This window comes from Lynx rufus, unplaced genomic scaffold (assembly GCF_022079265.1).
Source record: "Lynx rufus isolate CCGP_SWC_20201006 ecotype Redwood Valley unplaced genomic scaffold, mLynRuf1.p SCAF_10, whole genome shotgun sequence".
Lineage (NCBI taxonomy): Eukaryota > Metazoa > Chordata > Mammalia > Carnivora > Felidae > Lynx > Lynx rufus.
The window spans coordinates 15,911,259-15,983,347 of NW_025814824.1; positions in this window are offsets into that span (position 1 = coordinate 15,911,259).

Here is a 72,089-nt window from a genome sequence, read left to right on the forward strand (position 1 = left end):
TTTCTTGGTGCTGTAATTATCTTTTTATATACCTGTCTCCCCCATTAGACTCAAAGGTCAGATGTAAAAAGGTTTAGCATATCATAGGCATTCAATGGTTTCTTTAGAAATGGTTAATTAATAAATATCAAGTGCACGTTTCATCTTATTTCATAATGAAATACAATTTGCATTTATTTCCTCCACTAGTGACCTCCAGAAGTAAGAAAAGCATCCGTGTTCCCATAGATGATGAGATTATTTCGCAAAATGCTTTGTCACGGATGCTACACCTAATACTTGACTCCTCACTGTTCCCCTAATTCATCTGTTAGTAAATCTTATTTTCTACAGTCTGATCGCACATTTGCTCATTGCCCTAGAACTCACTCCTGTGATTCCATACTAGTTTCACATAGCCTTTTTGGTTCATGCCTTTCACAAGTAACAACTCCATAATTACACTTAAAAACAAAACAAAACAACAAAAACAAACAACAAACAAACAAAAAGAAGAGCTACTTCCAATACCCTTTGGCCAAATGCTTACTTACTTCTCTCATTTGAGTTTTAATATACACCATATGAAGGTTTTGGTTTTAACTCTTAGAGCTCATCATTGTTAGTGAATGTGTTAATATTCCTTAAGTATCCATTCCTTCCATAAATCTCTAAATACCTTTTGCAAAATTCATGGGAGAATCACTATATCTTTATATAGACCAGTTCAACATCACTGTCCTACATGTTATAGCAGGGATTATGAGAATTACTGATGCCTTAAGCACACAGAAAATAAGACCAGTGCATCTGCAACGACTAGTTTATATATTGGTAGAATAAAAGTGAATTATCTAAGAACATCTTTCTGTCCTCTCAGGTTTTAGGAATTTGGTGAATTATATTTTCTTTCTTAGAAGTTCAATAAGTATGTATACAACAAACATAAGTAACTATTTTCTATTTTCTTGATTATTACTAAGACATTTTCAAAAAGAACTAATATTATTTTTAATTTCATTGTCTAGTCCATAAGAAATACCAAGTTCTGCACAAAATTCTCTGTACAATCACAACACTGATATAAAGCTTTACAATTCATTTAAGTAACCTGGATTTGTATTGATAATACTATCCAATGAATTCTGTAAAGATATTATAATTCAGATTAAATAATATTCTTTCTGATTTAATAATTAACAAAAGTCTAAACATTTGTACTGGTGGGATATATAAATACATCCACATGTATTTCAGCATTTTACAATTAAACCATATAGAGATGATAGCAAGTCTAAAGTATAGAACTTTTTGTTAGAGATAGAAGGGGGGTACATTCTCATATAACTTCCAATGAAGATTCCAACCTGTGGAGAAAAACATCATACACACACACACACACACACACACACACACACACACGCACATAAACCTCATTTATTTACAGTATTATTTATAATCTATTTAAGAACAAGTAAATCTAGGAATCTACAGATACAAAAGTGGCTTAGAATGTGAGAATTTTTTTTAATTTCACTTTCTCTGTTGTTACTTTCTTTCTATATGAAATCCATATCATAAACAATTTCAAAAAAAAAAAAGGTAACTCCAAGAAGATGACAAGAATGTTAGAGTTCTCTCCTGCATGAGATTATTTAACCTAAGCCCCCTCAACTGTGAAAAACTGGGGATGCAACTTTGAGAAAACATTTTGAATGTGACAGCAAAATTACTTTGTGATGTTTATACATTTTTCATAATGTTGTTCCCAGTAGAACTGATTTCTATATTTCTTACAGCGATGGTATGAAGAATCAGCCTTTTAAAAAGATCAGGATTTGCTGACGCTGCTGTTAGAGTGCCTTGTTAGCTAAGAGACAATGCTATGGTTAAATGCAGCATAGTAATAACTTTGAGGAATTAGGAGGTATCAAGAAAGCGAGTTGTATGGCCTTATGTATTCACATTTGTGTGAGAGAAAAGGAGAGAAAAGAGAAAGAGGAAAACACTGAGGTAGACAGAAATGAAATAAGACAGCCAGAGCAGAGAACTCAAACAATGTGCCACTGAGTTCGATAAATCTATACTTATTTTTACATCCTGCAAGGTCATAGATGATGCTGATACTGGTCTCCTAGCAACCCACTCTACTAAACCTACTTTTGTCCCAATCACTGGAGAATGGGTTTGGTGCTTTGAGCTGTTTCAACGTGAAGAAGAAAGAATCGGAGTGATACGAACTAACTACTGATGTCCAAAATAATAAATGTGTGTGCACACACAGAAACAGATATCAGTTCTGGGCTCTTCCCTAAGTCTACAAAGTTTAGAGTGGTCTTCCTACAAATTTCCTAGAATTGAAAATGAAGTTCTCTTTATCATACCATAATCATTTTCTTTTAAAAATCCACAATACCGGGACAACTGGGTGGCTCAGTGGGTTGGGCATCCGACTTCGGCTAAGGTCATGATCTCACAGCTTGTGAATTGAAGCCCTGCAACGGACTCTGTGCTGACAGCTCAGAGCCTGGACCCTGCTTCAGATTCTGTGTCTCCCTCTCTCTCTGCCCCTCCCCTGCTCATGCTCTGTCTCTCTCTGCTTCAAAAATAAATAAAACACTTTAAAAAATCCAAAATACTAATATTGATGTAGTACACATAATACATAAGACACTTCTATATAAGACACATAAAGTAAAATATATACCAACATAACTGGTACTGGTATCTAAGTTAAAAAATGAATTAAGGAAAAATAAACTAAATTTAAATACAGGCATTATTACTTTTAGGTTGGATATTGAAAAAGTAAAAGTTTTACATGTATAAATTGCCAACTTATCATGTTTCATCCTTCAAGTTCAGAGACCATAGTTTCAGAATTGGTTGCTATGACTCTAAATTTTACAGACTAAGTTTTCTCTTGAGTAATTTTTGGCTTCCTTTTTGAAAGTTATATTTTTATTTAATCTTTGGGTTCTATGATTCCAAGTTTTCACGTCACTTTCCTACCTCCACAATCCTATTGTTATATTTCTTCATTTTCCTGGAGGTCTTCTTAGTCTGTGTTTTCACAGCTCTATAAGACATGATGAATGTATTTTCTTCTATTTTGAAATATGTTATCCCATTTGAAATAATTTATTTCATTAGATGATGAAAAAATTTTATCATATTTTGTCCATTTAATTTCTTAAGAGGGTAAACAACATTGGGGCACCTGGGTGGCGCAGTCGGTTAAGCGTCCGACTTCAGCCAGGTCACGATCTCGCGGTCCGTGAGTTCGAGCCCCACGTCGGGCTCTGGGCTGATGGCTCAGAGCCTGGAGCCTGTTTCCGATTCTGTGTCTCCCTCTCTCTCTGCCCCTCCCCCGTTCATGCTCTGTCTCTCTCTGTCCCAAAAATAAATAAACGTTGAAAAAAAAAATTTAAAAAAAAAAAAGAGGGTAAACAACATAAATTATTATTTCTTAGTGAAAGCTGATCTAGTTCAACATAAACTTTAACTCAGAAACTCATCTCGCAAAGATTAACTCCAAATGGATTTAAAGACCTAAATGTAAGACCAAAACCCATAAAACAGCTCGGTGAGAACTCTAGAAACCAGCTGAAAAGGTATAGTACTGAAGCCACTGTAAATCCCACCCAGATGGCATTCTAGTGAAAAGGGTAGGAAAATTTGTGGCATTGTCATGCCTACCCTGTATAGTGTGGGGCAGCAGAGAGAAAATCACTTACCAGGGCTCTCTTGGGATAGAAACAAGAGAATGAACCATGTGTTCAATGTTCTGACTTGTCTGGGAGCTGCCTGAGAGATGCATTTCACTCTCACCTGACACAGAGCACTAACAAGACCATTGTCAGAGTTTGGAAGTTGCTGAAAATAAAGTAGTACCTTAGACCTGCAGTTCTATAAGTAGATGTCGAGAGAGCAAGATATCAAAAAGGTTTAGGAGACCTAAGAATCCTGAGATCAGCTAGAGGTTTAAGTGGTCGATGAAAGTCTTTGCCTACATAAAACCACTGTGGAAAGACTGGAAAAGATTTCTTTCTCCCCCTGCTCAATGCCCAAATTCCAGAAAAACAAAACAAAGCAAAACTATGAGGCACACAAAAATATAAAGGTACCTGGCCTATGAAAGGAACAAAATAACACTCCAGAAACTGACTCTAAAGAAACATAGGTCTAGGAGCTGCCTGCCAAACAATTTAAAATAACTATAATAAGATGCTCAGTGAGATCAAAGAGAACATAGATAAATAACCGAACATAATCAGGAAAACCGTGCATGAACAAAAAGAGAATATCAGCAAAGAGCTAGAAACTATAAAGAAGAACAAGACAAATTCTAGAGCTCAAAATAAAGTAACTGAACTGAAAAAAAATTGTTAGAAGTGTTCAACAGCAGACTTGACATGCAGAAGAAGGAATCAAAGTACTTGAAGACATGACATTTGAAGTTACCTAGTCTAAGGGGGGGGAAAAGAATGAAGGAAAGCAAAGAGAGCCTAAGGAATTTATGAGACATCATCAAATGGATCAGTATATGCACTGTGAGAATACTAGAAGGAGAAGAGAGAAAGGGGTAGAGAGCTGATCTGAAGAACTAATAGCTGAAAACTCAACAAATCTGAGGGAATACATGGACATACAGATTCGACAGCTTCAGGAACTCCAACTGCATTGATTCAAAGAGAACCACATCAAAACATATTACAGTCAAAATGCAATTTTAAAGACGAAGAGAATATCTTGAAAGCAGCATGGGAAAAGTGATTCATTAGATACACAGGAGGTTTACAGCAGAAATGTTATAGGTCAGAAGAGCATGGAATTGTATATTCTAATTGCTAGGGAGGAAAGAAAAACCAACCAAGAATACTGTATCTGGAAAAACTGTCTTTTAAGAATGAAGGAAAAATTAAAGTTTTTCCTGATGAACAAAAGATGAGGTTGTTCTTTACCACGAGACTTGCAAAACGAGAAATATGAAGGGTAATCCCTCAAGTTGATATAAAGGATGATAGACAGACATACAAAAGCATATGAAAATATACAGCTCTCCAGCAAAGATGAATATAGAGAGATATCATATTGTGTACTATTACACAAATAAATAGTTACCTCCTTTTGATAAATATAGGAAAGTGTACTATATTGTGAGTTTGGTGCATAGAATTTAAAAGACAAAAAACTGGGGTGCCTGGGGGCTCAGTCAATTAAGTGTCTGACTTCAGCTCAGGTCATGATCTCACAGTCCGTGAGTTTGAGTCCCGCATGGGGCTCTGTGCTGATGGCTCAGAACCTGGAGCTTGCTTCAGATTCTATGTCTCCCTCTCTCTCTGCACCTCCCCCATTCGTGCTCTGTCTCTCTCCCTCTCAAAAATAAATATTAAAAAGTAAATAAATAAATGACAAAAAATAACTTCTTAAAGCTATGTTTATGAATATATAATGTATAAAATGCATTTGGGACACCAGTAACATGAAGGGGACGGAGCTGGAAGTAGTGGTGTTTATATGCAATTGAAGTTGTTATCAGTTTAAAATAGAATATTGTAACATTAGGATGTTGTATATAATTGCAATAGGAACCAGAAGAAAAAAATCTATAGACTATACACAAAAGGAAATGAGAAGGAAATTAAAGTATATAATATAAAAATAAATAAATAAATAAATGAAACAGAGAAGAAAACAGGGACAGAAAAAATGCTATAAGACATACAGAAAATAATTTACAAAATGACAATAGTAAGTCCTTAAGTAGTAATTAGTAAATTACTGTGATAACAAAGACAACTAAGGAGACTATCAGAAAACTGCAGACCAATAGTCCTGATATATAGTGATACAGAAGTCTTCAAAAAAAATAATACTAGGAAACAGAATTCAACAGTACATTATAAGTATTATACACCACAATCAAGTGGGATTTAATCCTGGAATGAAAGGATGGCTCAACATATGAAAATCAATTAATGTAAGGCACCACAATAACAGAAAGAAATGAAAAAATGAAAACAAAAAACATAATCATTGTAATTGATGCAGAAAAAGCACTTGAGAAAATTCCACACCCTTGCAATGATGAAAACATAGTGTAGTAGGAAATTACCTGCCTCAAAGGCCACTTAAGAAAACCTCACAGCCAACATCATACTCAACTGTTAAAAGACTGGAAGCTTTTCCTCTTAAGAACATGAGCAAGGCAAGAATACCCACTCTCCCCACTTCTATTCAACACAGCATTGTAAGGCCTAGCCAGAGAAATCAGGCAAACAAAAGAAAGCAAAAATCCATATTGGAAAGGAAGAAGTAAACTTATCTATATTTGCTGCCAATGTGATCGAGTACATGTAGAAAACCTTAAACTTACGACCAAAAAAAAAAAAAAATTTGAATTCACAACTGAATTCAGTAAAGCTGCAGGACACAAAATCAACACACACACACACACACACACACACACACACACACACACAATCTGTTGTTTCTATACACTAACGATAAACAACCCCCAAAAAAGCATTAAGAAAACAGATCCATTTAGGGGCACCTGGGTAGCTCAGTTGGTTCAGTGTCCAACTTCAGCTCAGGTCATGATCTCACGGCTCGGGAGTCTGAGCCCCACATAGGGTGCTGTGCTGACAGCTTGAAGCCTGCATTGTGCTTTAAAATCTGTGTCTCCCTCTCTCTTTGCCCTTCCCCCATTCAGGCTCTGACTCTCTCTCTCCTCTCTGTCAAAAATAAATAAATATTATGAAAAATTAAAAAGAAAACAGATCCATTTATAATAGTATCTAAAAGAATAAAATAGGAATAAGCTTAATTAAGGTGGTAAAAGCCCCATACACTGAAAACTACAAAACATAGCTGAAAGAAATTAATACACAAATAAATGAAGACATACAGTGTTCATAGATTAAAAGATTTAAAGTTATTAAGATGTCCATACTACCTAAAGTGATCTACATATTCTGCAAAGTCTTTCAAAATCCCAACAGCATTTTTGCAGAAATACAAAATCTATCATAAAATTCATACAGAATCTCAAGGGACTCCAAAACACCATAATACTTTATTTTTTAAAGGATAAATTGAAGGACTCACATTTCCTGATCAATACACATATTAGAAAGTTAAATTAATTACAACAGTGTGGCAATGGCATAAAGACAGACAACAGAGTAACGAAATAGAAGGTGAAATCCAGAAATAAACCCTGATTTATAGGACAAATGATCTTCAATAAGGCAGTCTCTTCAATAAATGTGAAATGGGAAAAGTGGATATCCACATGTAAAAGAATGAAGTGGGACCCTTACCTTACACCATACACATAAATTAACTCAAAATGGAGTAAAGACCAAAATGTAAAACTAAAAACTTCTAGATAGATTTTTTAGATGAAAATTTCTAGATGAAATTATAAAATTTAAAAATGAAAATTTCTCGATGAAAATATAGGTGGAAAGCTTCAAGACATTGGACTTACCACTGATTTCTTGGATGTGATACCAAAAGCCCAGGGAACAAAAGTAAAAACAGACAAATGGCATTACATCAGACTTAAAACTTTTGTGTGTCTAAAGACATAATCAAGAGTGCAAAGACAACCTATGGAATGGGAGAGAATATTTACAAATCATGTATCTGTAAGGGGGTAATACCAGGATATATAAAGAACTTTTGCAATTCAACAACAACAACAACAACAACAACAACAAAATAACCTGAATGAAAAATGGGTAGAGGGGCACCTGGTGCCTCAGTTGGTTAAGCGTCTGACTTAGGCTCAGATCATGATCTCACAGTTCTTGAGTTTGAGCCCTGCATCAGGCTCTCTGCTGTCAGTGCAAAGCCTGCTTTGGAGCCTCTGTGACCCTCTCTCTCTGCCTCTCCCCTGCCTTGCACACATACCCTCTCTCTCAAAAATAAATCAACATTAAAAAAAGGAAAAAAATGGGTAAAGGACTTGAATAGAATTTTTCTAAAGACAATATAAAAATAATCAATCATATGAAAAATGTTCAACATCACTAATTACAGAGAAATGTAAATAAAAATATCAGTGAGATATCACTTCACACTCCTTAGAATGACTAGTATAAAAAAATAAACAACAAGTTAGGTAAGGATTGTGGAAAAAGTTGGAACCCTATGTACTGTTGGTGGTATTGTAAAATGATTCATCTGCTATGGAAAACAGTGTGGAAGTTCCTCAAAAAATTAAACATACTAATTACCATATGACCCCTAAATCTCACTTTTCATACATATGCAGAAAAATTTCAAAGAGGGGCTCAAAGAGATGTCTGCACACCCAAGTTCACAGCAGCACTATTCACAGGAGTCAAGAGGGAAAAAGCCAAAATGTTCGCTGATAGATAAGCAGATTAACAAAATGTGGTAAATACATACAATGGACTCTTAGCCTTAAAAATAAATAAAAATAAAATAAACCCTGTCACGTGTTCTAACGTGGATGAACTTTGAGGACATCATGCTAAGTGAAACAAGCCGGTTGCAAGAAAACAAACACTGTTTAATTCTATCATATGAAATAAACTAGTCAAATTCATAGAAACAGAGTAGAATGGTGGTTCCTAGGGAACAGGGGGAAAGATAAAAGGGGAGTTGTTTAATGGCTACAGTTTCAGATTTGTGTGATGAAAAAGTTCTAGAGACCTGTTTTGCAACAATGAAAATATACTTGACATCACTCAACTGTACACTTCAAATTGGTTAATATGGTAAATACTATATGTATATTTAAAATAAATGTGCACATATATGTATATGCATTTATATATGTGCATATATGCATGTGCATATATGCATATATATATATATATATATATATATATATATATGGAATCCACAGTGGATAAAGTTTCTATGAGGCCAATATTCATGTTTGTAAACCAGTGTAAGACATGATTGTGCAATGTCATGTATTGACATCTGTGAAAACTTTCAATTTTGACTTTATGTTCTCTGTCCTTCATCTATAGCATCTTTACCCCAACAGTGTCATGTCCCTTTGCCTTTTAGGTACAGTTCATGCTCCAGGTTCCTAACCCCTTCCTCTGTTGATGATAAAAGAATCAGTATCCTCATACATGTGTAATCAATCTATATTATATACTAAGTATACCTTTTAAACCTATTATTCCGATAAACAAAAATAATATCCTCCTAGATTAATACATTTTCTTCCCCAGGGAAGCTATAAGAAAGATTTGACAAGTGATGGTTACCTTCATTTTCTATCTAAAAATCACACTTCTGGTTTTCTATAAGCCAAATTCATTAGGTATGTAGTAGATCCACTGATTTGCTATTTGTTTAAAGAATAAACTAACACCTTAGTATCAAATGTGATATATTTCACCTGCTAGTTTATCTTTTCTTCATATTTTTATTTATTCAAATATGTGTTAAATGACAGTCATTAGATTTACAGCTCCCAAGTCCTAGAGGCTGGCTCCCAGTCTCAATCTCCTTCTCCCTCTCTACACCCCCATCATTCATGGCTTGAGTCTCTCCAGCATCTGCTCATAACTTAACATAGTAATCATTCTGAGACAGCCCTGGGGAGTCTATATTCTTATTGAATAGAGTTTCCAGGTTATGGCTAATATTGAGTTACCTACAGATCTTAACAAGAGGCAAAAATGAATATTCAAGGATTCTGAAAGAGAACAGGAACTTGTTTTGGTGCAAAGGGCTCGAAACAGGGACATGGAAAAGGCAGATGGAGAGAAGGCCACATAGGTGTTCAGTGGAGACGCCAGAGCAGAGGTATGGAAGTGTGGACAGGAAAATAGGGGAGTTAGGACAAAGGGATAGCAATATCGGGAAGCAAAGTCCAGAATCTCCGACTTCAAATGTAAAGTCACCATGAGTGGTACTGATGATGAACAAAGCATAAATGATATTAAAGTCAATATTCCATGGTAATATTAATATGTGTCTATAGGCCTAATAAATGGAGAAAGAAAAGGATGAGTTGTGTAAAAATCACAATAGTTATGTAATTATTAATATTTCAGCTTTGGAGTTAGTCGAATAATGGACTTGTATTCCATTCCTTTTCTGAGCCATTGTTTGACCTTAGCAAATTATTTAATCTCACTAAACCTAAATTCTTTCACCTATAAAACAGATGTGTATTAAAACAGACACAGTAAATTTACCCAGCTTGTAGCATTATAAGAATTACACATATGACACTTGGAGCAGATCAAATGCTTAAAAAGAATTAACTACCATTGTTAACTTATATAATGCATACTATTTAAGACACTTACATAATAATCTGTTGTTATTTTTATTATAGATATACAGCAAATGAAATGAAACATGTGAAATTGCTTTTTAACTATAAAATTTGTAGTGCCACTTTTCATTGGCTCATTAAGAGATTTCTCAACCAGTTCTTGAAAGAACTCAAAGAATGATTAGCCTCCTTTGCAACCAAAGGAGACCTATTTCTGGCCAATAAAATGTAAAGCCAGTCTAGTTAGGGCTTCCAGAAAAGCTCTTTTGCTTTATATCCCCCAAAAATTCATCATAAAAAATAAAGTCCGCCATGCTTCTCTCTTCTTTGCTTTCTGTAGTGTGACAGACAAAATAACGCTTGCAGATTCTCCAGACAGCTTCGGACCATGACAAAAAGGCCAAGAGAATGAATGACTGCAATTCCTACTAGAATGAGAAGAACTGCCTCAGGTGGTCTCATGATGGGAGGAATCCTTATTGGTTAGACCACTATTAGCAAGTTTTTGTATTAATTGCAGCCAAAGCCATTCCTTTTTTTTTTTTAATTTTTTTTAAACGTTTATTTATTTTTTGAGACAGAGAGAGACAGAGCATGAATGGGGGAGGGTCAGAGAGAGAAGGAGACACAGAATCTGAAACAGGCTCCAGGCTCTGAGCTGTCAGCACAGAGCCTGACGCGGGGCTTGAACTCACGGATGGCAAGATCATGACCTGAGCCGAAGTCGGACGCTTAACCGACTGAGCCACCCAGGCGCCCCAAGCCAAAGCCATTCCTAATAAGTACAACATTTTAACTACATTACAATTAGTCTTCAAAACTTATAATTTATATACTAGCCCTTGGAAATTACTTATGTACTGTTTTAAGTTTATAATCGTTACTATGGAGTATTCTCTATTGGCCCAGACACTAAAGTATTTCATCTCTGAGAAAAAAATAGGAAGAGATCACAGGCAGCCAGGCAGAGCATTACTTTGTAACCAGGACAAGGCACATTTAGGATACAAACCCAGTGTGCTGACGGATTCTGTGTTATTTTGCCATATTTCTTAGGCTTTATTTTCCCAGTATGAAATGCATGTAGTATTTCTATTTCACAGGGTAGTAGCTCGAATTAATGAGATTGTATTTACCAAAATGTGTTAGAAAGTACACAGAACAGTAAATATTCAGAAAGTTAATTGCTTTTTAGCCTGATAGTGAACCTTGGGACTCACTGTGGCAGTCCATTCCTTCTCTGTTTACAAACACAGCTAGTTGGTGAATTATCTGCTCTACTATATTATTTATATCTAGTTACAGAACTAAGATAAATGTGACATTACCATCACTTGTAGCATGTGGCTGAAATTCCAATAGTTCTGTGGGTAGTTTAACATTGGTTTTGAATGAAGTGATTGACTATTGTTAGTATTCTCTAAATGAGATATAGATTTCTCATATGTCTATAAAATTATTTAAATAGTCCTGACTTGGGGGACACCTGGGTGGCTCAGTTGGTTAAATGTCTGAGTTTGGCTCAGGTTATCTCATAGTTCGTGAGTTCGAACTGCACATCAGGCTCTGTGCTGACAGCTTGGAGCCTGGAACCTGTTTCAAATTCTGTGTCTCCCTCTCTGCTCCTCCCCTGCTCATGCTCTGTCAATCTCTCTCTCTCTCTCAAAAATAAATAAACATTAAAACTTTTTTAAAAATGAAAAAATAAAAATACATAGTACTGACAAGGAAGTGAAGGTAAAATCACGTTAAAGTGAAGATTAAATTAGGAAAGGTAAACGGGGCACCTGCTCAGTCAGTGGAGCATGTGACTCTTGATCTCAGGGTTGTGACTTTGAGCCCCATATTGGGCATGGAGCCTACTTAAAAAAATAGCAATAGCAATCATAATCATAAATAAATTAGGGAAGGTAAATGGAAGACCTTTTTGGATGAATCAGTTGGTAATTATTGTTAAAAAAAAAAGTTACTTGGATGTCTACATCATCTTCTCTAATAGACTGTGAGGCAGTGTTTCTCAGTCTTGGCAATGTTGACATTTTGGATTGGATAATTCTTTGTTAGGGAAAGGGGCATATCCTGTATAGGCTCAGATGTTCAGCAACAATGCTGTCCTCCACCTCATGGACATCCCACCTTCTGACAACCAAAGATGTCTCTAGAAATTGCGAAATGTACCCTTGGGGACAAAACTGCTCCCTAATTGAGAAAAGCTGCTGTAATTCATCAACGTGAGGAAAGCAGTACCTTGGATCCATGAGGCTTACAAGAAAAAAAAAAAGTTAGTTAAATTGATTTGAATGTGTATGAATAAGCATTTACATCTATGGTAGCGATTCCACTAATACTATTTTCTTTCTTGGCACTATTAGCAAGTTCTTGTTGATTCATAGATCTCAGAATTGAATAATGAAGTTTTGAACATCGAAATTTAATTAGACATTAAAATTTATAAGCACATACAGTCATGTTTAATTGACACTGAAAACTGAAGACATAATATTTAAGTAGCATAACTAAAATAGAAAAGAACTATTTTAGAAATAATTGTATACCATTCTATAATATTGAGAAAGCAGCCACAGAATAATTTCATGTAAATTCTGTATCTACTAACTGATTTTTGGATAGCCAAAAAATTTTAAATATCTTTGCAAGTGAGAATATCCATTGTATAATTTGAAAAATTCTAATTTAGGTTCTATGTAGCCGGCAGGCAAAGATAGAAAATCTCTGATAAAATAAATTATGCAGTTTGATTGAATTGATGTGTATCCATGTCAAAGATTAAAAGTGAACATTCTAAAATGAGAGTGGCTGTTGAACATGTTTGTAATTTAGATAAATGTACAACTGATTTAGGCATATTTTAATTGGTGCATCTAGAGTTTTTTTTTTTATAACTTCCTATAAAGAAGTGGTTTATTTTCTAATTTTCTATTTTCATCTACAGGAAGTATAAAACACATCCTGTAAAATTACAGAGAAAAGAAATCTTTAACTTTTTAGGGTAAGGAACATAGTCTTTTACACCAAAATAAAAATTAAGTCAATCACTGTTTTTGTTGTTGTTGTTGTTGTTGTCATTTTCCCCTGTAAGGTGAGAGAAGCTGAGGGAACAAAGAGGAATTTTTTGAGGATTAAGCATACTGGAGATGAAACACTTAGGCAAATCAATGAAATGACAGATTTTTGAGCCAAATGTTGTTAGAGGTCTTTTAGAAAACAAGCCAAACTTAAGAGGGTGCTCATATAAATTCTATTTATTCATATAGTTCTCAATTTATCTAAGGAAAGAAAATAAAAGTAATACTAAATGAATGTCTAGTAAGAACGCATTATGTAATATAATCCCTCCTCCAACCTAGTTGCTGGTACATTTGCAGGATTTCATAGTCGAGTACACTATATTTCAGCTTCAACTAATTTGAGCAAGATGATAATCCATGCTATTTACTCTATACTACAGTAGGTAAGAATCCCGTGTAGAAAACTCAATGTAGCTCTCTTTGGGGAAGGTGGGAGATTTTTAAAAATGCATCCATACACTATTTTTGTAAGCAATGGCTTTTTTTTTTAATGTTTACTTATTTTTTGGAGAGAGAGAGAGAGAAGGTGTGAACAGGGAGGGGCAGAGAGAGGGAGACAGAGAATACCAAGCAGGCTCTGCATTGTCAGCACAGAGCCCAATGAGGGGCTTGAAGTCATGAACTGTGAGATCACGACCTGAGCCAAAATCAAGAGTAAGACTCAACTGACTGAACCACCCAGGCACCCCCATAGACTTTTATTATAGGCATGGATTTGGTGCTAGATAAAAGTACAGATTTTTAATAATAATAATGATAATAATGATAATAATGTTCCACACTCTGAGAATTTGCCTAATTAAAAATTATTCAATAATTTATTAGTTTTAAAAAGAGGTCATATATACAAATTATTGTTTAGATTAAGTCTCTGTTTGACTCTAATTTCCTTATAAATCACTGACAATGGTATACCACCATTAACTATGGTATGAAATAATAACTGTTTTTATAAATAAAGGCTCAATAATTTTCGATGCATTTTCACTTACTCCTATTTAGTTATTTATCATAACTGTATGAGTAACCTAAAAGAACTAATTAATTTAATGCGTGATAAAGTCTCATAATTCCAAAAAGTATTTGGAGGGATTTGTAATAATATACACAATATAACATGATGACCATGATTATTACAAGCATAAAGTCAAGGGGAAAATAAAGAAAAGCATATTAATGTAAAGGTAAAGTTAAACAAAATCCATGCCAGAATGCCCAATACAGTTCTGAGAAATTTGTTACACACATAAAAAAATAAGAAATTTCTAGAAAATAAAGCAGAGGGAAACACAATGTATGAGTCAGAGGATATAAGGAGTAATAAACTAGCTTTTGGGGATCGATTAATCATTCTTGATTTAAAAAACAGAATTTTCTGTCCTCAAATAAGACACGAAGTAACAGCGATAAACAACAATCTTAAAAGACACTTTTCATTATACACACATTGTGTTTCTCAGAGCCCTTTTCTCATAATGTTCCTCAAAGTAGGAAAATGTTATATACCTAATATATTTCAGTGGAAGTTAGTGTTTATTTTTCTGTAGATTGTAAAAGTAAACCTTAATGTAGTCAACATTTGGATTTGGCCAGAGAATAAGTGGTAATACGTGTAACTCAAAATGTATTTTGTTACCTCAATTATGGGACACCTTCCATATAACATACTGTTTCTATCTGGATACATACTATCAATGGCTGTGCCATAGCATTTTTTTTTTTACCCACCTGCATATACTGATGGTTAAACTCTGCAGATACTCACTCCATTCTTAACAATATCATCATCAATAAGGCAAAACAGACACATAAAAAAATTAACTTTAAAACCATGAACAGGGCATAAAGAAATGGCTCTGAGTGTATGGAAGAAAAGGGAGAGATAACATGTTTCTTACAAAGGGAAACTTAGATAAGCCTTCACAGAAGTGCACCTGTTTGTATAGGAGTTTGAAGGAAGAAACAAATGTCCTTGATGTTCAACAGAAAAAGGAGAGTGTAGAAAGAAGAAACAACCAAGAACAATAGCTGATAAAAGACTACAGCATATTCAGTAGAACTTAGAATGCTCTGATGCAACCCATGTGGTTACAGAGAAAAGTGGGAGAGGAGGATAATGGTTAAGAAGATATACTTGAAACAGATGATAAAAGGACTTAAATGCTATGCTGGAGAGCCTGGATTTTATTCTGCAAGCATGGGGGATCAATATAGATTTTAATTAGGGATACAACACAATGAATTTTCTCATTGGTAGTCATGTGGAAGAGAGAGCCCTGGGTGAGTAGACTAGTTAAGAAATCTCTTAGAAATAAGTTTGGATCATTGTGAATTCAAGTGAGTAATATATGATTATACTAACTGGTGCTCCCTATGCTTACTAATGTATGAATAGCTATCCCTAATCCACTACTAGACTCCCAGATTGGACACACTCTCGGCAGCATTGCTGGTCTTCCCATACCTCCAAAAGCAACAAATAAGAAAACCCCATTCTATATGGGTGGGGATGAGGAGTAAAGTGGACCAGAAACCCAGAAGTCTGTGACTGAAAGGCAAAGTAGGAACACACAGGACCAAGAATTGGAAATGGCCTCCAGGAGAAGGGCCTCAAAAAGAAAAATGATAATAATATAAAGAGTTAGAGACTCATGGGGCACCTGGGTGGTTCAGTCAGTTAAGCGCCTGACTCTTGGTTTCAGCTCAGGTCATGATCTCGTGGTTTGTGGGATCAAGCCCCGTGTTGGGTTCTGTGCTGACAGCATGGAGCCTGCTTGGGATTCTCTCTCTCCTTCTCTCTGTGCCCCTCCCCCACTTGCATGCACTCACACTTACTTTCAAAATAAACAAACAAATGCTAATAAAAAAAACAGAGTTAGGGCCTCAGAGCAAAGTCAAACTCTCTTTCCAAAGTATCCCCAAGTTAGGCAACAGAATTTCCAGTGGTTAAAACTTCTCATGATCACACACACACACACACACACACACACACACACACACACCCTAAGCAAAGCACAGCATCATCTGAGAAGACAACTACTGAAAGTCAAGATAGATGAACAGTAAAATATTGGATTGCTAAAGATTTGCCAAGATTGTTATTATCCCATAGAGAAAAATAATTATATAAAAGTTTAAAGAAGCAATAAAATAAATTATAGGGATGGTGAGAAGAGTCACCATGAGAAATAAATAGACTTAAGAAAAATTTTAATTTCCATAATTAAAAAATACAAACTGGTAAAATAAAAACCCAGTAGGTTAACTAAAGAGAGAATTAGTGACTTGGGATATATAGCCAAACAAAGTTATCAAGAGTGAAGTAAGGGAATCAAAAATGAAAATGGAAAGTTAAATAAATGAAACATAAAATGGGAAAGCTTATCATAGAACCAGTTGGAATATATACAAAACTCATAGGGCAAAGAAAAAGGCATTCATGGATCAAGAAAAGTTTTAAAATATTTGGAACTGAATAAAAATGTAAACAAAACATAATAAAATTTGTAGAATATAGCTAAGCTGATGCTGAGAAATTTACAGTATTATACGTTTTTATCAGGAAAGAAGAAAGGTCTCAAATCAATAATCCATTTTAAGAATCTATTTAAAAAGAGGCAAATTAAACACAAAGCAAACATAGGGAATTAAACAGCAAAAAAAAAAAAAAAACCAGAAACAAAACCAAAAAAAACCAGAAACATAAGTCAATGAAATTTCAGAGCCAAAATTAAGAAACATCAATTAAACAAAACACAGTTCTTTGAAAAGATCAATGTAATTGATTAATCTTAAACCAGATTGATGAATAAAAAAAGGAGAAAATACAAATTACTGGTAACAGGAATAAAAAAGAGGAAATCATTACAAATTCTGTAAGTTTAAAGAATAAAAAAAAAAGAATATTAAAAAAATACCCTATGCCCAGTAGTTCAACAATTCATATAACTGAATTGATTCAAGTATATGAAATGGACTATTTTCTTCAAAAAAAAAAAAAATGAAACTACCAAAGCTCACTCAAAATGGAATAGCTAATATGAATAATACTCTTCCTATTAGAGAAATTGAATTTGTAATTGTTGAATTTGTATTTCTTGCATATCTACATGTCTTGGAATAAGGCACTGATTACCCATTTTATCTACACAATGTTGTCAAGGATCTTTGTACGGCCAATAGTATTGAAAGCTAGGGCCAATGTTTTCTCCAGACCAAAGGATAAGCATGTGTCCTGCCCATTAGAAAAATTTAAATCCCTAAACTCAGCTGTCTCCTATAATGAAATTCATTTCTGGTCCAGGGCTCCTCTGATCTCTTTGTGTCATCCTGTAGGAACTGGGCTCGAAAAACTGAGGCAAAAATGATGATAATCACGCCTACTATTATCATGAGACATGAATTATGCTCGATCTATGAGCCAAGATTTGCATGTCTTCTACCAGCATCCATGAAACTGTCAATATAACTTATTATCTTGCAAGTAGCATAAATCTCAGACCTTTTACAGACCTTGAAACTTAAGGTCTAGATCATTTCATTCTTGAATCTGCAAAATATTTAAGAAATGACTACTAATTCTTCACAAAATTCTCTATAAAACAGTAAAAGAAGAAATACTACCAAGCCACTTTATGAGACTGATGTCAAAATAAGTTAAGGATATTATTAGTAAAGAAAATAATAGATAAATATTCCTCATGAACATACATATAAAAATTATCAACCAAATATGAACAAATCAAACCCAGCTATATATACACCAGATAATACGCCAAGACCAAGAATCATTTATCTTTGGAATGCAATGCTGCTTTGACTTTCAGAAACCAATTAATGTGATTCCCACATCAACAAATTAAAGAAAACTAAATATATCATCTCAATCACTACAGGAAAAGCTTCTGACAAGAGTCAGTGTCCCTTTCAGGCAAAACATTTAGAAAACTGAAAATAGAGACAGCTTTCTCAACCTGATAAAGAATCTACAAACAAACCTTCAGCTATCGTCATACTGAACAGGAAAGACTCCATGCTATTTCCTTAACATAGGGAATAGGTAAGGATATCCACTCGCATTCCTATTGAAATATTTCCATAATCTTATGATTAAATCTGAGTTTCTGGTTTTCTTTTTTTCCATTTAAAGTGGATAAAGGAATGGGCTGTGACCTTAGGAAACATTTATTGGCTGGGGCCCCTGGATGGCTCAGTCTGTTAAGTTTCCTGATTCTTAATCTCAGGTCAGGTCATGTTCTCATGATTTGTGAGACCAGCCCCACATTGGACACAGTGCTAACAGCATGGACACTGTTTGGGATTCTTTCTCTACCTCTCTCTCTGTCCCTCTCTCACTCCTCGCTCTCTCTCAAAATAAATCAACTTGAAATAAATTTTAAAAAATAAACATTTATTGGCCTTTTATCCCCCCACCCCCACATGAGAAAGAAAGGATAGAGCAGGATAGAATTTTCTAATTGCCTTTTCCACCAGGTGAAAAGAACTGGAATACTGGAATAGCCAAAATCACTTTGACAGATAAGCAACATTATAAGAATGCCTGATTCAAGACAGTGTGGTATTGATAAAAGACAAAAATATAAATAAATGGAACAGAAGAGAGAAGCTTAGAATAGTCTCAATAGTTACAAAGGCAATTCAAAGAAGAAATTATACAGCCTGTTCAGCAAACGGTACTGAAACTATTAGAAACCCATATACAAAGAAAGAAATAAGTAGCCTCAAGTAATACCTCATGCCATATAAAAAATTACTATTAAAGAGGTTTTAAACCTAAATTCAAACCCTAAAACCATGACTTTTGGGGGAAAAAAAGGAATGAAAGTTCTTGTCACGTTGGGCACACAAAGATTTCTTAGATCGACATCAAAAGTATAATATATATTCAATTTCATCAAAAAAGAAAAGAGAAGAGAAGAAAGAAAAGAAAAAGAAAAAAAAAACTTTAAAGACACTGATGAAAAATAATAAAATAAAAAGACAATCCAGAGGATTCCAGTTTCAACTGAGTCATGTAAAGTGCTTGAAAGCCATTATTTCTATTCTCAAAATAAGAGGGGAAAAAAAGCTAAACAAACAAACAAACAAACAGAATATGACTTTTCTTAGGTCCATCAGGTAATTGAAGACAAACTACCACCTCAAAACTAGAATCATAGCTGAGACCAGCTTACTGGAAATAGAAGCTGCCATTACACTTAAATGGCAATTGATGAATTCCTGAAGGCTGAGAGTTAAAAAATCTTGGGAGACAGTTCTAAGGGAGTTCCCCCACTTTTTTGGGTTTTGCCTTCAGGAACCCCATCAGGTACTTCTGGTGAAATTCAGAGAAAAATCTCCTCTTGTATCAGATAGAGAAGGAAAAAATAACCATATTGAGATACGCCCAGAGGAAAATAACTATGACAAAAGCATCCCCACCAGGAAAAGCTACTTTTACCAGAGCCTTACTAGACCTGGAAGATGGGCATTTGGAAAATTCCATAGTGCTGTAGCTTTCCTATCTCCTGTAAGAGGAGGGAATTTTTTGTTTTTTTTTTTTTTTCTTTTACAGGCAAATAAATGTTTTATTAGGTCATGGCCCTGGGAATGTTTCCCCTCTCCAACATCTTATACCACATCAACCATGCAACAGTACAACAATGAGTTACAACTGAATGAGCTGTAAGACACAGACCCTATTTAAGAATGAATTCATAGGGAAAGCCCAATACAACAGAGGAGAAAACAAACAAAAAAGAAATATAACACGAAAACTAGAGGGAACATCTGCTGCCATAGAAATTAAACACAACCAAAGTTCCTATGTAAATTCACATGAATTTCATACTAAAAACCTGATTACCTCAGATTCTATTGCCAAATTCAGTAAAACTTTGGTTTGTGAGCATAATTCATTCCAAAAATATGCTTGTAATCCAAAGCACTCGCATATCAAGGCGAATTTCAAGAACCATTGGCTCAGTTGTGATCACGTGACATATGGCGTCACAGTCTACTTGTACTGCAACACATTGCTCATTTATCAAGTTAAAATTTATTAGAAATGTTTGCTTGCCTTGTGGAACACTCATAGAACAAGTTACTCTCAACCCAAGGTTTTACTGTATATCACAACCAAATTTCAATAAAAATTACAAGCATGCTAAAAGGCAGAAAAAACAAATAACAACAACAACAAACACGGTCTGAAGAGACAAAGAAAGCATCAGAACCAAACCCAGATTTTGGATTCTCAGTTAAGGAATTTAAAATAACTATGATTATAGGATACCTGGGTGGCTCTGTTGGTCAGGCATCTGATTTTGTCTCAGGTCATGATCTCACAGTTCCTGGGTTTGAGCCCTGTGTCAGGCTCTGTGCTGACAGCTCAGAGCCTAGAGCCTCCTTCGGATTCTGTGTCTCCTGCTCTCTGCCCCTCCCCCACTCATGCTTATGTTCGCGCTCTCTCTCTCTCTCTCTCTCTCTCTCTCTCAAAAATAATTAAATAAATAAACACTAAAAATAAATCAAATAAAATGACTATGATTAATATATTATGAGCTCTAATGTAAAAAACAACACGCAAAAATAAATAAGGTAAGCACAGTGATGCTTACCTAGGCTCACTATAGATATGGCCAAAAAAAGAAGCATGACCTTAAAGATGGGTCAATATAAAATTCCAAAACTGAAATGCAAATGGAAAATCAGATGTAAACAAAACAAAACAACTCTGGAACAATTCCAATATGTAACATACACATTATGGAACTACCGGAAGAAGGAGAAAAAGAGAAAAGAAAACAACAAAAACTACTGAGAGCAACAATGATGAGAATTTCCCAAATTTAATGATGAATACCAAAACACAGACCAAAGGTCAGAGAACAGGCAGGATAAATGTCTCCCACCCCAATCTAACTAGGTATATTATATTCAAACTTCAGAAAATTAAACAGAAAAAAATCTTGAAAGAAGCCAAAAAGTCCCCCACCCCAATCTAACTAGGCACATTATATTCAAATTTCAGAAAATTAAAGATACATAAAAAGTCTTGAAAAAGGCAAAGAGAAAAGAAAGACCATCTGACCTATAGAGGAGCAAGGATAATAATTATATCAGACTTCTCATCAGCTTCCATGCAAACAAGAAGAAAATGGAATGGAAAATTTAATGTTGAGAGAAAAACAAGCAAACAACACCAACCTAGAATTCTGCATTCAGTGAAACTATCCTTCAATGGTGAAGGGAATAATAAAGACTTTCTCAGAAAAACAAAAACTAAAGGAATTTTTAACAATGGATCTATCTTTGAGAAAAGTCAAAAAAATTCCTCAGGGATAAGGAAAAAAATATAAATCAGAAACTCATATCTATTGAAGAAGCAGGTGGGGGAGGGGGAGGAGAGGGAGAAGGAATTCTCGTACCACAATGGATTAAATCATCAATCAGTAACAGAAAGATGTCCAGAAAATACCAAAATATTTGGATATTAAACAACACACTTCTAAATGCCACATGAGTGGAAAAAAAAAGTTTCAGGGCAAATTTTAAGATATTTTGAAGTAAAAACAAAAAAAAATGCTAAATACCAAAATTTGTTGAAGCAGCAAAAGCAGTGCTTAAAAGGAAGTGCATAGCATTAAATGCTTATGTTAGAAGATGCCTAAAATCAATAACCTAAGCTTCCACCTTAGAAATTTAGAGGAAGAGTGCCTGGGGGGCTCAGTCAGTTAAGTGTCCAACTTTGGCTCAGGTCATGATCTCACAGTTCATGAGTTCAAGTTCTGCATCAGGTTCTGTGCTGACAGCAAGAGCCTGGAGTCTGCTTTGGATTCTGTGTGTGTGTATGTGTGTGTGTGTGTGTGTGTGTGTGTGTGTGTGTGTGTGTGTCTGCCCCTTCCCTGCTCATGCTCTGTCTCTCTCTCTCTCTCAAAAATAAACATTAAAAATTTAAAAAAAAAGAAAGAGACAAATTTAGAGTTAAAAATGTTTAAAATAAGGCCAAAGCAGGTGGAAGAAAATCATAAAAATTATCACAGACACCAATGAAACTGAAAACAGAAAATCAAAGGAGTAATCCAATGAAACAAACAAACAAACAAATAAAATTGCCCTTTAGAAAAATCAATAAATTTATAAACCTGTAACCAGGGTAACCAAGAGAAAAATGAGAGAAGAAATAAATCACTAACATCAGAAATGAAAGAGAGAGATCACTACTGGTCCCATGGACATTAAAATGGTAAGAAGGGAATATTATAAACAACTCTTTGCCCAGAAATATAACTTGAAACAAATTAAATAATTCCATTAGCACCCTCCAAAAATCAAATACTTAGGTATAAACTTAACAAATCATGTACAAGATCAATATAAGAAAAACCACAAATTTCTGCTGAGAAGGATCAAAAAAGATCTAAGTAAAAGGAAGTATTCCATATTCATGGATAGGATGACTCAATATTGTTAAGATGTTAGTTCTTCCCAGGTTCATATACAGATTCAAAGAAATTCCAATCAAAATTACAGGTGTTTTGTGGATATTTGCAAACTGAATCTAAAATTTGTGTGAGAACAAAAACACACAAAACAACAACCAAAAAAACCAGAACAGTCAACACACAATACTGAAGAATAAAGTCAAACTTTATTCTAACCAACACTAACCAACTTCAAGGCCTGCTACAAAGCTACAGTAATCAAGACACCGTGATACCAGTAAAAGGATAGAAAAAAGATTAATGAAAATGAGCCAGAAGTAGACCCATATGAAACTGATCATTGACAAAAAAGCAAAGGCAACTCAATGAAGAAAGGGCAGTTTTCACTGTTGTGTTATTTTTGTTTGTTCTTGTTGCTGTAACAATTGGTACTGTAACAACTGGATGTTCAAAAGAAAAAGGAATGAATCTAGACAAAGGCCTTACACATTTTATAAAATTTAACTCAAATGGATCATATATCTAATGGTAAAATATAAAACGACAAGAATTTTGGAGGATAACACAGGAGAAAACTCTATGTATCCTTGGGTCTGGTGAAAAGAAGCTTTAGTTACAACACCAAAAGCAGAATCCACGAAAGAAAAAAGAAAAGTTGCACTTTATTAAAATCAAAAACATCTGTTCTGACAAAAAACACTCTTAAGAAAATGAAAAGACAACCACAGAGTGGGAGAAAATGTTTGAAAAACACATAACTAATAAATGGCCTACACCTAAAATATACAAAGAATCTTTAAACTCAAAAATTTTAAAGAAGTTATTCAATTTAAAAGTGATAGAGGTGCCTGAGTGGCTCAGCTGGTTAAGAGTCCAATTCTTGAAATCAGCCCAGGTCATGCTCTCATGGTGATGAGACAGGGCCCAGCATCAGGCTCATACTGGGTGTGGAGCCTACTTGAGATTTTCTCTCCCTCTCCCTCTGCCCCTCCCCAGCTTGAGCTCTTGCTCTCTCTCAAATAAATAAATAAGTAAATGTCGATAAATAAAAATGGACAAAAGATCTGAACAGACACCTCACCAAAGATTTACAGATGGCAAATAAGCACCTGAAAGATGTTCACCATCATATGTCATCAGGGAATAGCATATTGAAACAAAAATGAATGAAATCTTCTGAGGACCTGGCATTTGACCAAAAAAATCTAGTTGTGACTTTTCAGGCCTACCCACAGGCAGTGACCCAAGCTCTATCTGACAGGCCTCTGAGGGGAGAACTGCCCTCCTTCCTCCAGTCTCTGCCATCTCTGAAGGGCGTTGCAGTCAAGGATTCAGGTTCCCCCGGGCAGCCATGTTCTTACAGATACTTGCATTCCTAGCCCTGGTGCCTTCATTCTGAAGGTCTCTTGATCTGGGTCCTTAAGCCAAGACCTTCTGCAGGCACCTCAGCCAAAGCCTCCTTATGGGGGTGCAGAGGGACCCTTTAAGACATTTTTCTCTACTCTCAGTACTCCTAACTCCCCTTCCCATGCCCCAGTTCAATAAAACTGCAGGAGTCTTTTGTTCAGGGCTCTCTTGGCAGGGAGAGGACTCCCATATCTGTGCTGATCCACCTGACCTTTGTGCATATTGTTAAGTGAAAGAAGCCAATCTGAACACAGCTGGTAATCTGCTGTTTTTCCTGTCTTGATGACATTTATGTGTGTGTGCAAAAGGCAAACTCTAGGGACAGTAAAAAGATCGCTGTTTGTTAGGGGTTTCAGAAGTATGAAGGTGGGATCAAAAAAATGAAGCACAGGAGATTTTTAGAGTGGCAAAACTCTTCTGTACAATACCATATCGATGGACATGTGATATTAGGCACTTGTCAAAACCCATATAACAATACAACACAGAGAGTGGGTTTCAATGTAAACTACAGAATGTAGTTAATAATGCATCAAAATTGGCTCACTGGGGCTCCTAGAAAGCTCAGTCAGTTAAGCGCCCAACTTCGGCTCAGGACATGGTCTTGCAGTCTGTGAGTTTGAGTCCTGCATCGGGCACTCTGCCTTCAGCACAGAGCCTGCTTCGGATCCTCTGTCTCCCACTCTCTATCCCTCCCCCACTGGTGCGCTCTCTCTCTCTCTCTCTCTCTCTCTCTCTCTGTCTCTCAAATAAATAAATAAATTTAGAAAAAAAAAGAAAAAGATCGGTTCATTAACTGTAATAAATGAAGAAATTAACATATTTAACTGTGTGTGTGTGTGTGTGTGTGTGTGTGTGTGTGTGTGTGTATGTGTGTAAAGACCAGCCACAGACTAGGAGAAAGTATTTGTAAGACACATATCTTATAAAACACTTGCATTCAGACCAAATCAGACTCTCATAACTCATTAGCAGGAAAAAAAACCAATGAAATAATACATGTGCAATTTTTTAAAATGTTTCACCAAAACAGATGTACGGATAGCATAAAAGCACATGAATACATGCCCAACATCATTCATCATTAATTAAAGGCAAATGAAAATTAACACCACAATCAGTTACCACTACACACCTACAAGAAAAGGCTACAACCAAATTTTAGCAATACTAAGTACTGGTGATGGTATGGAATATCTGGAACTCTCATTCATTGCAAAATAAGTGGAAAAAGAACTAAGCAATCTTTTTTCCCACTAACTTGCTGGTTGGAAAGCAATATCGTACAGTCACTTTAGAAAACAGTTTGGCAGTTTCTAATAACATTAAACATATACTTTCCACCCATCTCAGCATGCCACTCCTAAGTATTTATCCAAGAGAAATAAAGCCTTATGTTCTCACAAAATCCTGTATGTGAATGTTTATGCCAGCTTTATTCACAATTGCTGAACAAACCTTAAACTATACACAGCACATTGTTGGTTTAAAAGAGCCGGGAGGCAGTGGTGCCTAAGGGTGGACATCTCCCCACTCCCATCACCCTCAGCTTTAGCTTTTCCGAAAACAACTGCAGAACGGGAAGAGCTGGAATAGGCACCCCTGTGAGTGAATGATCTGGGGGAAAGTGGTGTGTTGGATACATAGATTCACTCACCCAGCATGTATTCTGACCTCGTTTTTAGTCTTTTCCTGTATCACAGAGGTGGAGGGTCGCGAGGTACATTTCCCAGAATTCCCTAGACCTAGGTTTGTGGTTTAGGTCACACCTATCAGATGCCAGCGGACAACATGCACTGAATTCAGTGGGAAACGAAGCAGGGCTTGAGGCTTCTGCTTTGCTGGTTGGGTTTTAGTAGATGCTGACTGATCTAGAGCCAGCAGCTAGCTATAGCTTGGGTTTCCCAATTAGGCAAGGTTTCTGATGCTGGCAAAATCATCGGTTCTCTTTGAGCCCCAGTTATATGGGGTGGCTTTAAAAAACCAACATCCCCATTCAGTCTAAACTTGTGTCTTCAGCCTGAAAGCCATTTATTGCCCTTTAATAAATTCCTTTCTGCATCAACCAGCTAGTGTGAAAGTGTGACCCCCGTAAGTTGCATCTAACTATCAAAAATAGAACACAGAACTTGCTCTGTGTTGACATACACAAAACTTCTCATGTTTTTCTTGATTTTGTGAGGTTTATATGGTATACATTATTGCTGCATGGGACACCGGATGGTTGCTATCTGCTGGCAGCCAAAAAGGCTTCCATGAAAGTTAGCGATGCTATCCCAGACTCTACCCATCCACCATCCCCTTACTCCATTTTAGTGTTCTTCAGGGTACTTTTCAATACTTCATTCACATCAAGGGGCAACTTGCAAGTCACACAAATTCAGATATAAGGTAATTGATAATTGCATCTCAGCTTGGAAGAAGGGAAGTCTTAGGTTCTTACCTTCTGTGAGGACAGGGGATGACAAGATTGGAATGCTTCACTTGGGACTGTTTCACTTCCATGTATAACACACACTTTGCTGATAATAATTAGTCAATTAAAAAAAATTAACATTTATTTATCTTTGAGAGACAGAGCATGAGTGGGGGAGGAGAAGAGAAAGGGAGACACGGAATCTGAAGCAGGCTCCAGGCTCTGAGGTGTCAGCACAGAGCCCGATGTGGGGCTCAAACCCACAAACTGCGAGATCATGACCTGAGCTGAAGTTGGATGCTTAACCGACTGAGCCACTAAGGAGCTCCAAATCAGTCAATTTTTTAAAGTGAAAATACAATATTAAAAAAACTAAAAAAAAAACAAAAACATTTGGTTGAAATGTCCCATTCAACTAATATCCCCAGGAAGAAATTATAATGGACAGCCACACAATTCTATAAATGTACATAGTAATACAACTTCTTTCTCAAATAAATAGGTGTCAACAATATGCATGATGTTAATGGATGATTTTCCAAAAGAGGTTAAATCATAAACCTCCTAAAGCTATAAGACAAACATGTATGATTTCATTTAACTGATTAAATGAGGAAACCAGTCAGGATGCCATAACAGCTCAAAAGAAAAGTTAAAGAAATACAAATTTATATAAAATAAATGTTGAAATGAATTTACAGACAAACACAGAAATGACTTTTTCTACGGGGAGAAAGTAATTGAATTTTCATTGAACAGAACTTATTTTCTTGTGTTTAGAAAATTATTATTCTGCACTGCTATCAGTTATCAACAATTTACAGATTGTAAAATGGCTCAAAGGCAATGTCCTATCAGAATGAGATAACCTAGAAGGATATACACTGAACTAGGCCCGCAGGCCACATTCTGGCCCTTACCTGCTTTTCTTCTTCCCCATTTTTTTGTTGTGGTAAAATATAAAATAAAAATAAAATGATCTAAAAGACACAATAAAATAACAAGATTGGCTGTCTGAACTATTTTTAAGTTTACATTTCATTAGTTTTAAGTACATTTATATTGTTGAGTCACTATCACCAGTATCCTTCTCCAGAACTCTTTTCACCCTGGAAAAATGACACCCTACATCCATTAAATACTAACTCCCCATTCCCTCTTCCCCCTGGCTCTCAGCAACTGCCGTTCTACTTTCTGTCTCTATCGTTTAATGAGCGTCTATTTTTAACCCATGACACAAACCTAATGTATATAAAAACTCTTATCTTTTTTTCTTTACAGAATAGGTGGAAGAAGAAGTGAACATTTTTTTTTTCATAAACCTCACAACTTAACAATCCCATATATAATTGAATATCTATGATACCACTTACTGCATTATAGCTTGGTCTTAATGCTTATCAGCTACTTATTTGTTTGGCTATATCCTCAGCGGGGTGTAAACTCCAAGGGAAAAAAATCTCTCTCTCTCTCCTCTCCTCTCCTCTCTCTCTCTCTCTCTCTCTCTCTCTCTCTCTCTCTCTCTCTAAGTAGCATATTCCCAGTATCTACAACATGACTGGTAAATATTTGCTGAATGAATGAATGAATGAATGAATGAACAAATGAATGAATGAAAAGTCTGTAGTTATCACAGCCCTCAGTCCCCAACTCGTTCACACTTAACCAACTTTTTCTCACCCATTTTTAGCAAAGAACTTGTTTCTGCACACAAGCATTTATACAACATTTCTCCAACATGTGTTTTCTGTAACGTAGTTGTTCTAAGAATTTTATCTCAGCTTCCTTAGTTGTCGATCTCTGTCCCTTTATGCCAGAGACTGACGTTGCACACAGATATTTTATTGGGCTTATACAGGTCATAAAGGCATTTCAATACATTAGAAATGTTTAAAAAGCAGAATATTCTCCCTGAAAAATCCAGATTTCTGGCTTATGTTGTACAATCTGATACTACAACACATGGCCTACAACTGTTCAAGAGAGCCATTAGCTATATCTGAAGAGCTGCTCTGCCTGTAGACTGACTGGGTATGTATTTCTGGCCTTCTTCCCCCATTTATGTCACCTGCTTGTCCCCTGTAGACATTTGACTTTTTGACCCCCGCTGTAAGTCATTTTTGGCAGTTGTAGGTTTCTTTTTGTTCTGATTTGCATTGTAAGAATGTAGACAAAAGCACAGTAACTAGCTGTCAGGGTCATATGACTGCTGATTGGAGAAACGGAGTCTCTGTTATCGCATCCCTATTAAAACCAAAGGATGGGAGGAAAGTTCTTGGCACAGAATGTGCGTTAATGTTATGTAAAATCATATTATAGCCCTTCCACTTGGAAATACTTGAGTCTCCATTTCACCTGCAGTACTTAGAATAATAATGGGATGCTAGGTAAAAGGGAAGAGGTATTTGTTTTTATGTATTTATTACGGTATGGAATGACTCCTGACTCATCTTCCTTTTTATGCTTTACATTTATATGATACATTCATTTTGCAACGCATGTGTGTGAAAATTCTGAAACATATTTCAATTACAGACTTGCTGTATTTTTTAAAAACTCAGTTAATTCAGTAGTAAGAGAGCTGTTATATAGACCTCATCAATAATTACACAGAAGGGTCTGTTAGACTAACAGATGCTCTAACAGTATAAACAAAATGTTTTGTTTAGAGTTCTTTTTAACTTTACATATTTAATTTTAATAATATTTTAGTTGAGTTATCATCATTTATAGCACTGCAAATTTAAACACACACAGCATGAAATTTTTATAGTTACAAAATGTACAGTATTTCAGGGCAGTTATCCCTGAATTGATTAGTTGTGGGACAGAAAATTTCCTACAGTTACAGCACAATCTAATATTCTGGATAGATATAAAGACAAAATTAGATGTTGAGTGATCTGATTTAATGATGTATATACATTGGTGAGGCACATTGTTAGAACCCAAATCATTAGGACAATGAGTTTCATTTTAAAGTGGTTTTTCTTGGGGTATCTGGGTGGCTCAGTTGGTTAAGTGTTCAGCTTCTGCTCAGGTCATGATCTCACGGTTTGTGGGTTTGAGCCCCGCATCAGACTCTGTGCTGACAGTTCAGAGCCTGGAGACTCCTTTGGATTCTGTCTCTGTCTCTCTCTCTCTCTGCCCCTCCCCTGCTTGCTCTCTCTCTCTCTCTCTCTCTCTCAAAACATAAATGATAAACATAAAACAGTTAAAAAATAAAGTGGTTTTTCTTTTCAAATCTTAAGAATTTACTTACTGTCTCAAAATGATAATAATTCATCATAGTTGAGTACCTACTTAAAGTTTTTAAGCCATTTTCATCTGGGTTACTGCCTTCAATCAAATTCAGAAAAGGTCATTCCTTCAACTTAGTTGTAAATCCAATTTGTTTTTAAGAACTACATGTCATTCTACCTGAAAAACCCACACATATTTGGACACTAATTAGAACCAATAGACCATTTGCTTGGAAATTCTCAGAATTAAAAGTTTACAACCTGTGTCTCATGGGCTATTTTGGGCCCCAAACACCTTACATTTTATTCACATGGTACTTTAAAGTATATTTGAAATGGTTCTCAATATTTGAATATTATAGAGATTTCTCAAAATATTGGATTTCTATCTTCTTTCAAAACAATGTGAAGATCAGCACAGGGTCTGCCTAACCTCAGAATAATCTGTGGAAACAGGGTAGTAATTGCCTGCCTGTTAGCACTCTGCAGTTAATATCATTATTTTAAAAAAAAATCACATTTATTTATTTTTGAGAGACAGAGAGCGACAGAGCACAAGTGGGGGAGGAACAGAGAGAGAGGGAGACAGAATCCAAAGCAGACTCCAGGTTCTGAGCTGTCAGCACGGAGCCTGACGTGGGGCTCGAACTCACGAACCATGAGATCATGGCATGAGCCGAAGTCGGATGCTTGACCAACTGAGCCACCCAGGGGCCTGGGTTAATCTCATTCTTGAAGAAACAACCTCATCATTCACACTACAAGGGTGGCCCTTTTAGCGCTGTCCTTTAGTGGTTTCAAACTTGCTGCACATACTAATCATCCGGTAGAACTTTTAAAAAGTCCTGATTGCCTTCACTCATCATGACCAATTCAATCATGATCTCTGAGCAAGTGGCCAGGGGATGGTTTTAAGCTCCCTGGGTGATTCTAGTGTGCATGCATCCAGGTTTGGGAGCCACAATTCTAGGGTTTCTGCGTATACTCCATTGGCACTCAAAGCACAATCATTCACATCCGCATCTCCTAGGACACTGTTAGCATTGCAAACGCCACAGCCCGTTCCAGATCAAAAAATCACTCTCCAGAGTGGAACCCAGGAAATGGAGTCTCACATGCGTTCCAAGAAAGTACTAAACTCACTACAAGCAAGGCGTATCTAAAGCACAACTGCCAGTGATAAAGATCTCATCCTTAATCTGTCGTCTGTGCCTCAGCATCTTTCCTCAAACCTACACAAAGGCCCTAATCCCCGATGTTCTAGTGCTTTGTGGTGTAAGGCCCCACCCACCTACACTTGTCCTTTACTTTGTTCTACATGCTTCAAATTCCCCTTCGCCTCTATGATCTTGTTCAATTGCAGATCCATTTTCTCCAGAGTGCTGGTTAAAGGAAAACAATCTGGATATTAATTTCATGATTATGATGACTACCTAGGTTATCCTTATGGAGAATTTAAATTTTAAAGGGTTGGTAATATAAAGAAATCTCAAATTTCAGCATTTGCAATTTGTAGGGAAGATTTGGGGTGGTCAGCAGGAGATACAAGTGCTTTTCCAATCAAGCTTATTTTATGAAAATTGACCTGACTTTATACTATAAATTTGGGTTCACACACAAATGAAATTCCCTAGACATCAGAACATCATAGCCTTGATTCTGTAGGATTTGGGGGCATATTTTCTATATTTGTGTGACATTTTCGCTAAGTCTCATTTCAGAGACCCGTAAACTAAAATGATTAGGCAAAATTCATTATTTTTTTAAAGAGCTTTTTTTTTTTTTTTTTTTTTTTAAGTAGGCTCCACACCCAGTGCAGAGCTGGGCCTAAGCTCATGTCCCTGAGATCAAGACCTGAGCTGAGATCAAGAGTCAGATGCTTAACTAACTGAGCCACCCAGGTGGCTTAGAGCAAAATCATGAAATCCTGTTACACAAAATAGCTAAAGAAAACTGAACACATTTGATACGAGGGGCACAGAGCATGGTTGTTCACCAGTTTCCCCTCAGTCTGATTGTAAACAAATAGGCCAGAAAAGAAGAAAGGGAGGAAAGAAGGAAAGAAGGAAGGAAGGAGGAAGGGGGAAAGCAAGGGAAGAAGGGAGGAAGAAAAAAGGAAGAGGAGAAAGGAGTTACTCTTGGGAGAATGACCCTTTGCATTACTTTCTAGATAAATACAGAATTAATGAAATCTAACCATGTGTATATTTTTTCAAAATCCTTTGCATTTTAGCAGCCAGAGAAATCAGGTTAGTAATATAGGAAAAAAAAAATTTGTACAACTGAAACAGGTATGTTTTCTAATATATTAAAATGCAGTTTTATTGAAACCATGGTGTTTCAGAAAAACTGTTACATGATTAAAATAGATGGTTGAAAATTCTCTTAAAAAGACTTCAGGGTGCCTGGCTGGCTCAGTCAGTTAAGCATCTGATTCTTGGTTTCAGCTCAGGTGATGATCCCACGGTTCATGAGTTCGAGCCCCACATCGAACTCATGATTGGGATTCTCTCTTTCCCTCTCTCTCTCTCTCTGCCTCTCCCCAGTTCGTGCTCTCTCTCTCTCTCTCTCTCTCTCTCTCTCTCAAAATAAATAAAATAAACTTAAAAAAAGTTTTTTAAATAAAAAAATTAAAAAAACACTTCAAGGTAGTTATTACTACTTATATTTTGCAAAAGAGAAAACTGAGACACAGAATATTGTTTAATTGGCCTAAGGTAATATATCTATTAAGAAGAGGTCCAATCTCTTAATCAATGTTCATGTTGGTCAAAAGACCAAAGTTGAGTCACCTGGGTGGCTTGGTCGGTTGAGCATCTAACTTCAGCTCAGGTCATGATCTCACGGTTTGTGAGTTCAAGCCCTGCATCAGGCTCTGTGCTGACAGCTTGGAGCCTGGAGCCTGCTTCAGATTCTGTGTCTCCCTCCCTCTCTCTCTCTCTGCCCCTCCCCTGCTCATGCTCTGTCTCTCTCTCTCTCAAAAATGAATAAACTTAAAAAAATTTTTTTTTAAAAGACCAAGTTTTACCCATTGCATCAGGCTATTGCTCATCACTAAACACAAAATGTTTCAGACACACATTCCAGAGTCCTTTTATTTGATATTCCTAGTCAGTGAAAGAATTTGGAGTGTGTTTTTTACTGTTGTTGGGATACAGCATATTGAAGTAGGCGAGATCACCCACTAGAGTCAGTTTTATCACTGTTTTACCAAATACTCTGAGCATCTATTTCCTCACTTACAAATAGGATTACAATCCCTATCTTGCAGAATTGTTGGAAGAAGGACATAGAATATTTGTAAGCAAAAGAATGCCTGGCATACAAAAGGTGTTTTTAAATGTTAGTTTCACTTCTGTCCATGGACTTAAGTCTCTGCATATTTCCCTTTGGCCTGGTGCCATGAAAATAAATAAGAGTTAAGCATTTCAATGGAATTTTGACATTATTAAATGTTGAGAGGTTTCATACAAATTTTATACACCTAATAGGATTAGAGGAGCCTTGTTAGCTTTACAAAATGATTTGCAGAACTGGCATAGACAGAGGCTAAAATAAGGAGAGTTGTTTTGTTTTGTTTTTAGTTATTTGTTGGGTGGTCCATATGTTTTATATGAGAAATAAGTTGTAAAAAATGATGAAGTACTTGTCAAATATAAAAAGATTAATGAATACTAATGTTATAAAAAGCTAAATCTCTACAAATAAATTTACCCTCAAAACTGAGCTACATGTTTGTGTCTCTGTTTTTTTTCAGTTTTCAAATCAATTCTTCCTTCAGACAGTGCACTTGGGATCAAAAATTTAGCTTTCTGTTTGAAGAAAACTGGACTCAATATGCATAAATATATTTGTTCTGTGAGTAACTTTTTTCTATTGTTTACAAATACATTTAATAGGTTTTATTCTTCTTCATTAAACTTATAATTTTTCAGTCTCTTTGGAAGTCAGTGTGGCAGTTCCTTAGAAGACAAAACATACCCTTACCATACAACCCAGCACTTGTACTTCATGGTCTGTGCCCAAAGGAATTGAGAAGCTAAAACACACAAAATTAAAGGATACAAAAACCTGCATACGTATCTACATAGAAGTTTATTAATAATTGCCAAAACTTAGAAGCAACCAAAAGGCCTTTCAGGGGGTGACTGGATGAATGAACTGTGGGATATCAGGACAACGGAAGACTATTCAGTGTTGAAAACAAATGAGCAATCAAGCCATGAAAAGACATGGAGAACACTTAACTACATATTACTAAGTCAAAGAAGCCAATCTGGAGTGACTACAAGTTGTCTGATTCCAACTCTATGACACTCTGGAAAGGACAAAACTCTACGTTTTTTATTTATTTTTTTGGGACAGAGAGAGACAGAGCATGAACGGGGGAGGGGCAGAGAGAGAGGGAGACACAGAATCAGAAACAGGCTCCAGGCTCCGAGCCATCAGCCCAGAGCCTGATGCGGGGCTCGAACTCACGGACCGCGAGATCGTGACCTGGCTGAAGTCGGACACTTAGCCGACTGCGCCACCCAGGCGCCCCTGGAAAGGACAAAACTCTAAAGATCATGAAAAGATTAGTGTCGCCAGGTGCCAGGAGGAGAGATGAATAGGCAGAGTACAGAAAATCTGTAGGGTGCTAAAACCATTCAGAATGATACAATGATGGATATATGTTATTTTCATTTGCCAAAATCCATGTAATAGACAACACTAAGAGTGAATCCTAATGAAAACTATGGCCTTTGGATGATAATAATGAGTCAGTGTAGGCTCATCAATGATAACAAATGTAACAATCTGGTGAGGGATATTGATAATGGAGAAGGCTATGCAGGTATGAGGACAGGGAGTATATGGGAACCTCTTATACTTTCTGTCCATTTTGCTGTAAACCTAAACTGCTGTAAAAATCACGTTTACTAATTAAAAGAAATGATATGGAAGGTGCAAAAAGAGATTCTCCAAATGCACTATTAGAACCCATGGGGGAAAAAAAAAAAAACGGGACTAACAGAAATGAACAATTACTTAAAGATGTAATTCAAGAAAACAGGCTTTCAAAGAAGAATTACATATTAATTACATATTACGTACATATTACATATTACCATGACACTAGGAAAATATATCCAAACTGACCCAACTAAAGAATTTTGCCCCAAGTCTAATAAAGTTGTCATACTTCAAAAAAAAAAGTATCTTGTATATTTCAAGAAGTAATCTGAAGAAGTAACTAGAAGAGCAATAAAAGCACTTATAAGAGAAAAATCAGCCTGGTCTCTGATCTTTCCACAGCCACATTAAAGGCTAGAAGTCAGTGAAGCAATACCTACAATTTTAAAAATGAAAAAAAAAAAAAAACAAAGAATTTTTTTTTTACTTGCCAATATTCTCATTCTAATACAAAAACAACCATCAATAAACATGAGTGTATACACACAGGAACCAAGGGAACAAGGTTCCCATTAATTCTCCTTAAGGGATACAATAGAACCAACCAAGAAAGTATGCAAAACATTTCCAAGCCAATGCTAGTAAACATCTGTTTAAGTTTAGTCCTAATAAAAAGAGAAATTATGGTAAGGAATATTAAAACTAAGAAAAATTGGGAGCTGGAGGAAGAAAAAAAGCATAGTGGTGAGGGCATGTGCTAAAACTCAAAATAGAATTCACAAACCTACAAATTAAAAAATTTATATACTTTTATATGGGTGTAAGCACTAAAATACTGTGAAAAATATATAATAAACAAGAAATTTCAGATGATGGAGGAGAGAAAGAAGAAGGTGAGAAGGAAGAAATGTATAAATTGTATCACAAATTTGTGTGTAGTGGAAACCTTAAGAAATACTATATATCTGTACATTGTGCATGTGTGTGTGTGTGTGTGTGTGTGTGTTCTTAAGAATATAATATAAAGTTAACCACCAGAGAAACTGAAGACTTTTCTATCAGGCAAAAACCAAAAGTCAAGCCAAAAACAACAACAAACCCATAAAATAACCACACATTGAAAAAAAATTTTAATCTATTTTAAAAACAGAAGTCTTAAAATACGGTAAGACTGAATTGAGAGTGATAATACATCCTTCGGATATTTATGCAAAAATGTTCCACACTTCCCAAACTCTATGATTACGGAAGAAATATACCTAAAACTTTGTGACTTCAAAATATTGAAAATAAAAAGATGGCCACAAAAACCTAACAAAGACAAAAATAAGTCATGTGTTGCTATTTTAATTCACTATAAAATCATGCAAGGGTGCTTGGGTGGCTCAGCTGGTTGAGTGTCCGACCTCTGCTCAGGTCATGATCTCTCTGTGAGTTCGAGCCCTGTCTCAGGCTCTGTGCTGACAGCTAGAGCCTGAAGGCTGCTTTGGGTTCTGTGTCTCCCTCTCTCTTTGCCCCTCCTCCACTCGTGCTCTGTCTCTTTCTCCCTCACTCTCAAAAATACAATAAAACATTAAAACAAATAATGCAAAGAGGCATTAAGTGAAAAAAAAAGAGGTGATTTCATAATGATAAATAGTACAATTAATATGATAATATAGCATTTATTAAAATTTAGATGCCAGTTAATTTAAGATCAATCTTCATAAAACAAAAACTATAGGAGATTCAAGCAGAAATTGGCAAAAACACCTCAGTAGACAAAAACTGTAATTCTCCCAACAATGATAAATCAAGTGAATAAAATTAAGTAAGATTATTAAGATTGAGTCCATATTGGCTTAGTTTAGCTGCAATAACAAACAGGACCTCAATCTCAATGGCTTAAAACAACAATTTATTTTTTGCTTTTATCACATGTCTTCCAGGATTAGATGGGGTCTCTGCTCAGAGTACTCACTCAGGGATACCAGATGGCACATTGTCCATGGTCTCTAATGTGGTTAGTTTCTGTGTTAGATAGGAAAAGAACACTTTGGGGCATCTCTCCAGCAATTAAATGGCATGTGTCATTTTTGCTTGCCATTCTTTTCATTGCCCCACCCAACCACAAGGTGGGGGCAGAGAGATACAATTCTATACTATGTCCAGAAGTAAGAAAAACCATAAATATTTTATAAACTGCATTAAAAACTACAGTATAACCAGTGAAGTTTATTTAATTGAGATATAGATATATACATATGTATGCTATAGGTATGGACTTAGATATACTTATTGGTAACTCACTACCCTAAATACTGTTGCTCATGGAACATTCATAAAAATTGACTTGTATTTGGCCATAAAACAAACATAAAGGTGCACTAAAGAAATTATGTGATGACAATCAAAAAATGTAGAAAATTAAAAACACTAGAAATATTTGACTCGCCTGGAAACTTTTTGAAGTATGTATTTTAAAAACTATTATGAAAAAAAAAGTTGTGATCAAAACTCATGGGCATATATGAAGCAACGCTCAGAGGAAAATTCACAGTGCTAAATGTTTATGTCTTAATAACATAAAAACATAAAATGTATATATAACATAATAAGTTATATAAACATATAACTCAAAAATGGAGGGGAAAATACAGACACAAAATCTAATAAAAAAAAGAAAATACTGAATTATAAAAAGAAACAAAAAAAGTTAAACACAAATCTACAAGCTGGTTCTTTTAAAAGTGAAAAAAAGAGGCGCCTGAGTGGCTCAGTCGGTTGAGCGTCTGACTGCAGCTCAGGTCACGATCTCACGATTTGTGAGTTTGAGTCCCACGTTGGGCTTTGTGTTGACAGCTCAGAGCCTGAAGCCTGCTTCAGATTCTGTGTCTCTCCATCTCTCAGCCCCTCCCCTGCTCATGCTCTGTGTCCCTCTGTCTCTCAATAATAAATAATTAAAAAAAATTTAAAGTGAAAAAAACCCCTACTATTTAACCTTATTAAGCAAATAATTAGAAAATGAAGGGAAGGTGAATGAGCAAATAAGAAACACTATGTAGAGAGTAACTATAGAAATTGAGAGAATTAAAGGATCCATAAAAAAATTTATTAACTCTAAGCAAAACATCTGAAAACCTCAATTAAATAATTCAAAGTGTACCATAACAGACCGTAGGATAATAGAAGATCTAAACAAAGCAATTAGAATAGATGTGGGGGAAAGCAAAGTTTGCAAAGAACTAATCATAGAAAACATAAGGTCAAGATAGATTCATCATGAAATTCTACTAAATCCCAAAATAAAGGGTAATCTCATTTTTAAAATACTTAAGAGCATAGAAAAGGAATGTCTTCTAAAACATTCTTATAAATAAAATTTAATATTGTTCCCAAGAGCAGCAAAATTTTTAAAAATATGGAACTACCTGATGCCACTTATGAATATCAATGAAAATAAAAACCACATAAAATTATGGAAATATTATAGTACTTTTAATATAAATTACAATATGAATAGATCTAAGAAAAAAAGTAACTTAATCATGCCTATTGATGTTTTATAATCATCTGACTAAAAACCCACATTTCCACACCTTTCTTTATTAAACTTTAAATTCTTAATAAAACAGAAACAGATGGGTATTTCTTTAACATCTTTTACAATACCAAGGATGGCATCATTCTGAAATGAAAAAACACTAAACATATACCCATTTATAGTCAAGAAAAATGCAAGAATTTACCCTGAAATTATTACTGTTTAAAAGTGTTCTAAATGATCTAACTGATGCAATTAGAGAAATAAATAAATAGATAAAATTAGTTAATTACAGATAAAATCTCCAGCTACCTAGGAAACCCACGAAAGCCAACTTCAAAAGCATCATAAGCAAAAAGGCAACTCAGTGAAGTGGCTGGAGACAATATCAGTACACAGAAAAAATAAACTTCATATATACAAATTCACCAGCCTTATAAAAATAACAAGTAATGACCCAATTTACAATAAAATAATCATAAAAATCATAAGTAAAATTCTTAAAAATAAACTTTTAAAAATCTACATAAATAGAAAGATAGAACTAGACAAAGCATCTAAGAGATAAAAAAAAATACTGAACTAAATGAATGTTGTACCATGTTTCTAGACAGAAAATTTCAACATTATAAGATGTCAATTCTCCATAATTTAATTAATAAATTTAATGTAGTTCTAACAAAAATTCATGATGATTAAAAAGGCATGCAAGATATTGAAAGAGAGAGAGAGAGATATGAGAAATTTTCCCCAATAATCAAAATATATTTTAAAGCTACAATAGTTAAAATGTGTATTACCACCATATGTATAGATGATAGATCAATAGAACAAAATAAAAAATTCAATTCACTTAAATAGATGTGATAATTATGTTTATTATTATGATAAAGGTGATATTTCAACTCAGTGAGGGAAGGTTTTTTTTCAATTAATATACTTGAAAAAATAAATAACTGCAAAATAATCCACATCAGTATAAATTCTACATGATCAGATATTTAAGTTTTAAAAAGAAAAATAAACAGCATAATAGAATTAGAAGAAAATATAGAACTTAAAAATTAATTTTAGAATGTGGGAGACTTTTATAAATAAGTCATAAAGCTAGAATTCATAAAAGAAAAAACTAAATTTAACTAATTTAACCTTTACATTTTGTAAAGTTTTCATGGAAAAACTCACAATAAAAAAGCCAAAACACAAACTGTAACTAGAAAAAAATTACTTATAAATCATGTCACGATGCAATAATGTTTATACATATGAAAACTTGTTAAAATCCCTAAGAAAAGCACTGTGAATGCATTAGAAGGAAAAAAAAGACACAAAATATAAACTGACAATTTACTGAAAAGACAATATACATGACTAAACATGTGAAAAGGCAGTCTCAATCGTAATATGAGAAACACAAATTAAATTTCTCTGACCAGTTTTCATTGGGCATTTTGCCAAAGAGCAAAGAGTTAGATCTCATTGCTGCACCAAACATGTGAGAAAGCAACCAGTCTCCTCCTCTGTGATAGTGGTGTTAACTGGTATACCAGCTATGAAAGGAAATTTAGCAAAAAAAAAAGTACACACATTTTAAAAGCAGTTGTTATTTCCCCGCTCAGTTCTACGTCTAGAAATTATCCTATAATTATGTTCATATCCATATGAAATGATATATGCTGGGCTGATGTTAACTAATATATACAGTTATGTCCAGACTGTTATTTACAGCTAACATCTGCTCTGAGGCATCTGCTCTGTGTCTGTAGTTACTGGTTGGTACCCACACCATACTGGTAGTTGTTAAGTGTTTTGAATATTACTCCAATATTGCAGTATAATGGACAGTAGCTAAAGACTGGAAATGACATTCGACATCATTTACCCTAAAAAAAAAAAAAAAAAAAGGAAACTAAAATCCCATTGAAACATCACTACATCTAATAAAATGGCTTTAAAAAAGGACAATGGCAAGTTGTGAAAAGGATGCAGAACAACTGGAACTCTCAGACATTGCTGGCAAAATGGAAAATGGAAAAAAGGTCAGTTTCTTGCAAAGTTAAATATGCACAAAGTTAAACATACCAGGGATCCCACAGCAAGAAAAAAAATAAAATTTACATTTACACCAAATCTGTATGCAAATGTTTCTAGTGGCTTTATTCATAACTGCCAAAAAAAAAGAAACCTAACTTGTTCTTCAACTGGTAAATGAATGAACTGCGGTACATCCAAGCAATGGAATACTACTCAAATTTTTTTAAAAAGCACAGACAGATACATAATATGTATTAAAATATGAAATGAGGGGCACCTAGGTGGCTCAATCGGTTAAGAGTCCACCTTTGGCTCAGGTCATGATCTCATGGTTCGTGGGGGTGAGCCTCATGTAGGGTTCTGTACTGACAGCTCAGAGCCTGGAACCTGCTTCAGAATCTGTGTCTCCCTCTCTCTCTGCCCCTCACCCGCTTGTGCTCTCTTTCTCTCTCTCAAAAATAAACAATAAATTTTTTTTAAATATGAAATGAAAAAATACATACATTTGTATCCTCAATAAAAGAATTCCAGATAAAAACTAGCCAAGTGGAGCTCACTATAGTAGATCCCACTCCTCTCTAACCACACTTAGCAGGTAGCTATCCTTTTCAAGGTTGCAATAAATGTGGCCTATTCCCAAGATTCACATCAGTGCTTCAGGTTAGAGAAAAGAGAAACTTGAGGAAGTCTTAGCTTTATTTTTCTTAAATAGCTTTTTGGAAGTATAATTTGTATACTATAAATTCCACCCATTGTAACTGTATAATTTGGTATTTCTGGTGAATTTACCCCGAATATTGTGCATCTATCACCACAATCATTTTAGAATAATTTCTTCATTCCAGAAATAATGTTCATTTCTAATCAATCCTCATTACCACTTCCAACCACTAACCTGAGACTTTCTATATCTATAGATTGGCCCTTTCCAAATATTTCAAATACATGAAATGATACAATATCTGATTATTGCATTTAGCTTCATTCACTTAATGTTTTGAAGTTCACTCACGTTATAACATGGTTCAGAAAAACCTAGCCAGGAGAGATGCCCATTTTGAGGTCAGGAAAAACTTGGTGAGCAGAATAAGGAAGACAACAAAGGAAGGGAATTAACAAATGAAAATGGGCCATCCAGCATGGTGTGGGGCTGAAAAAGCCAGACAATTTAAGGCACATTTAGCGAATTCTGAGATCTCCCATAGATTATCTATTATGTAGAACAAATGTATCTCCTCATAACAAGCACAGTTACATAAAGCAGCTCACCATGTCATATGGAAGTTCTGTGCCTTCCTGTGATGACTGAATGAGTGCAAAGTAGATTTATTCATATACAAAGAAAATGAGGAAAAAATTTAGTCTCCCGGTTCATTTCATTTGATCGCTTAAAATAACCTTCCAATACATATAAACACCTAGAAATGACAGTAAAAATATAACAAAATTCTCTTTTACATGCTTTATTGAGCATATTAAACAATCCCCAGATGTCAGAACTTAAGAGAAAACAGAAAATCAGAATTGATGAAACGTTTAGTTGTAATAAAGAAACACAATTCCCAAAATGGATAAATATAATCAATGCAATGTAGATGCAGTGTACTATTTTGCTGTGACATTATATGTACTAAAGGAAAAAATAAGAAAAACTCAGAAAAAAACAGAGAAAGATTGATTCAGGAAAATTGTTTAAGTAAATCTGAGCTTCATAACAACTGCAGGTAAAGTTGTATTTAAAACATAAAGATTGAAAGAATAAAAAGCATAAATTCTAATTTCACAAAATAAAAAATAAACATAATAATAAAAATAAAAAATACAAACAAAAATACCTAGTGAAACTTCATTAATCCAAAAGACAGAAGAAGGATAAAGATCATAGGAAACAAAAATCGAAAATAAAGTGGCAGAAATAAGAACAAACACATTATAAATTACAATAAATATAAATGGGCTAAATGAACTGGTTAAAAAATTATTGACTTTTCAATCTGGACTAAAACAAAAAAAAAACTAAATAAAAAATTTCACTAGACTATCAATAATACAAAATAAAACCAAAAGTACACAAAATGACTAAAACTGAAAATATATATACTAGGCAAATAATAACCAAAGGACTAAAGCAAAAGAAAATGAAAAATGTGAGATAAGCAGGAGATTAAAGACTTTAGAAATAAGAAGTATATCAAGTAAAGCTATTCATTTTTTATTCTTAAATTCCAAAATGAACATTGTGTCATGAGGTTATTTCAAAGTAATTGTGATGATGATGATATTGATGATAATTAATCATGCAATTACTTTTCATGGCATTTTTAACAATGAAATCCCTATGCATGTTTCTCCAAATTATTTTTTTCTGTGCAGATTAACAAAATATTTGTCTTTGCTTTTCATAATTTTTCATCATACTTCTTCGTATATTTGTTGCTTTCAAAATTAAGTTTTTCAGGCATCTTTCTGAGAAGTTAAACTATGTATATAAACCCTGAGTGTTCATACATAAATGAATTATATCCTGCTGATACTCTGACACTTCCACACAGAGATTTAATTAGGAGATACTTCTAACTGACAGACTTTCAAGAAATAGATAATTATATTTCTCATTTTAGTTAATAAACATAAGAACCATTATCATAAATAAGTAAGAGACTGCCCAATTTTGAGCACTTATTTCCTCATAAATCTGTTTATTCAAGATTTTTATTACATACAAAATGATGTGGAATAGTTTACTGAACTAAAGATAATGTAAAATAGGGGCTTGTACATAAAATCAAAGCAGAAACATTATATTCATAGCTTCTCATTGTTTTACACACACACACACACACACACACAGCAAGAAGTTTATCTGGGAAAGATATTATTAATTAGTTAATTAGAGATAAAATAGAAACCTTGATTCCATGGAATAGCTTCTTCACAAAATTTTGTAATATATATTTGGCTATATAGTTTGGCAAAGGTATAAAACACTAATCTCAAGGATAATCTTTTCTATTATTACTGTCATATTAAATAATGTAGAAAATAAGACTAATAAATGGAGAACATCATTTCTGCCAGGATATTAAAAACAATTAAAGAAATTATTTCTTTATAATTAAAAGCATCTCTGGATATGGTCATATTTTGTCTTAATGCTGGGGAAAATATGTAGATTGACTTCAAAGTATAATGTTCTGTGCATCGATGCTTGAAATAACTCTAGTTTCACATACCTGTTCAGACACACTCGATAAGTAATATAAATTTACCTAATCATAGGAAACTACTATTACTAAAGAAAATATATTAAAAATAACTCCAATAATAACAAGTGAAGTTTAATGTGTATATTTTTCAAAATATCCATCACAATAAGATTAATTATTTAAAAACCATGAAGAAAAAAATTGTATTTCTTCCACCAAGAAAAAGGCAACCACAAATATGTATTTATTTCTATTACATATCTATCCTTTTTTGTTTTGTTTTGTTTTGTTTTTCCTTCTCAAATTATAATTTTCCCCTTTACACGATTGATGTGGTGGTTTACACTGATTGATACTGAACCTGCTTCCATACCTGAAATAAATCTCACTAGGTTATGGAGCATTTTTCTTTTTACACTTTGTTAGATTTTGATCTGCCTGCATTTTGTTGAAGAATCTTGCACCTATATTCATTCGTGATACCAATCTGTAGTTTTCCTTTCGTGTAATCTTTTAATCTGGTTTTAGTGTTAGGATAATATTGAGTTTATAGAATTAATTAGGGAATGTTTCTTCACTTTTATTTTCTGGACTAGTGTGAGAAGAAATGGTATTTTTTTTTCTTATTATATGTTTGGTAAAATACACCAATAAATACATTTGAACCTGTTTCTTTATTTAAAAAGTTATTAAACATTTCATAGTGTTACTAGTTATAGGACTATTTAGGCCATTTCTGTGAGTTTGGGAAATTTGTTTTCTTCAAGAAAGTGATCCATTTCTTCTAAGTTATCATATTTGTGGGTACAAAGTTGTTCATAATATTCCTTCATTGTCCTTTTAGTGTTCAGGGAATCACTAGTGATTATCTCTCTTTTATTTCTGATATGTGTCTTCTGTCTCCCCCTTTTTTTTTAATTGACTAAGTAAATGTCTATCACTTTTATTGATCATATCAAGGAACTAGATCATATCAAGGAACTTCAGATTTTGTTGCTTTTCTCTGTTGTTTTCTGTTTTAAATTTTACCAATTTATTTTCTAACTTCTATTATTTCTATTTGTCCTGCTTTCTTTTTTCTTTTCTTCTTTCTTTGTCAACCTTCCTTCCTTTCTTTCTTTCTCTTTCTTTCTCCCTTATTTTCCTTCCTCCTCCTCCCCCACCCTCTTCTTCCTCTCTCTTTCTTTTCCCTCTTTCTCTCCTTTAAAAAAATTTTTTTTTTCAACATTTATTTACTTTGGAGAGGCAGAGAGAGACAGAGCATGATTGGGGGAGGGGCAGAGAAAAAGAAGGAGACACAGAATCCAAAGCAGGTTCTGTGCTCTGAGCTGTCAGCACAGAGCCCGAGGTGGGGCTCTAACTCACTCATAAAGTCAGACACTTAACCAACTGAGCCACCTAGGTGCCCTTCTCTCTCTCTCTTCTAAAATGAAAGATTAAGTTATTGAATTGAGGTCTTTCTAACATTCTAATGTATGTTTTCAATGCTATAAAATTCCTTCTAAACATCATTAGTACTGTATCCCTCAAAATTTGATACATTGTATTTTAAGTTTCATTTAGTTCAAATATGTATTTTTTTCAATTTATCTTGCAACTTCCTTAACCAATGTTATATTGGAAATATTTATTTAATTTCAAAATACCTTGAGATTTTCCAGCTTTATTTCTGTTATTGATTTCTAGTTTAATTCCAATGGAATCTGATAACAAACTTTTCTGATTTCTATTATTTGAAATGCATTAAGGTGTGTTTTATGTCTCCACATGTGGTCTATTTTGGTGAAGTTCTATGTGAGTTTGAGAAGAATGTGTATTCTGCTATTGGATGTAGTATCCCATAAATGTCAGTTTGATCAAATGTCCGTTAGATCTATACCCATGCTGATTTTCTGCCTGTTTATCAGTTACTGGCAGAAGGGTATATAATCCACTGTAATAGTGGATTTGTTTATCTTTCCTTCAGGTTCTATAAGTCTTACCTCACATATTTTAATGCTTTATTGTTTGTTGTACAGACATTTAGGATTGGTATGTCCTCTTGGACAAAGAACTTCTTTGGAATTATATAATACATCTCTCTCTCTCTCTCTCTCTCTCTCTCTCTCTCTGTCTGTATACACACACACACACACACACACACACACAGATATACATATACACACATATATATGTTTTTAATTACTGCATTTTCCTTTTCTCCTATTGGGAAATTTAGGCTTTTACTGCAATTTCTGCTACAGTAGAAATCTTTGCACTTGCAACCTTATCACATTAGGAAGGTGAAATTTCAAGAGGGATACAAGACTCTCATAATCAATGAATCCTTCCAAGAGTTTTGAAAAGGGGTTCCAATTACATTTGAATCTGAGAGAAACATAATTGAAGACCATTATGTTATCCAGGATAACCTAGATTATATCAAAGTAAGGATATGCTTTGTTTTGTTTTGTTTTTTTTCTGGAACTTTATCAATCAACATTATCCCCACTTTAATAATGAAAAGCAATTACTTCATATATTTTCATGAGAAATTTGTAACTCAATCAAGTACAAATTATTAATGGACACTAGTTAAGAAGAAAAGTATTTAAAATAAAGCAATAATGTCAGACTACTGAACTATGTCTAATGCAATGTCTGTTACAGACCCAAAAATACTTAGTAGATCCTAATAATTATAATTATATTAAGACTTTATAACAGAAAAAAGTATGTATTTACTTCAAAACAGGAACAAAATGTTTTATATTAGTAAATGAGTAAAGCAGAAATTGGATCATAAATAGAAGTGTGAGTGCTTAGCATATGTTCACTTTAAGCAAAACATGATGACCTCATTATATTTAAAACCCTTCATAAGAGTATTTAGCTTCAAAGCAGGTGACTAAGTTAAGCAATAGGATACTGGCTGACTTTGATTAAGCTAAACAATTTAATTTGGTGAAGGTAATAATCACTTCATAGAATATACAGGTCTATACAGACAATTAGTAAGTCTAGCTAGTCCATAGCTTATTTTTTCAGAGAAGTATTGAAACTCACCTTAAAAATTAACATGTGCTATTATCCTCTCCAACTTGCAATTTACTTAGAAAATGATCTAAGATGTGGCATTGAAGCATGTCCTAGGAACTCAACACTGAACTCTCAGTCAAGGTAAAAGGGTTCTGGATCGCATCTGTCACAAATTAATTCAATTTAAAGTGTAGGAGCCTTCAAATCTCTGGGCTTCGATTTCTTCCTCAGTAAATTCAAGATACTTGACCACTAAATTTTCTTACGTTTTCTCCTAACACTGTTTATTCATCTTTTACTCAGTGAGCAAGTAAACAAATATTTATTGAGTCCCTACTATGTGACAGTTGCTAGGCTAGGCACTACGGATAAAATGATAAATGACAGGATATAAAGTTTTTGCTTTAAATGAGTATTAATGTTCATCCTCTGTTTAATAAAAGATACCACTATACATCAACTTATGAAATCAAAAATGTGTCTGTCACTTGAAAACTCTTATGTTTCATAAACTCACACATCTATATAACCACCAAGGAACTATATGGAATTCGGTACTTTCACAGGGAATGTGACAACAGAAGCACTGAATTAAGAGAAAATTTCTGCTCTCATTCATATTTATATCCCCAGGGTTTAGGACAATGTTTACTTTGTCATACTTTGGCATATGATAGATATTCCATAAATAGTGTTCAATGAGGACATGTATAATATCGTCTTGTCCAACTAGAATGAAAACACAAGTAGAAGTGAGAACTGGTGACATGCTACTACCTTTGATTTATTCACTGAGAAAAACCACCTGCTTTAAAAAATACACAGTAAAGCTTTGGATTGCGAATAACTTGTTCTGTGAGTGTTCTGCAAGATAAGCAGACATTTCTAATAAATTTTAACTTGATAAATTAGCGATGTCTTGCAATAGGAGTCGCACATGATGCCAAACGTCACATGATCACAACAGAGTCAATGGTTCTTGAAATTTGCTGTGATATACAAGTGCTTTGGATTATAAGCATGTTTCCGGAATGAATTATGCTCCCAAACCAAGGTTTTACTGTATATCGTTATAATCACTATAGGGTATATGGATGAACAGATCTTAAACCCTGACCCCAAATAATTCACTATGTGCTGATGAAAACAAAGCATGACAATAAACAATAAACATATAGATTAGGACAGAGTCTAAATACTCATCTTTTTAAATCTCTAAATCCATGAAGTTGTACAATCTTAGAAGAATAAGGCAAGGAATAGGCCAAAATTAAAGCAGGCTTCATTTATCTTGTGTTATTTCTTGTAGGCCTCTCCTCTAGGAGACTCATTACAGGGTTACCATCTCTGCTCTGGACTCTTATTCGGGGTTTACAACAATAGTGCACCACCTGCTTCGGCAAATTAAAAACTACGTATCTTCTTACCAAAGTCCATTGTACTCTTCTTCTATCGTAAAGTGCTCAAAGTAACAATTCAATAGAACTAAATTTTCTGTAAGCACAAAAGAAAACTTGAAACCATCTGTCTCTGATGGGACTGAGGACTTTTTAAATAACCTCTTTAGATAAGTTGTTGATTCTGTTTTGTTGTGTTTAACCACCAGTGTAAAAGTAATTGTTTCATTTTGGCTAGACAGGCCAATTCTCAGGGAAAATGTTTTTGAACTGAAGAACAAGAAATGACACCTTTTTTTTTCCTCTAAAATGTAAATGAACTCACTGAATGACATCTATTTTGAAAATCTATGAAAAGTGACCTCAGCAGACTAATTAGTGCCTGTGTTGACACTTCAATTTGCAACCTAATTGTTTACGTAACTGCTAGTTATTTTTCTTCCCCCTCAAGGTTGATAGCACTTTTAAAATCATGTTTTAGAACCTGGTAAATTAATCATTTATTTAATCATTAGCTCCCAAGGACCAGGTTGCAAAATGTTATTTAAGAAATAATATAACAAGTAAAAATCAATGAAAATGCTGAAAGGAGAAAGTAAACCATTATCTCACCAGCCTACTAGAAAAATTCTTTTTTCTTCCATATTTCTCTCTAGCCTCTGCCCTATGCATGAGTACTTTTTCCCCCTTTCCCTATGTGTTAGTGACCAACAATGACCCTCACAAATATGTTTTTTTTTCCTTTCGATCATTTTCCTTTCCTTTCTTCATCTTTTCAGCCTTCAGTATTTTCTATCTACCATCATTCAGAATGCCCTAGAGTTAAGAACTTTATAAGCAGTAAGCCCTCATGTCAAAGAATCAGCCCAAACTTCTCAGAATAGTTTTCATAGATGTCTGAGCTTTCTAAGAGATGTCATTTAAAATATAATAACTTTTCACCTGAGTTTATTTATTGCGATTAGACAATCAAGAGAGGAAGCATATCTATACTTCTCAGGTCTTCCATCTGAACTTATTTCCTTCCTCTGAGTGGAATTATTTTCCTTCCTCTTCTGCATAACGCAAACTCATTTCTTTCCTATGCGGTCTGAGTACATACACACATACTTCATACAAACATACATACATAAAGCAGAGCACGGAAATTTTCTTCTCCCCCTTCTCCCCCTATCTTCCTTTACATAAATGTAAAGTTTTACACATCTAGCCAACAAAAATGAAATGAAATGAAATGAATAAAATAAAATAAAATAAAAAATAAAATAAAATAAAATAAAATAAAATAAAATAAAATAAAATAAAATAAAACAATAAAACAAAACGCAGGACAGGAGATGGAACAAAAATTTTAACAACTCAGAAGAACAGAACAGGAAGTGGGTGTACAGCTTACAACAAGGAGGCCTAAAAGGTCTAGATATCACGGGAAAAAATAAAATAGGTGGACCCTTCAGAGCAATGTGGGTCTTGCAGATTCGGCAAGGAGAACCCTATGAATGGCATCACAAAGTGAGGAAAAAAAAGTCTGCAGTACCTACAGAAAAGCAGGTGCAGAAGCTGACTGGAGCAGTGGAATCCAGCAAACTTCACCTGAAAGAGGCCACTATGGTTCACAAAAGGAAACTGAGCCTTAAATAAAGATGTCTTTGCTGCATTCCTCTTGACTCTCATTTTTAGAACCGGACTTCACTATTCCACCCTTCTGGTGTTAAGAACTTGGCGGGGAAACTGGCCCCTTGCCAATGCCTTCAGCAAAATACACAGCTGAGAACTGAAGCCACGGGAGGATTACGGAAATGGTGAAAAGGAATACTACCTAGTAATGCAAAATAGTATGGATTCAAATCATTGAAAGAAATGAAAAGCATTTTGTAAATTCTAAATTGTTGCAAACATTTTACTTGTTAATATGATTATTTATTATCACTGCCTCTTACAATCTACTAGCCAACCTCTGCTAGCCTCTAAGTCAGTGGTTCTCAAACATTTTTGGCCTCTGGATTTTTATATTCTGAGGATTAGTGAGAACCCCTAAGAGTTTTTGTTTATGTTGAGTGTACTTATCAGAATCTACTACATTTTAAATTAGAGCAAAAAATATAAATATATTTATTTAGCTATTCGGTTAGTTTAAAATAGCAACAAGTCCCCTGCATGTTAGTATAAACAACATGCTTCCATGAAGAATAACTATTTTCCAATATCGCAAAACAATTTGAGAAGAATAGCATTTGCTTTACATTTAAAAAAGGCTGCTTAATCCCTGGCTTAATAGAAGACAGCTGGATTTTCAAATCTTCCGCATTCAATCTGTTATGATATCACATGTCATGTTGTCTCTGGAAAACTACACTATATGTTCATGAGAGAAAAAAATGAAAAGGGTAAATAATAGCTTTCCATTATTATGAAAATAATTTTGATCTCATGAACTCTTCCAAGTGTCATGGAGATCCACACTTTGAGAATCTCTACCCAAAGTCATGGTCATTCCCAGACTAGCTCACATTTCCAACATAAAGGAACATAATTTAGTTGTTCTCCACTTCACTTCAATGCAAACACACCACAATGGTGAGGTTAATTCTGGAAAAAGGAAATTAAACCATAGATTTTTAGCTGTCCCCTATATCTTAGAAATTATTTTGTAAAAACTTGAGGACTATAACTGCTATATGTAGCCCAACTGTGTGTGTGTGTGTGTGTGTGTGTGTGTATGATCTTACTTAAGATTTACAATAATCTTGGTCCACAAGTGAAGCAGGAAGTGTTCTCATGACTATTTTAGTGGTGAGAAAACAGGCTCTATGAGGACACGTGGGTTCCTCAAGCACAGTGCCTCTATGCATCTAGCTAAACTGAGAAGGCTAAATGGCATTGAATATTGTCCTACAAGTGGATACTGCTCAACAAAGGGCTCTGACAAAAAAAAAAGAGAAAAGGGAGGAGAAGAGAAGAGGTAAAAACAAAAACAAAACTCAGTTTATACCTTGGCTCTGTCTGCTGTTCGCATTGGATCTTCTAGAATCTCCTTATAAAAGAAGAGAGAGGAGTTCGGACAAAATTAAAAGTTTCTCTAATGCCAACATTTATAAAATGAAGAGAAGGATGAGTTTCTGACTCTTATCTGTCCCTCAGCTCTCTATTAAAGAGTAATTAAACTATCAATATCTGAGTGGGTTTCTTTTTATTTTCTCTCTTGTCCCATTTTCAAATCTTATTTTTATTAGTGTTTGCTGCTCTTTGGGGCAATCTGTGGAGACTGACCTGTGGGGTCACCTGGGGGTGGACTCGCTAACTAGATCATCAGTCACTCCCTGAGATGGAAGATACCCAAGCAGTAAAATTGTACACTAACTTCTCTGTGGTGAATACTGAAATAACTCAGAATAAGCAAGTTCAAGCGGAAATTTATGATGAGGCAAAGTCCATTAGTGTTCCAGCAAACTCATGTGAATTCTGGAAGGGTTTTAGGGACTGAACTAAGCTTTCTAATTATCTTTAGACTAAATCGTATTAGAAATTGAGCTCTATTCCCCCCTGTACCAGGCTCTCTGGCTGTAACATGCTTTGGGAGGATTGTCAACCCTTCAGGGCCTACAAGGTCCTACTTTGGGTGGATTGACATTTAGCAGCAAGGATCTCACATTTCTGACAAATACCTCTGGGTCTTTTCCTTATGCATGCAGGCTAAATGTGATGAGACCCCACCAAAAAAGTTAGATATATAATCCTTATGCACTTCCATGAACAAAAGACTGGCAGCTACTTTTATCTTAACAACTTCTCTTAACCTGAGAGGCAGAAAGATTTCAGATCTTGCTTCATGTTGTATTTTTTTCCCTTTAATTATTTTTTTGGAATCTCTCACTCGCTTAAATATTTCAATTTGTAGGTTCTAAATGCACAACAAATTCAGTAGGTCAAACACAGATATCTACATCTTCTTCCAAGAAATCTTCCACAGCTGCTCAAATATTAATTTTAACAGAGGAAATATCAAGTTCTTCTCTTTCTCCCCAACCCAAATCCAAGGTCAAGTTCTGATCTGTTTGCTTTCCTAGTCACATCATCTCTTCCAACATAAAACTATTCAGTTAGACTTATTCTCTTTCCCACTAGTAAATCTCCTGCTTGAATCCTCAACAACATACCCCGGAATGAGAAAAATCTATCTTCTGTTGAGCCTGACACACCAAATCTGGCCTGGTTTGGCCATGCTACTGTGCTGAACTCTGCCCCTAACGCCTGGTGTCTTGTCATTTTGTAGACCAAATTAATGACTGACATTTCAGTTCAGAACTACAGTACTCTCCTTTCAGGTAAGAATACTGCATTGTTGTTATTGTTTTTTAATTACTTAGAACACATTTTAAGTATTGCTGTTAAATATTTGATATATTTTAGATAAAAAAACTATACATATGCATATATTAAAACATCAAGAAAAACATGAACTTGTGAGAATCTACAAATACTAAGGCTTCTCTGCAATTATAAAATATTTTCTGCTCCCTAGTCCTGGTGCTTCTTTAACTTTCTGCCACCACATCATTCTTGCTGCTGTGATCTCTCTGAAGGAGCTAGTCTTGTTTGCTTTGGTAACTTTCTGTTCTGTTCAGTGACCTGAATAGAGCCTTACATCTGAACCAGTACATCTGAAAACTGCAATTTTGACTTTTCTCCTCACTGGTCAGGGAAGGATGGTCCCATGGTGAAACAAATATCTTTCCCTCGCCAAAACAGAAGTAGCATCAGAGAGTTCTTCTTGCCTTTGTTATGGTGAGTAGGGATCAGGCTACATGAACAGAAAACTATCAGGAGATAGGATAATGAGTTCTAAGAAGTAAGAGGTAAAGAGGATTTGTGAGGGCTTGAGATTGTCAGAAGCGTGAAAGTGGTACTGCGATGGAGAAGCTGCTCAGGGTATCTTTAAAAAATGTTTTTAATGTTTATTTATTTTGGGGGGGGGAGGGAGTATGAGCAGAGGAGGAGCAGAGAGAGAGAGAGGGACAGAGAGAATCCCAAGCAGGCTCCACACAGTTAGCACAGAGCCCAACACAGGCTTGAACTCACGAAACATGAGATCATGACCTGAGATGAAATCAAGAGTCAGCCACTTAACGGACTGAGCCGCTCGAGCGCCCCTCAGGGCATCTTTAATAACAATGTAATACCCACAAAAATACTCGTATTTTGGAATTGTCAAAACTGCAACATGTTGTAAGCCTATAAAACCAATAACAAATATTTTAATCACTAGATCCAAGCTAAACTAATGAATTCAAGCATCTCTATGAGATATCTATTAACATCCACATTTTTAATTAAGAAAACTAACAATTAAAGAAGTTAAATAAATTGCCCAAAATCACATAGCTACCAAATATCAGACACAAAGTTCAAGCTCAGCCTTAAACACTTCACAGAATCTTCCCTTCCTGTCAATTCTGCTTCTATTATGTTAAAATTAAGGTCTGTGAGGTATTGGAGATGTGTTATACTTAGTTGGATATTAGTCTGGAGCTGCAGAGTAAGGCCCAGACTGGTGAGATAGTCCTGGGTTTTTCAGAATGTAACTGATAGTCAAAGATGGGGAAATGCATAACAACATTAGAGAAAAGTGAAAAAAATGATATTGTGTTCAGAAATAAATTTTTCAGTACAACAAAATGGTTCATTTCTATTTAAGATGACTAATATCATCGAAAGGATAAGGTGAGCAATCTATCTTCAATAATTTTCCCTGCATAAAATCTACCCACAGAACCAAACATCTGTTTCTATGCAAACAGCTCTCAAGTTTGTCATCAAAGTGGGTCAATTCTTTCATTCTGCTTCTTTTATTTGAGGGTAATGAATCCAGTAGGAAAGATATAACCTTTTATTTGCACAAATCAGACAAAAGAGTATATCTCAAAGGTAACAACATGTAAACAAGTATTATATTTTTAGAGTGTTATTTGAGAACTGCATACCAGAAATCAGAGGAGTCACATTTTATATAATATGTACACACACGCAAACACACACACACACACACACACACACACACACACACACACACACAAAACACATCTAATGTATAACTACAACACTTAGTGACATCTTTCAGGTTACTATATATATTGATGTAACTTACTTTTCTTCTTGTTGTGTAATATTCTGTATTGCCATAATCTATCTTTCCCTATTGAAAAACAGTTTTAATTTCCACATCTTAGCTGAACCAGACAACACTGTGATACAATTTTTGGATGTGTTTATATGCAAAGTCACTATACATTCTGATGCTATTAATTCTCTTAAATAATTTCTTCAAAGTGAGATCCTGGGTCAAAGATTATGTGGAATATTCACTTAAATGAATTGCCAGAATACAAAATGATGTAACCATTCAGCCTTTAACCAATAATTTTTGATGTACTGATATATTTGCTTGTTTCCCAACACTTTACTTGTACCCTTTATTTAAGTTTATTTATTTTGAGAGAGGAAGAGAGAGAAAACAAGAGGCAGGGAGGGGCAGAGAGAGAGGGAGAGAAGAATCCCAAGATGGCTCTGAGTGCTGTCAGTGTGGAGGTAGATGCAGGGTTTGAACTCACACACCACACCATGGTGTCCCATGTACCCTTTATTTAAATAATTGCTGGGGTACTTGGGTGGCTCAATCAGTTTAGCATCCAAATTCGAGTCAGGTCGTAATCTCCCAGTTCATGGGTTCAAGCCCTACGTAGGGCTCTGTGCTCACAGCTCAGAGCCTGGAGCCTGCTTCGGATTCTGTCTGTCTTTCTCTGCCCCCTCCCTTGCTCACGCTCTCTCTCTCTCTCTCTCTCTCTCAAAAATAAATACACATTAAAAGTAAATAAATTTTAAAAAATGCCAATTCTAATGATGAAGATGACATCATTATTGACTTTCATTATTAATTTACTTTCTTTTTCATAACAACCAAACAACCATGCTAATTGGCTACTTTGTATTTTTTTGTATATGTATTACTTGTATGTTCCCATTTGCCTATAGAAAATCGAATGATGGTGTTTTCTTTTTAAAACATAACTTATAATGTTTTTCACATTACTGGTATGGCATGACGAATCTCTCATGCACATTGTGAATATTCTCCCATTTATTTGTCTTTTTATTTTACGGTTTTATTGTATGTTTTTGCTACAGGTACTTATCCATGCAAATTTATATTTACTTTCTGTGTAAATAATTGAACAGGTATTTTCTGATAAATAAACAGCCACTCTTATCAGTACTTTATTAAATAATTATTTCCTCTCTAAATGTAAATTATACAATTTCTTTTTAGTAACTGTGATATATTTTAAAACTTCATATATAATAATAATGCAATTCCTCCTTGCCGTTTGCTATTTTCAGACTTTCTTCTGAAGTCATTTCTTCCCAACGAATATTAAATTTTGTAAAGCTTTCAATTTTTTAAGTGTAAGTTACACATATATTTTAATCATTTGATTTTAATGAAAATAGTATAGTGTTTACAATTTCTTTTTTAAAAAAATTATTAATGTTTATTTATTTATTTATTTATTTATTTATTTATTATTTTTTTTATTTTTGGGACAGAGAGAGACAGAGCATGAACGGGGGAGGGGCACAGAGAGAGGGAGACACAGAATCGGAAACAGGCTCCAGGCTCCGAGCCATCAGCCCAGAGCCCGACGCGGGGCTCGAACTCACGGACCGCGAGATCGTGACCTGGCTGAAGTTGGACGCTTAACCGACTGCGCCACCCAGGCGCCCCTGTTTATTTATTTTTGAGAGAGAGACAGAGCGCGAGTGGGGAAGGGACAGAGAGAGAGAGGGAGACACAGAATCTGAAGCAGGCTCCAGGCTCTGAGCTGTCAGCACAGAGCCTGACGCGGGGCTCAAACTCACAAACTGTGAAATCATGACTTGAGCTAAAGTCGGATGCTCAACCGACGGAGCCACCCAGACGCCCCTAGTGTTTACATTTTCAATGCAACATAACATTTTATAATATTATGTTCATTTACTGTACTGCTTTTGTACTTTAATAAAAACTTTCAGATTTTCTTCTTATGATTTAACTTTCTCTAAATTACTTCTTTTCACTTCCATTTCTATCTTGAACTAATTATTGCTAACTTTTTCCTTCATACATACTCAATGGATTTTTTTGGTAATCCTATGTTAGTTTTGCCCAAGACTCTTAGGCTTCCAATGTAAGCAAATATATCTTGACAAACATAAATATTTTCATTTCTTTATTTTAAATATTTATATTTATTACTTCATTTTCTTATCTTGTTTCATTAATTACTGCTTCCAAAATGAGGCTCAATTATGGCAGTGATAATGTAAACCCAAATTTACTGAAAATAGCATTACTATTTCACTCTTCAATGCAGTTTCCTGGTTCAAACAGTCTTTAACACTTGAGTTTCAATCTGTGCCTATTTTCCATAGCAGTTTAACTGGAACTTTTGCTAAATATTGTTAAATGTTATTTGAGTCTTTATAGTTGGTTTTACGAATTATATTGATGGCTTTTATGGTCTTAAATGTCTTTTCATTTTTTCAAGAAAATTCTAATTAGTGTTGGTATTAGATAATAGTTAAGTTTAATACATTACTATATTCAACCTACTAGTATCTAATTTAACTTCTAGTATTTATATTCATCCTATTATTTAATCATGATTTGAGTTTTTAAATTATTTTTCTAAGTTGTACATAAGGGCATGACAATTTCATAAAACATTGATTTTTCTAAAATTTTATATTATCTTGGATAGTTTTAATAAAGGAATTTTCTGCTTTTTAAAAGTTTGATTTAATACTGTGATAAAACTAGGTGAACATGGCAGTGTTTAAAAATTGTAGGTCTTGGGGCACCTGGGTGGTTTAGTTGGTTAAGTGTCCGACTTCAGCTCAGGTCATGATCTCCCCACTTGTGGGTTCAAGCCCCAGGTCCGGCTCTGTGCTGACACCTCAGAGCTCGAAGCCTGCTTCAGATTTTGTGTCTCCCTCTCTCATTGCCCCTCCCCTGCTCACCACACTCAGTCTGTCTCTCTCAAAAATAAACATTAAAAAAACTAATAAAAAATTTAAAAAAACTATAGGTCTTCAGTTATCTTCCCCATTCCTCTCTGGTTATTTGGCTCCTTGAGTCAATTGTATTAGTTTATATATTTCCAGAAAACTATCCCTTCACTCTAGATATTAAAATTAAGACTGGAAAGTTACACATACATTTTTAATCATTTCTATGCTTACAGTTCTTCTTTCATTAATCAGACTCACCAATTTTTTTTTTTTCCATTTCAGGAATCTATCCAGAGAATCATCTTTTGATTTTATCTTTCTTGCCTATTGTTTTCTGTTTTATAATTTGTACTTTATCTTATGCATTCCTGCCGTCTTATTTCTTTCATTCTGTTTTTACTTTATCCTCTAAAGTTCATTGCAGTCTTAAATAATATCATTTCTTTTTAATTTTAAGAGTACTTAACACCTTGTGGTCCTCTAAGTCAGCTTTATTGTGGCCCCTAATTTCTCTTCACTATTTCTAATTTTTTTTTAACGTTTATTTATTTTTGAGACAGAGCATGAGCAGGGAAGGGGCAGACAGAGAGGGAGACACAGAATGTGAAGCAGGCTCCAGGCTCTGAGCTGTCAGCACAGAGCCCGACGCGGGGCTCGAACTCACGGACCGCGAGATCGTGACCTGAGCTGAAGTCGGACGCTTAACCGACTGAGCCACCCAGGCGCCCCTCTCTTCACTATTTCTAAATAATTTTGGTTGTTGTTTTGTTTGTTTGTTTGTTTGCTTACTTTGTCTTTGATCTCGAGGTTATTTATATTTTTTTCCAAGCTACAAGCGTTTATAGTTTTTAGCATCAAGAACCAAGAAATCATTCACTTACTTGTTCATTTATTTAAAACTACTATTCAATAATGGAAATTCAGACAAATCATTATGAAATGCAATTATACTCTTTGGGGCCCATTATATGCTCTTAAAAAAACACCAAACAAACAAACAAAAATACTTCCTTGGCCATGAGAAGAATGTACAGTCTCTCTTTGAAAGACACAAATTTCTACATGATTTTTCCTGTTATTGCTGTTGTTTGTGCATTACTATTTTCCCAATGACTAGAAAATTATCTATAGACTGTCGGTGCTTGAGAAGTATTTCTGAAGATATTAATATGTGTATTCTTACCCTGATTGTATTAATGAAGTTCTTAACCACCCTTATGCTTTGTTTCTTGGCTGGCAAACTCTGAAACACGGGTAGTGAAATTACTTAATATAATTTTTTAATTATCAAATTTTCCTTGTAATTATAATTTTTGTTTCATAAATGTGTTCTCCATATACATTTAGTGCATAGACATATCGCTTATATCATATTTTTAAATTTTTTATTAAAAATAAATCCCTTTTTATTCTTTTTAAATCTTTTGCTATTGAGTTATGCTTTAATATTAATATTGCCACTTTTGCTATCTTATTTTATGTATATCAGATATAGCTTTTCCTGCCCTTTATTTTAAACTTCCCTTTGCCAATTCATTTTAGATGTCTTTGTAAAGACATCATAGCTAGATTTTTGTTTTTTAGTCTCCTACCACCATATTGCCGCCTTTTTGAAGGGGAATTCAGTCCACAGGCATTTATTCATTGGTTTTTTTTATTTCTCTTTTCTCATATTTGAATCTACATATATTTGTATTTATCTCTCCTTTATCCCATTCTTATTTTTTCTGAACTCATCAAAATTCTTTTTGTTCACTTGCATTCCCGCCTTTACTGTCAGAAGTCATAATTCAACTCACATGTTTTTGTTTTTATATCAATACTGAAAAACCCTTATGCCTATTCACTGAGATATTTTACATTAATTCTTGTACAGTATCCAGGGAATGAAAGCCACCATATTCTTTTTCTCCAGACATCTATGGAGAACTCTTAGGGATACTTCTAGGTTCTACCAACAGTTCTGCTGTTTCTTTGACCAGGAAAATAATTTGTGAGAAAGAGAGGGGACATCAGTGTATATACAGCTATTCTTACTCTTAATATTTTGTTCTTTTTTTTAAGTTTTTTAACATTTATTTATTTTTGAGACACAGAGAGAACTAGAGCATGAGCAGGGGAGGAACAGAGAAGGAGGGAGACCCAGAATCTGAAGCAGGCTCCAGGCTCCGAGCTCCCAGCACGGATCCCGACGCAGGGTTCAAACTGACGAACCATGAGATGGTGACCTGAGCTGAAGTCGGACGCTTAATCAACTGAGCCACCTAGGTGCCCCTTACTATCTTGTTCTTAAATATCTTGTTCTTTTTTTGATAATTTAAACTAAGAATTTTATTTTACTTCAAATGTTGTTTCAAATATTTTGTAAAATAAATGCTTCACCATGAAATATGTTATAGCACACGGAGTAGTGTGATTCATTCAAGGACCAAGCAATCATCTACTTATTTATTTACTCCACAATACATATCCACAACTAATCTAACACATTGCTAGATATAGATACTAAAATTTCAAAATAAAAAAAAATGTCTGTCATTGCTTCCTACTTACAAAGGCAACACAGAATTACTCATGAACTAAATTTCAGAAAGATAAAAAAGGTAGTTGTCAAAGAAGAGTCACATATATTACAGAAGATCCAAGAGTGAAGAATTTACTGCTAGAAGACTGTACACAGCAAGTATAGAATAAGTGAATGAGATGTGTTTGTGATGAAACTCTGGGGTAAAGTATCCAGATTCACAAAATATGATGGATCTAGAAGGGGGGGGGGTTGACTCTATGATGAAAAGTAGGAGAAAGGTTCTAGAATACTGTGGAGACAGGTCACAAAGGGCCCAGGTGCCAAGCACAGGACTCCTAAAAATCTTTTGACAAATGTGCAGCACTTAATACTGATTTTCTCTATCTTTTAAAAAAAATTTTTTGGATATTTTCTAATCATTTTTTTCTATATGCAGTTCCATTCTGCATGTATAGGCTTCTTCTATTCTTATTTTTTAAATTAATTTTCTTCCCCTTTTTAAATTTTTTTTTCATTTAATTTAGAGAGAGAGAAAGAAAGCACAAGTGGGGGAGAGGACAAAGGGAGAGAGAGAGAGAGAGAGAGAGAGACAGAGACAGAGACAGAGAGAGAGAGAGAGAGAGAGAGAGAATCTTATGCAGACTCCATGCTCAGCATGGAGCCCAACTTGGGGCTCGATCCCATGACCCTGGGATCCTTACCTGAGCCGAAATCAGGAGTCAGACCCTCAACGAACTGAGTCACCCAGGCGCTCCAATGTTCTCCCCCTCTCTTTCTGTTGATTTCCTTTTCTAGCTTTCTTAAATATGCTTACCCTTATGTACACAATGTTATAACTAAAGCTATTAAATAATGAATAGCAACTTTCTCTTTGACTCTCATAGTCTATCTTATACTTTATTTTTATGAAGATTTCCAGTGTCAAGCTATTAAATACAATGGTATCGAGAGTCCTCCGTGAAACAAGAGTACCTGCTTTTTCATCTCAGTGTTACCACAATCTATACCAATTCAGAAAGCCACTTAATGATTTTATTTTCTTGCTTCCTCACCAAAGAATGGCAACATTAACACTTGCTAAATAAAATAAAATAAAATTAATGATTGTGCTCTGGAAAAATTTAACTTGTGGGCTAAAGCAATATAAGTTTTATTTTTTTCTCAGAAGCCACCAAAATAGTAAATTTCCAAATTTTTTCAACAGATCCTTTCCAACCCAAGTTTTAAGTCAGTGTCTATTCTCCCTTCTCACCAACTGCTCCTTCAGTAGTTCTTCCAGCTGTTGCTATTTCAAGTACTAATGCTGCCAATTTTGTTTTCCTTCTAATAATCCTACATCCTATTAATCATATCAATGTGCCATCAATATTTTCTAGTCTTCACACATTATCATAAGACGGGTTATTTTTTCCACCTGTTTCTCTGCATTGCCAACATAGTATCTCTCTGAGTCCAAAAGATCACACCTGTGCAATTTGGAAAGCATCCAAAAAACTCTGTACAATTTTCAATTACATTACCTCTAATTTAGCTCCTTTTGATACAGTATCAGTGGAGTCAAGTATTCTATCCCATTGATTTTTCACTCAATGTTTATATCTAATCCCCCATAACAATTTTCTTTCCATGGCTTACTCAATCCTGCAAGATACATTGTTCTTTTAAAAATAATGTATATATTTTGAACTAATGAGTGTTCCCTCTCAATTCACATCTTTTGCAATTTTAAGGCAACAGGAGACACCTTATTACAAATTCTTACGAACTGACTAGGACTGTTAATCAATACGTGTGTGTGTGTGTGTGTGTGTGTGTGTGTGTGCGCGCGCATATATATGTATACAGGCTTACTTATAGACAGAGTAAGCTTTTTTAACTATGATAAATTAAGTAAGACACAATGAAAAAACAAACCTCATCTCTCAAAACTGTTTTATATATTCCTTCCTTAAGAATGTACTTATTAATTACAAGTTTAATTTAAATACAACAAAATGTGTTGCTACATTAGTATGATACAATTTATCTCCCCAAATTTATTATTTCTTTCCTGAATTATCAAATCTTACCTGATAGAATGATCTAAATTAAGACCTTAAAGCATAAAATGTTTCAACTGGAAGGGATCCAAGAGATAATTTATTTTAATCACTTTATTCCGTAACGATCAGAACGAGGCACAGATGGACTTGTGTGTTATCCAATATCACATTTCTGGTCATTTTTTTGTAGTCTCTAGAGTTTTAGACTGGCACTTTTTTAAATACAGACCTCTCCATTCTTTCCCTCTAAACTTTCCAATGAATATAAATATATTCATAGTTTTGTTAATCGCAAATGCAATTTTCCCTACATTGATTGCATTGGATAAACTGGTCAACATCTGCTAACTCCAATCTGTCTTTTTCATATGTCTTTTACTAAGTGGTTTTTCCTTTCAACACACTTCAAATACTTTGGAAAACCGGAACTCTAATGAAAAACAGAAAAATGAAACATGTTTTTAAATAACCCATTGACCACTATCATGTTATTAAAATAGAAAATTGAGAGTAATAATACAACCTAGTTTTGATTCATGTGTGTCTTTCAGGAAATTCTATGGACAAAGTCTCCTTGCTGTTTTATTACTAATTTCGTTATAATAATAAGCTGGTATATTCATTCCTAGTCATTCTTTTTTCTTTTCAAATATGACCCATTTTCAGTACAATATTCGGTAGAGGAAATTAGTTCCTCTACCAAAACCAGTACTCATTCTTTGACTCCTGCCCGCAATATTTTAGAACCTGATACACTTTACGCCTGGAGCCCTCAGTTGTCACAATTATATAGGACTGTCTTCTACTGTCGTGACCTCTAGTGCTAGCTTCAGCAGCACATACGCTGTCATGACCTCTGAAAGCGAAGATGGGTTGTGTTTGTGTTGGAAGAAGGTAGTAAAGGGAAAGGGAGCAGGAGGAGGTAGAAGGCACTTGATGGTTGGCTGGTACAAAAGGAAAAGGTGTAAATGCTTTGTCACCTGCAGGGGCTAATGTGTGTGGGTGGTGCTTCTTTGCAGACTCCAGCTCCTCTCTGAGAATGCAGTTTCTCTGGGGCTCTGTACACTTCTTTAGATTAGAGTTTACCAAAAGCGGGTATGTTAGGCCACGACAGACGTTGCTATTTCATGGTGAACTGCAGGTAAAAAGGGACAAAATATTGAGTCTTGTACAAAGCAAGATATACTTAAAGAAATGTGACTTTTCTGATAAACCATCCTTCCTATCTTTATTGTGCTAAAACGTCACTTTCCAAATGTCTTTTCCCAGGAAACTGAAGTTGGTTGCCTGATGTCAGTCACTAGTTTTACATTTCACAAATGCCTATTATAACAACAGATCTTAATCAGTTATTCTAGATGATCTTATGTGAATAATAATGTAGCTAACAGGTTTTGTAGAGCTTTTGTGTAAATATTTTGTGCAGGGCCCATGGCTATATAAATATTTTTTTTTTTTTTTAAATTGGCTCCAGGCGCTGAGCTGTCAGCACAGAGCCCGACGCAGGGCTCAAACTCACAGACCGCGAGATCATGACCTGAGCCGAAGTCGGCCGCTTAACCGACTGAGCCACCCAGGTGCCCCATATAAATAATTTGAATGACCCAGATCAGCGTGCAGGTAGCATTTCAATAGCTCAAGTTCAAGTGACGCGATAAAAAAGCTATCTGTTGGCAAGGCTGCCTTCTACAAACCAGGGCCCAAGTATAGGGCTCAAAACTGAGCCCATAGACATGAGTCCTGGATATTCGTGGGACATCTATGGTGTGGTGCTAGCCCCTGTGGCAGTGCTATGGTTTCAATGTTTTTGTCCTCCTCAAATGTGTATGTTGAAGTCCTAACCTGCAAAGATGATGGTATTAGGAGATGAAGACTTTGGGGGCAATTAGATCAGGAAGGTGAAGCCTCTTTACTGCTTTTACGTAAGAGGCCCCAGAAAGATTCCTAGTCTCTCTGTCATGCAAGGATACATAAGTCTGCAGCCCAGAAGGGAGCCCCCATCCGACCATGCCGAAACCTTGATCTCTGACTTCAGCCTTCAGAACCGTTAAGTGACACATTTCTGATGTCTATATGCTAACTCATCTATGGTATTTTATTTGAGCTGCCAGAATGGACTACCACAGGAGGTGTGGTGGGAGAGAAGAAAGGGAGCAGGATGAGAGCAGGTCCAGGACTCCTTGCCATGACAGCATTGCCACCTCTGGCCAATCCTAGGTATCAAAGGATAACTTGGACAGTTTCGAAGGTGGCACTACCACTGACCATGACCCACAGGGAATTGAGTCTGAGCTCAGGGTACCCTTCCTGAGTATTATTGGCTGGTCCCAGGCACCCAAGGGCATCCCAAAAATTTCAAGGAAGGTACTCCAAAGTATAGAGGCTCGGATCTAAGAGGATAGGTGCAGTAATTACTATTATGGTCTCCATTTTCCAGATAAGACATCATCTGTCAGAGAATGTCCACCAGCCATGTAAAGAATTCAGTGTCTGGCAAATAGTACTTTTTGGTACTTAGCAGCTAAATATACCGACACAATACTTTTCTTCTTGTCTGATTAAACTCTAAGAAGATAGCCAATTTCTTTTAATATTTCTAACCATTTTAATCATCAATAAATTCTCTTCTTTTGAAATGATGAAGTACAGGATCTCATTTGCTGCCTAAACTTTTGAAAGAGAAAAATATTAGAAGTCAATTGCTAAATAATGCCTATTCTCTTTTAAGTAAGAGAACTTAAAAAAGTAAGATATCCAGGACATGTCTAAGTTTAAAGCCTACTCTCCTATTCCTCATAACACTTATTTATGCTTTTTCTCATTTTATATTCAGTTTTTGGTTGGTTGGTTGGTTTTTTCAGAGGGAGAGAGAGCGAGAGAGAGAGAGAGAGAGAGAGGGAGAGAGAGACAGCATGCCCTGGGGAGGGGCAGAGGGAGTGATAAAGAATCTTAAGCAGGCTCCACACTCAGTGGAGCCTGACGCGTGGCTCAATCTCCTGTGAGATCATGACCTGAGCCAAAATCAAGAGTCAGATGCTTAACTGACTGAGCCACCCAGGCATCCCTATAATAAGGACTAGAGAAAAGTCATCCATATCCATATTGGAGATGATCTGTACCATACTTTCAAAATATTATCCAGCAATTTCTCCATGCTATTATTCTAACGCACTTGTTCCCAACTCTATTTCCATTTTCTTTTTTTTAAATTAACTTTAGTTATTTTCTTTTAAGAAATTGTATTTTTTTCTTAATTTCTGCAAAACCTATTGCATTTAATGCTCAAAGATACCAAAAGCATATTTAAAACCAAGTCCTCTTCTTAATTACATTCACTCAGACACCTCGATAAAATTTCCACATATATCATTCCATATTGTTCCTCTAGTTTGTCAGAAATAAAAATATGACAAAGGTCTGATGGAGGTCACATTATCAAGGATTTTTCACTCACACACAAAGTGTTGATAACTAAATTTGCATGTGATTAATCTTCCTGAATAAAAAATAGAAAAAAATTTTAAATTGTTAAAAAAAATTGTTTCCTATTGTTAACTACAGATACTTCATCTGTCACCTAGTGAAACTGCATGCTAAGGAACAGGGTGAGTTCATTTTATTTTTCCATAGCCTACATTTTACAGAAAACTTCCTCAGAATATCTCTATAAAATATTATCAGGGACAACCCAGTGAAGACTTTTTTTCATCTCTTAATTTTTTCAATTGTATCTGATCACCAGTGAAACTGAGATGTTCCAAACAATTTTAATTTTTTTAATGTAGAACCCCCAGGTTCTGAGCTGTCAGCATAGAGCCCGACGTGGGGCTCAAACCTACGAACCACGAGATCATGACCTGAGCAGAAGTTGGATGCTTAACTGACTGAATCCCCCAGGAGCCCCCCAATCAATCAATTTTAAACATCTCCTTTAAGTACTTTATAATAATCAACTTTTGTTTTGTTTTAGCAGCTGAATTATGGTCATTTCAATTGGCTTTAACAGAAAACGAGTAAATCATGCATGAAGGCTGCCTATCTATAGCCTGAGCAAAATGGAGTCTTGAGAATGATATACTTACATACAAAAACCCATAATTATTGAAATATTAGCAAACACAGGGATACATTTATATATATATATATATACATATATATATATATATGTGTGTGTGTATATATATATATATATATATATATATATCTTTTGCATATTATATGCTAAGATAGTAAATTCAGTGATCACCCTAAGGGCTTATCTATCCATGGCTTCCTGTCCTGTCCCCCATGGTTTAGGTGAGTACCATCTGACTAAACTAATACTCTGCTGGTGGCTTCCCAGACTTTAAACTCTCCTAACTTGCAGTTCTGCTCTTCACAATCCTCCAAATTACACTATTAAAACCCTACCTTCTTGGTTCATCACGCCGTTGGTTTGAAACTTTTCACTTAGTCTCCGTTTTCTATAAGAAAAAGTCCTCAAATTTTACCCCTCTAATGCCAGTTTATGCTTCTAGTAGCAACCCTATACTCCATATATGAATCTAGGTGGGCATATGGTCCTCTGCTGTCTCCTGGGCATGGCTTCCTCTTTTCTACAGTCACAGAAATGCACATTTACTGCACTCCTGGCCAACCAAATCATGACCATCATCTGAGACCAAATTCCACTCTTCCTTATGCAATACAATGTCCTTTTACTGAGCAGAGATCTGTGGTTTAACAAAGCATTTTCACAGACAATCTCAATTAATACATTTTAGTTGAACTGATATAAATAGGCATTTTACAGATAAGGGTGCTGATGCTCAAAGAGATCTTTCCTAACCATCAGAATTCATGTTGCTCCCTCCTTTCTCTAACACTGGTGGCAGGATGTCTGTGATATTTATTGGTGTAACTATTTGGCAACAGTTGTATTTACTCTTCATATATGTAATTTTTTTTATATTCATTCATTCATTCATTCATTCATTCATTCATTCAACACCGGGTTTTCTGAGGTCTTATAATGTGTCCAGCATTACCTGGGCAGAGTCTCTGTATCAGGAAGCTTATTGCTAGTATTTTTAACTAAATGGTAAGTAAGCTCCTTCCTGGGAGAGATCAGTTTTATCACCCAACAGTGCCTATTACAGGCAATATGCAACACATGTTTAAAGAAAGAATAAAGCAAGAGTCAACCATGATTTCAAGATGAATAATCACATTTTTAAATTAAAACGATGCAAACTTGTAACTTGAACTTCTGACACTTTCCCTTAACTATCTCACATGCAGCCTGCTGCATTCAATCTAGTTTTCTAAGTGTAAAGTAAATAACAAATACAAAACCCATACATCAAACTCTTTTAGGACTCGCCGCCACAAGTGATTAGCCATAGGTGTGATTACCGTTACCACCGAAGGCAATTTTTTTGGCCCTAAAATAATTATGCTGAATATTCAGCATCTTTCGGGAAGGCTAATTGAGGAAAAATGAACTAGTAAGCTTCTGTGCTGTGCAGCTGCAATTATTAAGATGTGAAACTCTTGTCATTAGAGTCTCACTGAACATCAGTAGAATGAGTCTTTGTCTGAGCATGTCTGCGTTATTTAAACACCTTGATTCCAGATACAAAGTAAGTTGAAATTTAGCTTTGGGATGCACTTTTATGTGTAGGATGCTCAAAGCTCATAAACAGTAATGCGTCTGTCCCCAATAGAGAACAAAAGGATGCCTCTGACTGAGCTACTCATAGGAGATCAACAACTTGGTGATCAGAAAAAATGTAAATCCTGTCATCTGTTCAAGTGTGAGGAACAGGACCTTGTCGATGTGTGTCATCAGCCCTGTATTTGAAGACAAAGTCTGTGAGCATGCTCTTTCCTCCATGCAGGAGGTTCCTAAAAGAGCCAACGTACGACCCCAGACCTCTCCACGGAGTACACAGGAGGCTTGTTCTTTGGTTAGTGCTTGGGACCACCACTTGCAAGGCTTTTGTTGCTTTCAACTTTGTTTGCCACAGAAAAAGCTTGACCTCTTTTCCTACACTGAGTTAGCTCAGCTTTGCTGCAAAGCAGAAAGGGCTGGAATATGCCACCGTTGCTGCTTCCCCAAAGCTCTGGCTAGGAAACCTTAGGCGACACATTCTGCTGCCACGTTTCCCCTCCTCTGAGGTCCCTTTCAAGATCCGGGTGCTGGAAAACCTGGTGCTGCAGGTTTTCAGGAATCCTATTATATAAGTAACATAATTTGCCATGTTAAACATTTGGTTCATTTTGTGATAGTTCCTCAGAGGCAAATATGAGGAGCAAAGTCTGTTCAAAAAGCTTGGCTTTTCTAAGTGTAAAAGAGGGACTGCATGGATTTCAATTTGAATGGACCTCAGGCACAAAACAGAGGTCCCTCTTGATGTAAAAGACTGTGAAATTTTTGTTCTACTTTTAGGATCTCTGCTCCATTAGGGACTTCTTTCCCTAAGTGCCTAGGGTAATCTAGTTAAGTCTGGGAAAGGCCTAGTATCATAAATTTCTTCAATTATTACAAAAAAAGGAAGAAATATCATTTTCCTAACTAATCTCCCCTTAGTGTTGAAACTCTGCATGAAGTACAATGTTTTTCCTGCCCAATGTAAGTGAAAAGAACCATCTTTCAAAACTACCAGTGTTCTAGATTCTTTTTATAAAAGGGTAATCTTCATTATTCTGGGCAGCAGACCCAGTGAATCTCTAGTTATATAAGTGGAATTATTAGAGATATATGTATATTGAGAAAGTGGAATTAATACTGAATTTCCCTTGCCTTTTTCTACTTTTATTTAGTGTGGAATCATATTTAACCCTCTGTATTAATGTCAGCAATATGATTAGAACTGAAAATTTTACTTCTACTTCCACTATCAAAAACTCCCATTATTAATTCTTGATTAGAAAATCATTATTTCAGTAATTAAGGATAACCATATTTTAAATAAAAAAAATCTGTTATCAAAAATCCTTATCCTTTAAATCCTTAAAGATGCACTTGAGTCCTTTTCTACTGGTTAGAAGATATACAACATGGAAATTCATAAGGCTTACCAGCCAATGGGCCTTGAGGAATCACTTCACCCTCTGATCCTATGCTTCCTGTTTCAATGATGTAAAATTCGCCCTGCCAACAGACACAGAGTTGCCGTGGGGATCAAAGAAATTAGTGCAACTGTACAGGAGTTTTCAAAACTTAATAAAGCATTGTACAAATGTAGGATGTACAACAGGGAAAAAATGGGTGATTTTTACGGATACCAAACATAGATGTTTCCAAAGATTAATTTACAGTTTAAAGGATAATGCTTAATTCTCATTAGAGGTCATGTCTTAGATGTCACTCTTCAGTATGGTGTGTTTCTCTGAGAGTCTCTGTTGACCTGCTCTAGCGCGCATATAACTGCAAACAAGTAAATTATTTCCTTGAGCTATAAAAGAAAACAGGTTGTACTGATGGGGTAAAGGAGACAGGGAAGAAGAGCATTAGACAAAGTGAAGTGACTTCCTAAATGCATTCATTCACTAAACAGACTTAGAAAATGTATAGGTTCAATGGCAAGAATAAATGCAGCCTTTTGATACAGGCAGACAGACCTGTGAGTCACGTCCTAACCCTGCTGTATACTAACTGTATGAGATTAGTATGGGTCAAATCATTTAAACCATACTTCTTAATGTGTGGTCCCAGACCAGCAGCATTAACATCACCAGGGAACATGGTAGAAATGCAAAATTTCCAATGGCACCTCAGATATACAATGTTAAAAATCTTTGAGAGTGTGGCAATGCAAGCTGGTACAGCCACTCTGGAAAAAAAGTATGCAGGTTCCTCAAAAACCTAAAAATAGAACTACCCTATGACCCAGCAATGGCACTACTAGCCATTTATCCAAGGGATACAGGTGTGCTATTTCAAAGGGACACATGCACCCCCATGTTTATAGCAGCACTATCAACAATAGCCAAAGTATGGAAAGAGCCCCAAATGTCCATCGATGGATGAATGAATTAGAATGTGTGGTATATATATATACAATGGAGTATTACTCGGCAATCAGAAAGAACAAAATCTTGCCATTTGCAACTATGTGGATGGAAATGGAGGGTATTATGCTAAGCGAAATTAGTCAGAGAAAGACAAAAATCATATGACTTCACTCATATGAGGACTTTAAGAGACAAAACAGATGAACATAAGGGAAGGGAAGCAAAAATAATATAAAAACAGGGAGGGGGATAAAACACAAGAAACTCATAAATATGGAGAACAAACTGAGGGTTACTGGATGGGTTATGGGAGGGGGGATGGGCTAAATGGGTAAGGGGTGCTAAGGAATCTACTCCTGAAATCACTGTTGCACTATATGCTAACTAATTTGGATGTAAATTTTAAAAAAATAAAAATAAATAAATAAAATAGAAGATAGTGTCAAATTAAAAAAAAAAAATCTTTGAGAGTGGATCCCAGAAATCTGTGCTTTAACCAGCATTCCACATGATTCTGATGCACTTCCAAGTTCGAAAACCACTAATGAACTATCTGATAAGTTTCTTTGCCTATAAAATAGAAACAATAACACTTTTCTTAGAAGTACAATAATAATGATTAGAGACAAGCTATATGTAGAGCCTAATGCATGTTAATTGTTCAATGAATAGAGTCAATAACATTATCCTTCTAGACTAATCTCAGATGCCATCCAGTCCATGAAGTCATTCCTACCTTTCTATGCAGGCATCACCTCCCTACAATTATGAAGAGTAAGTAATCTCAATTCCAACTTCAAGCTATGTCATTATATTATATTATATTATATTATATTATATCATATTATATTACTACTATACTATATGCTATTGGCAAATTCTCTCTCTGGGATTATAGGTTTCTTGAGTTCAGGAAGAAGACTCCTTGGCATAACACAGAGCGTGGTGGCTTGTCTTTTCATCCAATTGAAAAAGACTAATAATTGTATATATTCTATTATTACAGTGAAGTATTAAATATATTAAATATAAAGCAATTAACACAGTGCCTGGTAATTAATGGTGGTGTTTATTACATTGATAATTTTTTAAAACTATTTTAGAAATAAGTACCCCTTAAATATTTGTTGGATTGACTGAAATTGCTGGGGATATCTAAAGTTCTTTTTGACGATATGATTTTAGGACATGAGGAAAAGTTACCAAGTATCAGCCTTTGTATGAGCCGTATTTACTTAGGAAAAGTAAGAATTTTCTGGTAGTCACTGATCACCTCATCATAGGCTGTTTTGTTTTTTTTAATTCCTAGCATTTTCCCCTAAGCAAATAAAAGTGATTGAGCCAATAACAATTGGTGTAGTGCTTCTAATTCATTGGTCTTACGAGAAAATGCACTAAGGAGAATCCACCTGCTACTCTGACAAGTTTGGCCTAGACACCCTTGAGGAACAACCTGGGAGTGATGGTTAATTTTGCGTCACCTTTACTGGCCATGAGCTGTCCAGGCTAAAGATTATTTTTGAGTATATCTGTGAGGGTGTTTCAGGATGAGATCAGCATTTAAACTGGTGAGCTCAGTAAACTGCCTTCCCAGATGTTGGTGAACAACTGTCAGTTTTCTTTCTGGGTCTGAATAGAAGAAAAAGTGGAAGAAGGTGGAATTTACTCCTTTTTCTTCCTGCCTCCCTACTTCAGCTGGGACATGGGTCTTCTCCTGACTTTGGACTGGGATTTACACCACTGGTTCTCAGATATTCAGACTTGGATTGGAATTATGTCACCAGCTTTCCTGGGTCTGCTTGCAGATGTTAGATCATGGGGATTCTCAGCCTCCGTAACTGAGTGAGCCAGTTCCTTAGATTAGATTTCTTTGTATGTCTCTCTTTCCTCACATATATGCATATGTATGTGTGCATACATATGCATATATGTGTATATGTATCTATATATCTACTATATCCATATCTATAAACCTATATCTACATATATGTATCTATATATGTATATGTATCGATGTATCTCTTATATCTGTATCTATAAACCTATATCTATACCTATACTTATATCTGTATGTATCAATATCTATATATCCTATTGCTTTTGTTTCTCTGAAAACCCAACTACCAATAAATACTCCTGGGTTCTTCCTATGAGAGTGGTGGACAAGGAGAGACCATTGCTATAAGACTGATCCCTCATACAGGGCTGGGCAGTATGGATCTTGCTTATTCAGTTAACATTTTGAGACCCAAACATCCTCCACAGCTTTCCAGAGGGTCAGTAGCTCTGGGCAGGGCATCATACAGCTTAGCCATAGCCCAGGAAGAGATGAGGGTATAGGCCAAGGCTTCTTTCTCCATACACTGCTTTTAATAAATAGATGTCTTCTTCTCCAACACCCACATACATTTTTAAGAGCCTGGTGTTAAATGTCCAATTAAATTTAACCATGTGGTTAGTATATTAGTTTTCTATTGCTTTCCCAGAGTAACAAATGTGAGAACACAGAGAAATCCTATTGGATTTCCTTTCATTTTAT